This window comes from Scatophagus argus, chromosome 19 (genome assembly GCF_020382885.2).
Source record: "Scatophagus argus isolate fScaArg1 chromosome 19, fScaArg1.pri, whole genome shotgun sequence".
Lineage (NCBI taxonomy): Eukaryota > Metazoa > Chordata > Actinopteri > Scatophagidae > Scatophagus > Scatophagus argus.
Genome location: NC_058511.1, coordinates 17034437 through 17106525, shown reverse-complemented (window position 1 = coordinate 17106525; position 72089 = coordinate 17034437).

Below are 72089 nucleotides of genomic sequence, written 5' to 3'. Positions count from 1 at the left end.
AAAAGGTACTATACATTATCGTATTTTACATACTTTACATAGATACAGCCTTGCTCTTTCCCAACATGTTGATGAGGTCTTGTGTTTTTTTTTTTTTTAAGCATTTAGGGAATGCTGAATCCATGATTAAGTATTGTAACATGCTGGGGATAAGTGGTTGGGATTTTCCCTGAGAGAGAGCATGCGTTTAAGTTTACAGACTTAAATAATTCAGGCATTCATAGTGCCAAAAATGCTATTCATACATTGTTGTTAATGTTGTTGTTCTTTGCATTAATTCTAAGTTTCAAGTAGGGTACAGTTACTTTGGTTGAAAAAGACATTGTGTTCCAAACCATGAGTAAAGTGTTATTCACTGTTAATGTGTCGAAGGCAATAAAGATCCTTTCATGCATTTCTCTGGTTGTCACATTCCAACCCAACCTGTTACAGTATGAAGGAATTTGAAAAGAATGAAACATCTTATTCTAGACTGACCTAAATTTGACAGATGATGCCTGCACCATTGTGGAAATATACTAGTGGGAAAATTAGTTTTTTATTTATTACATTTCATGACACTTCATGCATTTCCTGCCAATATGGCACATTTCCACAGACAGTGCTCATTGGCCGTGTTGCTGTCATATAATTACCAACACCTGCCATTTGATTACATACACCTGTTGCTACCTAATGAGACGGTTGTATAGTGACAGCATCAATTATGATTGCGGTCTCTGTGTTCACAATGGTGGATTCTTCTGCATTCTGCAGTGTCTCAGCCATATAAGTAACCTGTCTCTTCTGGTAACTCTGACCCAGGGGTCAAAGGCATCAATATTTTCATTTTTCATCTCCAATAAATGTGTCAGACATTTAGTGGCTGAAAGGCTGGCCATCCATGACCCCTATCTGTTGTCATGAGCAGTGCCCGCAGCATCTCATTTGGCCTGTCTGATCCATTCACAACAGAAGCTCCACTGTGACATCACAAATGTTTCAAGTAGGCCAGAGTGAAGACATTGTGTCTTTGAAAGATTATAAAAGAGAATTTTAAAAAGGTGAATGTAAGGCATTTATTCCCATGACATGGTGTTCCTCAATATCTGCCATCAGGTTGTGTTTAAATAATTCCCAGTAGATTAAACAAGTTTTCAGACAGTAAGGCGCAGCCTGCAATATCTCATTCTCTTTGCTCTGATAACGCAGGCTATCAGAAAACTGGCTGCAAATCTAAATATTGACAGGACACGTAGCTCCCAGCTGAAAACAAGGCTGACAGGCCCAACATATATCCTCCAGCCTTTGGTCTGCTGCCTGCCATGGACCAAAGCTTTGTTAAGTCACCTGTCAGATGAAATTACTCCAGTGTCAGTCGCCCGGTGAGGTGACGGCAGGGATCCTGGGCCGTGCAGGCGCCGAGGCCCCTCATGTACCCACGGTGTGTTTCGGGAACGTTGAGGAGGCCAGAGCACAGGAGCGCATGCTGTTAGGGCTCACAGAGACACTTATACAGATCCTCCCTCACCCTCATATCATGGCCATAATCCAGAATGACACTTTAAAAAGAACACACTGGCTTCATTAGTGTGCTGACAATACAGCTCTATGGAGTGTTAATGGTGAGCCCTCATAGGCTTGGCAGTGAGGAAAAGAACTTTAATCAGTGTCTCACAGGTACTGCAGTTGCCAGGGATACTACACTAAAGAAAGCATACAAAAGGACTAATGGTGTCCTGTTGCGCTTGTTGGCTTCTGGAGGACATTTTAGTTCCAACATTCAGATTTATGGAGTCTGGAGCTGCAGAAGAAATTAGAAACACACTGTGAGCCACCCTGGAAATAATATACGGTGATACAGCAGCATTAGACTACATGCAAACACAGTTATGTTACATATACAGTAAAATTATGCTTAGTTTGTTAGTTAGCAAACTTTCTTGCCAACTATTCTGCCTGGCATTTACTTACATTTCACTGATTAACTGCCTTCCCTCTACTCCTTTATAATCATGTATAACATTTATTTATCCTGTTTTTGACAACCAAGGGTCAGTAGAATAATGACTTGGACAAAAAACAATGTTTTCTTGGACAGGATGTCAGTGCTGTTAAGCTGTAGCAGACAGTATCCAGAAAGCAAAGATAATTGGTGCAACAACTCAACTTTTAATTGTCTGTTGCTGTGATTTATCAGTTGTTTTTTCAGTTAATCAAGTCAACATTTTGTCTACAAAATATTAGAAAATAAGAAAAAAACGTCACATTTCATCACATTTGCCACAGCCAAAGGCGACACCTTCATCTCGCTTGTTTTGTCTGAACAGTCTGCAAACCAAAATACTGTCTATTTTAACGTAAGATAGAGAATCTATTATCAAAATTATCGTTATCTAATTAACTTTCTGCAAATTGTATAGAAAGCACTCAGTTCTGTTGCCTGAGTAAAAGTGCAAATGCTTAAAATAAAAATAATCTTCACTACAAGTAAAAATCCTCTTTCAAAATTCAAGTACTATCAACAAAATACATTTCAAGAATAAATAGTAAAACTATCAGCTGTGTATTCTTTAATTATTCCTGATCCAGTAAAGCTAAAAGATGCATTTAGTTGGGATGGAGTTAACTCAAATCACTTTATATACAGTTAACAATGTAGAGTCATCATTTTAGAAGTCGACTGTTTGTTTTGTATATGAACTCGAACGTAACCTAAAACTACAGCTCTCAAATAAATGCGGTGGAGAAAAAAATGCAATTTCAGTAGGAGTATAAAGAAGTAAGAGAAGTAAGTGAAAAACATCCAGTGCAGAAGTCACTATGACTGGTCTGTTTGTTCTTGTCGTGACATCCTCACTGTCTGGTAAGAGATGATGAAGCAGGAGATCATGTGGTCTTTCGGAGGTAACTCGACACTTGAATTTCAAGTTGTTTATTAGCGGTCCTTTCATCTTTATGTTCATCTGTTCAACTTTTATTTAAAACACAGTATTCTGATGTTTTTACTCTGAATACAGATCATTTTGAAAGTGCTGACTCCTGCCTTTTAATCAGCAATCATAAAAGATCTACACAACCGAAGTGATTATGTAAAAGGCACTGAGTTCAAATATTCTTTTCATTTAGGGAAACATTATAATAAAGCAGAGTTTTTAGCTGTTACAGATTCTATTTAATCAGCTTCTAAAAGGAGCGTGCTGAACCCCAGGTCCTCATCTGGACCTTTTCTAAGACAGGAATTATCTTTTATTGGATGTTGATGATGTTAGCTGTCCAGGGGCCAGACAGGGAGAGCGAGAGTGTGGGAGGGAAAAGAGACACTGTGAGGGAAGGCATGGAGAAAATGAGAAAAAATTAAAATGAGAAAGGGCAATATGAAGAATATGAAAAGAGAGAGAGAGGAGTGGAAGAGTAACCATTTGTAATCACCACAGATATCTAGCTGTAAGGCCCACAGAGGTCTTCTGTCCTCCCATGGACTTCTGTCTCTCAAAATGATCGGTGTAACCTCGTCCAGGGTCGATGCTGCCTGGCATTAGTCAGCACTTCTCTTTCCAATACAGACACAAAGCATCCAAACTGCTCTCCTCAGACAGGCCCAAATCAGCACATGATTGAGTAACCAGGGGCTTCATTTACTCAAAAACAGCAGGGTTTAGTGGTGCTCGTGATACGACGGTAGGGATGGAGTCATTTCCTGGTTATTTTTTTAACCTCCTGATGAACTCATTCAGCCAGTTTAGTCAGAAAGAGGGTATTCCCAGTGTGTGCTTTTATCAGGCAAATTACACAGCCACATAACACTTCACATAATCAAAATAATTAAAATTTATAAACCTTTAACTGAATTAATTATCTTATTTGTAATTGAGTAGCACATGTCCAGTACTGAAATGGAATGAAAACTTAGATTTGATATGTATAGAAGGCTCCTTAAGTTTTTTTTAAGGAAAAAAAAAAAAAATCAGTGAAGACTGATTAAAAGTAATGTAACAGATGGTAACCATCTGTTATGCACTTGATTAACAAAATAATATAAATGACTCTGCAGTGACAGATTTAAATCAGTAAAGGGTAAAAAGTGATTGTGTAAGCTGTTTTTCAACTTGGTGCAAGATTAAAATTGATCTGCACAGATGCAAAGATCAAGATTTGTTATTTACACTATTTCCAGCAACATGTCGAGCATCCGTCCGAAATGTCAGCATGATTGTTTTATTTGCTAAAAACAATATATACATGGGGATTTTATCATAAACACAGATATGGTTAAAATACGCTTTTGTTAAGTGTCAGAGTTTTCAAACTGTAAAGCATTCTTCAAACACAAAGCACTCTGACCAAAAATAAATCGTTTTGGAACCTTAAAAGTGGCTTGGAACCAAAAATAGCAGAAAAAATAGTTTGCTTTGTTTGACCATGACCTACATCATATTCCATGGGTCATTGTGCTTCCATTGATGACGCATCCTTAATTATAACGGCTCATCTCAAATCTAGTTTGCTTGATAGAAGCAAAGTTTCGACCTGGACAGGATGTAATAACAGAGATAAATTGGTGGGAAGGAGGTATGAGAGGAACAGAAACTCTGAATATATGGAATCATCTGGAGTGAAAGGAGACTTGAATGGCCTTGAAGGGCAGAGCAGCTACCACCCCCACATGAGAAGGTAAATTGTTTGTTCCAATTGAATCCATACATGGACTCAAACTTAGAAAAGTGAGCTACGCAGAAACAGGAAGGAGAAAAATAAAGCAGATAGTGATGGTGTTTTTGCTAATGGTTGGTTAGTTCAAACATGAAATTAACTGTCACAAAGTGTGACGCTGAGGCCCACTGACATGTTTTTAGTAGTTTTCTGACCACACCAGAGCACTATGGCACTTGTTGGAAGGATCCGTTTCAGCATTGGTTTTGTTATTTTCATGGTATTTGTTGAAAATATAGAATTTAATCCTTTAACTTGCCTCAGATAATGCAGTACATGACAGAAGTGAATATGTCAGAGCAAATTTTATGGCTGCAAGCATTCTTGATTGAAGGTGGATTATATCGCATATCATGACAATTTATCAAAACTTGTGGTGGTTCTTCAAAGCTCTTCAGAACCAAGGAATCTTTAGTGCGCTATCATATCAGATAAAGAACATTAATCCATTCTCAGAATAGTTGCTAATTCATTTTCTCTTAAATAGCTTAATCAACTAATTGTTCTAGTTCTAGAGATAATGTAAAATGCAGAGTACATCTGTGATACTTCTGACACATCACCATTATCAGAAATAAGAAACTCTTGTACTTCATTCTATAAAACCACTCTGTTCTTATGACAAAATCAAAAGTTTCACATTAGTACTTAAATGTTTCAAACAAGAATTCATCACATATATCATTTCTTTCTCCAGCTGTGTCCCTCTAATCTTCCCACATTTGTGTGAGGTTTGTAGCTGTTACAGAATCCCTTTGTATGTTTGTAAGACAGACACTGTGAGCTGTACTTTCCCCTGTAAACACACTGACCTCTTCAGCTGTCGCAGTCTTTCCTGCTCGGCCTGCTTCTGCTCCTCTCGGCAGCACTTCCTCTCCTGAGCCACTGTTCACGGCAGGAGTGGAGTGAGTGGACGGGTCAGGTGTATTTACATCTCTGACAAAACACAGAGGAAAGCCAAATGGATTGTAAACCAGCGTGGCACAAGGTGACTGTAACTCAAATGACTCCTGTGTTAACAGCATGGAAACAATGTCTGTGTTATTAACTGGAAAACTTATTAGCACAGTAACAAGCCTTAGTATGCATGGACTTTTTATGCTGGCAACAGACATGGCTGAAAGCATTATGTTTGCGGATTTTCTGTCTGTCTGTTTGTCAATCCCTCCGTCCCATTATTGAGACTTAGATATCTCAAGAACACCTTGAGGGAATTTCCCCACATATGGGACAAACGTCCACTTGGACTTAAAGACAAACCTAGTCGATTTTAGTGGTCAAAGGTCACTGTGACCTCACAAAACGCAAAATTCTCACAGAATCTTCTGCAAATGTCAAATAGGCTAAAATGATGAAACATTTTATATCCAAAAAGTCAAAGGATCAGCTTCACTCTGACATCAGAATGTTCTACAAAAAGACTCTTCTGTCCAGCAAACAATAACATTCTACTGACCTTGAAACTGTGCTGATTGCATAGGTCTTCTGTGCTGATGGGTTGAAGATGTGTGTGGATCATCCACATTTTAATTGGTAGCTCCTTTGTGGTATTTGACTACTGTCCACCACAAGCACATTGGTTTTGCAGGTATTGAGCTTCATACAGCTGCCACTGCACCATGTCATGAAGCTATTCTTCAGTCCTCTGTAAAATATATATATATATATATAAGGGAATCATACATGTTAATATGGTGAATTTTATTAAATGCCTTCAAAGTGGTCATCTCTGGTCTGAGATGGGAACTGCAACTTGACTGGCTGGTGAAGCCATATAACCATGAGATAATAATTCTAGTTTCTAACATAACCTGTAGCTCAAAAAATAATGGCTAAGTTAATGGGAGGCTTAATACTGGCCAAACATGCTAATGTTACAGCTGTGCTTGTCTGCTGTTTAATCTATTCTGACACCTTCATCTTTAATCCCCAACAGTCTGGAATCAAGTTGAATGGTAAATGAAACATATCCCTGAGGGGACATCATGGAAGCAGGCCAAAGAGACAATAGTCATCTTTTATAATTAGAAACAAAAAGTTTCTCTGCTGTACAACAGTGAAGATTATTCATCTATAGTTTAGAACTGTGTAGGATGTATGAACACTCTCATATAACTACCATAAACTATCACTTCAAGTTACTTAATATTTAAAACCAAGTACTATGATGTACAGTTTCTGCTCAGCATGGACTCAATCTAACAAACCTTAAAATCCAAAGAGGACAACTGTCACCACCAGGCTATCTGATGAATAGAAGTATAATTGAATACATAAAGAATTTATATTGGTGAGTAAAATGATTTACATGGACTGTAAAAGCAGCATTCAATTCATCCCTGTGCCTCCAGTAAATTAAAAATGCATTTCATTTTCTTTCTATTTTTACAGGCTCTTATTTTAAGTCCTGGTCGAAACACGGATTTCAGCTTACAGCACACACATTGTTTCTGTGTGGTTTTCTTCATTACTTAGGATAAAGAGGAGGGTGTGTCCAAACTGTCTGGGCGCTTTTAGTTCCTACATAACGTAGGAGTTGCTGTCATTTAGTGTTACATTTACATCGCTCAACAGAAAGGTGCTCTGCTGTTTTTATAGTCCACGTGGCATTGCTGCGCGTTGTCAGAGCTGTATAAGTCCATTCTTCACACCCACCATACGAACTTGATTTAGACTTTTCTTTTGTCTTTAGAGACAAGTCGGGTTTTCATTGGTTGATCTTTGTGATGGAACTTCCTGCAGTTGCTTCACAGGAAAAGCCTCGTGGTGCCTCCTTGCCTTGATGCCTTTCATTAAATTTTATTATTTGTCTCTCAAATTATTGTATATAGGATTGATCTTTCCTTCTGATTATTACTGTATGTCATACAATAGTCTTTTTTACATTATAATAGATAGTCTTTTTTGAGGTTGATTAAAAAAACACATTTATTACACAAAACATTTGTGTAATAAATTTCTCTTGACTTAAGGTAATATTTGCTTTTCTACCACACTAGCTTTATTATGACAGTCTGCCCACGTTTATGAACCAGTGTAATTTTTTATTTCTTGCTGGTATTCGTTGTGAAATAATGGTTTCAAATGATGCAGCTGTAAATATTTAAATTAACCCAGAGGAAAACATCAATATTGAATGACTGTATAAACCCAGAAATTCATTCAATGCCAAAGTTGTCAAATTTATTATTCCAGCTCTACTTGCAGGTGGCAAGTATTGCCCGTGGTGGAATGGAACTACACTGAACAACAAGACGTAAGCAACACTTTGGATTTTGCTGCCATTGTGTGGGCTTATTTCTCTCATTTGTTAAAATCTGGTAGTCAGCAGGTCTTGTATGTCTAGATGCTGATCAAACAGCATGATTATTGCAAACTATTTAAAGTAGATCATATACACTCCACTTCCAGCTAACCTGTGCAGCTACAGTTGTTTCCGGTTTGCTACAATAGTTTAATTTTGTAATTTTAGTTTGATTCATCTCCTCTGTATACGTCTTTTCTCCTTCTGCCATTTACATTCACAAAAACTGCATATTTAACCGTCTGTTATTTTTAACAAATAAATAAAAATGTTTTGTTTACACTATGAACATTAGCACTGAACATATACCCCAACCTATGGCCTGGAACAGTGTAATAATAAATGTTAGCTAAGCAATGCTCCAGTTATCTGCATGGCGCGTATGCAAATGTAGAAATTGCAACTGTATTATTTTGAATAGAGCAAGGTTTAATTATTGGTCTGTTGGGCACAGTTATTCATTGCTTTGTTTAACTTCAGCCTCCAGCCAACGGTGACAAATCAGAACAGTGTAACACATCTAATAAGACAGAAGCGAAGTAGGAGGAGTAAATAAAAATATGCGACAAATCTTAACGTTGCACTTTGAACAATCAGGCAGCTCATGTCGGCAAGTGTGATCGTATCAGCTCGACTTTACTGTCTGCACCATCAAACATCGCAGTTTCAGTAAGGTTTACAACAATGCTACTCCAGGGAAGGTTGATTCTTTTATGACAGACATCAAAACTTCTCCACACACCTTTCCTGATAAATTACACACCCTCTGCTGACATCTAATTAAAGAACAACACAACTTTTTTAAACACCTCACAATTTCCTACTTTACACATTTGGTAGTCATTTCGAATATGCCATCAAAAAAGCCTCACCAATTAGTTTTTAATTGTACCTGAGAGGATCAATGGAACACTATGCAGGGTAAGTCGTCTCTTCTTTTAACGTTAATGAGACTGCCGCTCTTGATATATGTGTCAGGGAGAGCTGCCAGCCTTCTGCAAAGTCACTTTAATGATCCTCTTATTGTAGGTGGCAGGTTCTACAGAAAGCCAAACCACAGCAATATCAGTTCATATGTACAAGGTCACACCGTGAGGAATCTCTCTGTTCTTTATTTATGCCTTCATTCCTTGGCTCCTTTTTCCTCACTCACTCATCATTCCATTTTCCTTTCCTTAATCTATTTTTTCTTGTTTCTGTCAGACAGTGTGAAAGCCTTGGCTTTAGGAGTACGTGGGGGGGCAGTTGATGTCTGACCAAAGGTGGCTTTTCTTGCACCAAGGGAGACAAAAATGCAAGCCCACACAGTTACATTGTGAACCGGAGGACTGTGTAATTTCTATCATTCACTGCTCCCTTTTCCCTCAATCCATTCTTTGCCCTGTGCTAGTCCCACGCACTGGTAGGAAATGTAGCCTCAAAGCGTCACCACCCACAACACAAGCTCAGAGATCACAGTCTGCAACGAAAATACTCCCCCATACAATCATTCCAATTCCCTCACTTCCACGTGGATGTACATGCAGCTGTCTCAGTGTGTATGTTATGTACAGCAAAGTGTTTCATGTCAGTGTTGCTGCAAATCCCAATACTCCGAAGCCTTGTGGCATGGAAATGATTCACCCTTAAACACCCTTATATATCCATGTATACGAGCGTAAGACATGTGTACACATGCAACTTTGTAGAAACGGATATGAGAGGTAATGTCACAGGCACATTGCTCTTCCTTTCAAGACGTCTTACGGGAATTGGCTGGAGAGCCATAATGGGTTTTGAAACAAAGAGGCATCCAATTGGACAAAGGTGTTTCAACAGCTAAACTCTACTGAAAGAATACACACTACTGCTTGGAATTGGAATTTGAGATTACAATCACACGTGATCTATGATTCATGAATAAAATTTATGGCTATCTGTTGGAACCGTTTGCTCTCCAGCAGCAGCAGATGTGCGTAATACAAAGCAGTTGTCCCTGGAGGGTTTTCCCCTTTTAGATTTCTTCTGCATCTCTCTAGTGTTGGTATTACAGAAAGTCCTTTATGTTGCATCATAGCTCACAGCCAAGCCTGATCAATATAGAGTAAATGCTCACATGAATGCATATTTTACCAAAATTAGCTGGGGGCTATCTGTTTAGAGAACGTGTTATCATTTTGCAATGATCGGTTATGTAAGTGTTCTATATTAAATAAAGGTAATTAAATGAAATAAATTAAGAAATACCTTTATTTTATTCATGGGATTATCATTTATTTATCACATCCACCGAGGAGGTTGTGTTCTCAGTCTAGCTTGCTTGCAGAGGGCAAAACTGCAAGTCCTGTTTACATGGAACTTGGTGGAAGGGTGTAACATGGGCAGTGAATATGAGTCCTTACTGGAGTTGATCATTGAGGTGTGTATAGGTGGATAAATATTCATAATATATTATAAGCCCCAACAGTAAACCTCTGGTTTATAACTAGTCAAACATAAGTCAAAAGCATCCATAAGTTTCATTTGTAGTCATATTTTTAATGTTTTTTTGTGACTGTTGACAAAGATGCATTATAATACACTATGAAAGCCCCCATAACACATTACAGATTTGTTCTTCATAGAAAGTGTTACCAATTATTAGCTTTTTTCAGTGCTTTTTTCTCAAACTAAGGTGTTGCTATAGAAACGTAAACACACACATTGTCTGCAATAAACTCCACCAGCGATATTAAAGAAAAATCTTTGAACTTTACACTTCAACGAAACAAGTAATAATATTGACCATGAAAATGCCACTTACAAATTTACATATCATAGCAGAGTGGACTGTTGGCCTTGGAGGAGGTGTTTGCTCTTCGAGCGCTCTTAACATTCAATATTTTATCTCCTTGGTTAGGAAAATGAAACTTGTACATGATTTATTTTTGAAATGTTGATATCTTCACAACCATGTGTTTGTCCATAAATCTCTCTAACAGAAATGAGCTACAGAACACGGATTGTATTTCAGATGTGAAAAATAACTGAGCCTATTCATCTCTTCAGTGTGCTTGTCTTGAACTACAGTACATATAACATGCCCCAACAATCAATAAGAAATGCACATAAAATATATTGATTACTCACATAGACTGTAATGTCAAAAAGAAAGCTGTCTTTTTTACAACCAGCGGCCTATAATGGACCTCACACCCAGCCATTTTAAATGACTTATATCTGTATTCATATTCAAATGCTAGCATTAGCACAGCAGACGTTAGCAGTACGCATTGAATAGTACAGACATATCAAGTGAGCTCAGCACTAGCGTGATATCAACAATGGAAACAATGCATAAATAAATACAGATCTGTTCTGATAGGATATATATGTTGTTGTATGAATGTGTATTCATACTAGCACATATCTCTTCTCTGACTCAAAGAACAAGAGAAAACCTGAAACAATACATTATGAACACACTGTGATATTGTGATATTCTCCTGAATGACTTCTTTACTTCTTTTTCCATTGAGAAAAGCCACCCGTTTCCTTTTCTTCCCATCATGTAAGTGCCAGCAGTCTTATCTGATGCGCTTCATACATGAATATGCAAAAAAGGGGTATTTGTTTGAAGATCCTCTCTAATGCTGCTGACAGTACTCTGCGTGCACGCATGTGTGTGTGCGTGTGTGTGTGTGTGTGTGTCCGTGGCAGCCAGTGTCCATGGGAATAAGGATGAAGTAGGTGGATTAACATGTTTGGACAGGAAGACTGATTGTTTGAACAGCATCGCTGAGTGAATGACTGACTAAAGAACAACATTGACTCTTATGTAGAGTGAGAGAGATAGCCAGTGTGTGTGTGTGTGTGTGTGTGTGTGTGTGTGTGTGTGTGTGTGTGTGTGTGTGTGTGTGTGTGTGTGTGTGTGTGCTGTAGTGTTGTATCCAAACTTGTGTATAAACCACAAAGTTTTTGGAATGCACAGCATAACACTCGCTTAACTGAAACTGTTTCAGTGTCCAGTTACATCATGTACTGAAACACCTTGAAGCAGCAGCATACAAATGAAAAATGACACAGCAGGGCTCTCATTTAAACTGTGGGGAGGTAACTAACATTTAGTTTGCATATAAACTCATTGTAGGCATAGACTCACACATATTTTATTTCTCTCACTCATCAGTTATGACCCTTTAAATGTGTGTGGAAGTGTGCACATCTGCAGAGACCCTCCCCTCTGTCGGTATTTCCTTATTTCCTTTTCTAATCCTCCTGCTGTGTGCTCAGCCAATCACAGCACCAGGTTGGTACTTTGTAAAAACGTAGCGGCCAGGTTACGGCTGTCTCCGTGTCTTTATGGTCTCTCTCTCTCCTCTGTCCAGTAAGTCTGCTGCAAAGAGCTGCAGGTCTGTCTGTGTCAGCTGCACAGAGACAGGATGGAGTCTGCACTTCAGCTGCATCCACACAAAATCCAAAGAACTGTGCAGAGGTTTGGGTCTGTGTGAGGTTTAGATTGCAACCGCAGTGAAAAATAAGGTTATCAATAAGGTTTTATTTCCCTAATCTGCTGCTGTTCTCCCTCTTTATTCATTCTGGAGCTGACTATACCACAGCTGCTATCTCTCTCTCTCCTGCTCTCTTTTTTGACCGTTAAGAGGAGGACTTTGAACAGTGTGTTGGAAAACAGCAACTGAAATATTCTGTATATTTTGTCTTTAGAAATAAAGAAGTTATAACATTTACTGGTAGATAAGAAGGCTCTTAAATTCAAGAGGACTCTGGATGTGTCTTAGGTATGGAAGATTTAAAATGCCTAAATATAAACAAAATTTAACAAAGTCAAATGCAATGCTCTTTGATATTCAACGCATTTCATGTATGCATTAAGTGACATAATAACAAGCCTCGACGAACAAAGCCAACCTGCTGCTGACATGAAAACAAGTGACAATGCTTTTAAGCTGTACTCTGCTGGACAACACTGACATGCAACAGACTTATTCACGTTGTCAACTGTTTTGTGAATTGATTTGATTAAGGCCAGGAAAACTTATGTCACCGTAGAAAATGGTCAAAATAAGCATACACTTTTTCATTTAATAGTGACTATAAATGAAGATATCAGTGTGAATTGTGTTTTACTTTCTTCAATTATTTAAGTTATTATTATTAACATTATTATTAATTTAGGCCCTTTACATCTTCCAGACTTAAACTGCTTATGAGCAAAGCACGGATGGCAGCAGTACAGAGACAGAAGTGGGCACACCTTCTGAGGCATGTTTTGGAATGATTGTAAAAAATATCATTGGTCATTAAAAATAATATGTTAACTGCGACAATATGCATAATTCAGAGTAGGATTGTTTAACTTTTGGATTTAATCAGAATATATGATAGGATGCTAATCCATTCTCTCTCTCTCTCTCTCTCTCTCTCTCTCTCTCTCTGCATTCTTCAGGAGTACAAACAACAAGAACAAAGCTGGCGTTGATTTTGCAGGTGTCTGCTGCATCCTTTGTATCATTGTGGCACTAAATTCTCCTTGCTATGTTTTCTCTGATGAGTTTCTTAATACTAAATCCACATTCATTAATCCGTATTTACCTAGTTTGATGATATAACATTGTTAGTCACACAAATAGTCTAAAAATACTAAGTGATAGGCTGTTGCTGCTTTAAGCATGCGTGTGATCAGTTATGTGAATACTTGAAAGCTCCTCTGAAGCAAAGGTGTCCTAAATTACTCCCTTGTTCACTCACTAACTACTCCTTACACAAAAGACACTCAACAGACTGCTGCTTTTTACTAGACTACTGCTTTTTACTAGACTACTTTGTTGCACTCTGTTATGGAGTTAGACACTGTTCGAACTGTGATATAAAATGGTGAAAAGTAAATACAGAAGTTACGACTGAGAGCAACTCAAGAGTGATTCCAAGCCACAACCTTACGCACCACTTTTCTGTGAGTACAGTTAAAGTTAGTACAATAGACTTGGAAGTTTAATAACTACAGCCCTGGACTCCGAACAGTTAGCTCAAAAATAAAGAAGTTCTTCAGTTGGTGTGAAAATAACACATTTATCAAGCTGCTTACTCCTACATATAGCTAAGCGTGAAAGTAACACTGAACAAAAATGTAATATTAGTATAATATACAAATTCTGATAAAGTAAAAAAAAGGAAAACCAAAATGGAAAAATGGAGCAGGAAATAAACTCGGCAGCTGGTAGCTGAAATACATTACAAAGAGAACATGACTATTATTTAACAGATTATTTAGTGGTTTTAGTTTTATGCCTGTTGTTTAAAAAATAACATCAGCAGCAGAAGAAGAAGCAGGAGAAGAAAAGAAATTGATATTTTACAGTTCAGAAAGTTTCAGAAGGCGTGCTCACCTCAGTTTTTTTTTTTTTCGTTTCTCTTTTTCCTGCTGTCTCTCAGCATCTTCTCTTAATAACCTTAAGAGACCTCTGGAGTTCTTTTTTCTATTCTTAAGTTGAGTACAAACTTCAAACTTCATCACAGTTTGATAAACATGGTTAAGATCACGTAAGGGAAACATATCAAAGTCTGTTTATGGCTCTTCAGGAGTACTAGTTAAAAAGTCATAATACCTATAAAATTAAGGAATTTCCCTTGAAGAGACCTTATTTTTGCATTTTTCACGAGCTTCAGGTTTCTCCACACACAGTACCCTTGTGGTTCCGCTCAAGACATTCGAAAACTTAGCTGGAAAGTTATAAAATAAAATTAAATAATCACAACAAATTATGATAAATTACAGCGAGAGCTATGGGACCAGAGTTATTTGGCCAACATGGATACCACTGAAAACTACAATGTCCAAGCTGTAACTTAAGCTGTGCCAAGCCCGCTCCTTTGACCTCATTTGAAGAGCTTAACTGTGTTTGGCTGTGCTCAGACAGCAGACAGCAGGAGGTCCACTCCTGGCACAGGAGGCCACACGACCAGATGGAGACTAGATAATTATAGTTCTGTTCAGTGGGATCACCTACCACTTCAAGTCATTTTTTGGCCTTGTTGTACTAGTTTTGAGTTGATTTTAAAACTTACGCTGCCATTTTATAGGCTAAATAAGGTGGGGAAAATAACACATAAAGCAACTGGAACCTGTGTGCTGTTAGAAGTGGCTGCCAGTGTAAAAATATTTGTTAGTTATGTCTAAGCATTAAAAGTTGACTTCCCTGATAAATGTTTGTTAGCCAGTAATAATGCAAAGCGGGCTCTGACAGGCCTTGGCCGGGAGCAGTGATCACATATGTCTGGAACATCAGCGTATGAGGACTTCCAGCCAGCACTTTCGGATGTTGGAAACAATCTCTATCCTAATTGAGGGATGAGGTCCTCCATCATTTTTTAATCATAACTTATTGCTATTTCCTGTGAATCACATTTGCGGCCAATTTTAGTCCATGCTTGAGATATGGTATGGCATTCCAAGAACAGAGGCAAAGACAGAGGCTAACACTGTGTGTGTTAGTTTGTGTGTCCAGCTTTACTCATGACTTCATTTGTATCTATTATCACCACTTTTCCTAAGTCGTGACCAAAATGGTAAGGGGACACATTTCTTCGAAGCCCATTAAGCACAATGTAATGACCATTGATGCATTTTTAAGAGACACCCTTGGCTGGAAACACAGCGCTGCCTTCCTCATAAGTCCAATTTAATCTCTTTCTCATTATGAAATATGGTACAGTGCTTGAGGTGTGTGTGTGTGTGTGTGTGTGTATGAGTGTGAACGAGATGTAGGCTAGAAAGCAGTGGCTGCTGCCTTTTCCAACCAGCAGGTCTATTGTGCAAACACATGTATAGTCAACTCTATACACATACTAGTACAGGTAGGCCTACTGTGGAACACAACGTTTCTATCTGTAAACACTTATTATAAACAAATGTCTGCGCTTCCTCTGAATCACATCTATAGCCTTCTCATCATAAAAGCTTGACTTTGTTCCTCTGCAATATTACCATGCAACAGAGACTCAAGCAAAGTCAAAGGAACAAAGAGTGTTTAAAAAAATCATTTCTGATATAAATGTGCATGTTTAGTTTATAGGTTTGGTATTGAAATCATTCATTGATGCCAAAATAAAAATGTCAGAATTTGATACGACAAATGAAATTCTATCTAAATTTGAATGTAAGTGCATCTGTTAACATCTGTTACTGCTGCCCTTTTAAACCAAGTTGTTTGAGCATACACTGTAAAATTAGTCACTTGAATATTTTGAATCTGAATTTGTGAACGCTTGAAAAATATGAATACTGGAAATACAGATTTTAAAATTGAAAATGTTTCCATTATTTGCTTAAAATCTGAAATGCTCTCTTGGTTGTGCATCTTTTAAACGGTCCCATACAGATAACATAAGTGCATTAGTCAGGATTTATCCTACAGTGTCCAAACAGGTCTATAAGTCAGGAATCTGATGAAAACTTACTGATAATAAACCTTGCTGAGTCTGTTACAAAAAAAAAAAAAAAAAAAAAGATCCTTGTATCTGTTAATATCACACACACGCACACACACAGTAATTTGTTAATGTGAAATTACCTTAAATGCTTTTCATTAATAACACTACAAGTAAAACTAACCTGTTAAGCAAAACAATCTACACACAACTAGCAAAATAATGGGAGCTCATGGTGTGAAAATAGTAGTAATCTTTCATGTGTGAAAACCAAGTTAAAAACATAATCCCTTCAGAAACAGCTATCATGCAACGTGCTCATGTTTCGTCTTGTACAGTAAAGATTTGAGCCTTATAATTGTGTGATTGCAATCACAGTCACATTCAGACTGTGCATTACAGCCACAAGAATTACCAGACATAAGAAAAGTGATACAGCAGTACTGTGTTTTAGAACTCATGTCATTTCAGAATGAAATACATTTGCTGGTCATTTTAAGTAGACTGTTGCTGTTTGATGATTGTGTTATTTGTTCACAATTCAAATTATGTTGAGGCATATCTACAGGAAGGATGAAATAGAACAATAAACGCATTATTCATTTAAAGTATTTTATTTACATTAACATCAGTCTCATTGTTGAAGAGACCCACATGGAATCAGCCTGTAGAATTCCTTCAACATCTCTGCAGATTTTCAAAACTATGTTAATCACACAGAAGAGCTGCGTGTGAAATTCAGAATGTTAACCCACCTCCACCCTCTTCTGTACGTATGTGACGGTCGTGTGCTGTTTTCAGTTCGCATCAAGATCAAAGTCAGTGGTGCGATGTGACAATGTGTCAAGATTTGTCAAGATTTGCTGCTGAGGAACTGAGGAGGCTTCTCTTACTTTACTCAGTGCTGATTTGTTTCTTTTCTTTTTAACTAAATGAATTTTGTTGGACAATTTGCACTTGCACTGGAGCCGATCCCAGCTGAAACTCGGCGAGAGGTGGGTTCCCCCCTGGACAGGTTGCCAGTTCATCACAGGGCCAACATACAGAGACAACCAACCATTCAAGTCCACATTCACAGCTATGGGCAATTTAGAGTGATTGATGATTGATTAGTGATTACTGATGGTTTTCAAAAATTAATGTTTGCAGTCTCTGTCCCACATTTAACAATAAGTGGCCTCACATTTTACGCTGGTTGACTTTGTCAACAAATGTTCACACTTTAATTTGAACTGCTAATAATAAAATAAAATCTCTTTGTGTCTGATGTTAAGGTGCCCTGTGAAAAGCATGACTACATTTGCATCTGGGATTATATTTATCACTCAAATCAGGATTATTCTAAAGTGACTCCTGAAATTGGCTTAATTAGGAAAAATACACATACACACACTTTTCTGATATTAAAAAAAATCAATTTGCAAATGCCACACAGACCACTTGATTGATTGTTTAATTGACTGGCTAATTGACCAATTTTCCTGAAACGTCCTGCTGTACATAGACCTGTATTTACCATTAGGCATCAGTAAATCATTACTGCATTAATTTTGAGACATTAGTATAATTACTGTAATCAGATAAAACCACTGACAAGAGGACTGGCGGTAAGCATTTCACTTTGTTTAAAAAACCACTTCCAACCTGCTTATCCTCTTAAGTAAAATGCAAATTAACTTGTGGAGCGCTGCCAGGTAAACATGTTCTCATCATAAGTCATCACATACAACACACACGTTTGTCACAGCACACAAAGTACCTTTTTGCTTCTGTAACTGATACAGAAATAAGGTGTCATAAAGCGTCATAAAGTTTACATACTTAACATGAAATGTCTCTTTGGTTAAGTTTTGCGGATGCATACGTTAATGCGGTTTAATGTAGGCTACCTGAGAAATGTAACGTTTGGATATCTTTTTTTGGATATCTATTTCGGGCGGCACGGTGCCTGCGTGGGTTTTCTCTGGGTACTCCGGCTTCCTCCCACAATACCAAAAACATGCACATTAGGTTAATTGGCTACTCTATATTGTCCCTAGGTGTGAGAGTGAGAGTGTATGTTTGTCTGTCTTTGTGTGTTGGCCCTGCGATTGACTGGCGACCAGTCCAGGGTGAACCCCGCCTCTCGCCCGTAGTCAGCTGGGATAGGCTCCAGCTCCCCCGCGACCCTGACGGATGAGCGGTATAGAAAATGGATGGATGGATGGATGGATGGATGGATATCTATTTCACCTCAGTTATTTTCCTTTTCTCATCAAAAATACACACAGAAAATGGCGGGTTTTGGCGCATGGTGCGCTCAAATTTTGGACAAACTGACTGATTTTATTGATGTCAGCTCCAGCAGATTAACCAAATGAAGTTATTGGACAGATGCTTGGAACACACAAAAGACTATGGGCCGTGACTTTAGCGTGGGAAAAATCTTAAGCTAATTCATGTAAATCAGGAACTTCATAAGTCATACATGATAATTGGTCAAACTCTATGCCTCCTCACCAATTAGCCATTTTTATACAAGACAAAAGGATCCCAGAAGGAAAATGGATCCATAAACTCAAGTTTACCTCAGAACATACTGCCAAAGTGACGGGCTGATACTTCAACTCTCTGTTTTGTCTGAAAGGAAAAAATCTATACTTCATTGAAGGATCCAATAAAGAAGGAAAACAACACAAAAAATCCATGTGAAAGTTACATGACTCAAAGCAGCATATCAAAACACACAGTGTGTCAGCTTCATGGCAATTAAGCGGTGCAAACCAGAATCAGTCTAGTTCAAAAATTGAAATGTGCTCGTTGTGCAATCATGCTGAAGTACCGCAAATATTTATCAAAGGGTCCCTCGTTTCAAATGTCTTGTTTTGTCTAATTAAGTACAAATGAATTGTTTACCATATACATTTAAGGCTTGTTGTTGAAAGAAAGAAATTTAGTGGTTAGACAGGCAGACCCTTTTCCTTCTGTTTCCCTGTGCGGCTTTAAGAGCAACAATGCAAAATGATTGGCCATAATGACATCTAACATGAAACCTAAAACATATGCTTTTGAAGCTGCACAGCAAGTCTTTGTGAACAGACAAACACTGTGTTTTTATGGAGTATTTGTGCATCTTAGTTACAGCAACATGAGATGAGCTTTGTCTTTTTAAAATGTGTTTTATAAATGTATGTGCTCTATAACAGCTGTGCAAATAATCATCTGTTTGCTAACAAATTTGCCATATCAGCTTTAATTTGTTTTTGAGAGCCCCAAGCGGCCAAAATCAGTTACTGTGTTCGACAGTTAGCTGACTGCTACAATAGCCAATTACAGGATCTTGTATGGTGAATGATGCTGAGGAAATTTTGTCACAAAATGTCAGCTTTTTTCTTCAATTGAGTTCACAGAGCTTTCCAGTGTTGATATTTAATTCTGGTGGGTGGATTCATTTAAATATAATGTATTTTGAATATTCTATTCTATTCTCTTCTTGAGTATGCCAAGCAGCTTGAGTATGCCAACACTTACACTTATTATCACCATTGTGTAAATGATCTTCTATATAAAAGTTTGTCTTTCACAAACAATTAGTGTAAAATGCAGAGGAATTAAAACTAACTGCACATATTTTTTTTTGCTTAGAAAAAGTCCAAAACAACTGTGATTTGTCATCAATCATATTTCCAAATTTCACAGATGGTGACTTTTCATCTATATTGCTCTCAAAGACTGGAGATGAAAGACCAGATTGTTATTCTCAGGTTGTACTAAAGCATCAAAGATGTATTTCATAGCAGGATGCCTCTCTCCGTCCTCCCTCCTCTCTCTCTCTGTCTCTCTCTGTCCTACCACCACTCTGTTAACTATCTGTCAGTGTTTTTCCCTTTTAACTAGCCTTTTTATTCCTGAGTTGTCATATGGGTTTTAGAAGACATGAAAGCAGAAATGCTACAGATGGAATATATGACACGTAGAGTATAGATCTGACATGTTGACCTAGATCAGTGCTTCTCAATTATTTTCTGTTGCGCCCCCCCCCAGCAAGTAGAAAACAATTCGCGCCCCCCCCCCCCCCCCCCCCCCCACCGCGACTATAAATAATAGTAATAATAATAATATGTAATAATATGTAATAATATGTAATAATATGTAATAATAGGATGCTAACAATTCTCGCTGGTTTACTGAAGTAGCATTCACAAAGCGGGATGATTGTTGGCAATATTCGGCACGTTTTGGCTGAAAAAACTCCAGCGGCTTATCAGCATGATTGGGATGTAATGTCTTCAAGTGGCGCCTTAATTTATTAGGCTTCATGCTGTCCGCTGCCGACATTTTTAGACAGTAAACACACCGGTCTGTCGTCTCCCACTGTAGTCACAGTGAAGCCAAGCGCTACATATGCTTCGTCATATTTCCTCGTCTTAGCTTTCGGGTGAGTTACTTTTGTCTCATTATCTTCGTCTCTCTCCGCCTTTCTTGTCATCCCTGTTAAAAATGTCTTCATGTTGTCTCTTAAGGGTTCGTTTACTGCACTTCATATCGCCTGCTCGGTGCAAAAAAGCCGCTACACCATAGAGCTAATACTCCCTGCGCACACTCTGACAATGAGAGCGCCACTGCCAACTACTGTAGTGGATGTGCAATTACACTTTATTCTAGTACGGCAAAAAAAGCATGTTCCCCAGGGTCACACGCGCCCCCCCTGGCATCGCACCGCGCCCCCCCAGGGGGGCGCGCCCCACTATTTGAGAAGCACTGACCTAGATGAAATCAGCAAATCTGTTACTAAGGCTTGGTAGTAAATCCTTTATAGCTGCAGCATTTTGAAGGTTAACTGAGACAGTTGTGAAACAAACCAACACTGTAGCATTTATCAGCCCTAGGCCACGGTGACACATTTTTGTCATTTTGGAGCTCGGCCACTAAGACCATTATTATTCATGTCCATGCCCAGTCAGCAAATACATTGTCATGCAGCCTACACGATATGACATGCACTTGATGCAATAGGTTGTGATACTGTGATTTAATACAATGTAATGTGACAGTGAAGGCTTGTAGTTTAATTAAGACAAAAGACAAAATAAAGACATAAAAAAGCTGATACATCGGTCAATAATTGTATATGTAGACTAAAATAAATTATAAACCAAACCACATATTGATTGGACAGACAGTGGTCCCTTGTGGTCTATAAAATGAGGAATTTTTAGGGACAATCGCATATTGATCAGAACCTCTCCAATGGACCACAATGAGCATAAAGACCCTGTCTCTGAATCTCTGACAGCTCTGACATATTTTCAGCTGGCACATCAGCAGCCACCCTGGCACTGTATGCAGATATGTTCTAGTTGAGTGACAGGCCAGGGACATGTGACATGAGTGTGAGCCTTCACAATCATGAAGACATGACGACAGGGAGACGGAGACAATAGGAGCCAACTGAGGCAGATGAGAAAAATGTTAGAAATACATAGTAGGAGTCTGCCAAAAATTAAAATATACATGTAATAGCTGGGTTTAAACAATGAATTAAGAATTTCTTTTGCTATGATTTGAAGAGAGAAATAGTCCCAGCACATATTGATCCCTGTAAAACCACAAATTGTCATTGGAGTTAACTATGCTAGCTGTTTTAACTATGCTCGCCTGCTTTCAGTCTCTGTGCTAAGGTAAGCTCACAGTCTCCTGGCCCAAGCTTCACACTTTGTGGACAGATATGCAACTGGTATCAATTTTCTCATCTAACTCCCCAGTGATTGACATATCCTATTACATCATACATAAGTATACATTTATACTAAACAGTCCAGCAGGAGCAGCTGTGTTCAATATAACTACAGTGTTCAGTCCAAACACAAAGCTCACTCCCATAAATTTAAATCAAAACTGTCACACTGCCAAACATTCTTTTCTGTATTTTAGTTTTAAGATACATTATTCACATTCATATTCACCTTGTGTCATTTTTTACAGCCCAATACAAAGTAGCTGTTCAGCAACTAACCCCAATTCCTGACACTATTACCCCCTCGGACCCTACACGCCTCTGGTCCCGTCTTCAGAATTGTGTGAACCCTTCAGGCCAGACAGCATCAATAAGTGCCCGACAGGCCTTGGAGGAGTCCCATTCACAGACAGTAGTGGCAAGATAAAAGACAAATGAAGAATAATTGACTCACAGCTCTCGGCCAAAGGGATTAGTATGACTGAACTCTTGGGATCTCTTCCACTTTCTCTCTCTCAATCTTTGTCTGTCTTACTCTCTCTCCATCTGTCTCCCTGTCTCATTCGTCGTTCTGTTCCTCGTGGCACCACCAGCACCACCCCAGAACCACATTGTCCATTAATGCCCAACAGAGAGGAAAAACTTATTAAAGACATCAATAAACGTCATTAGAATCCGAGGGGAAGAAAGTGACCTCATTTGAAATGGCAACACAGAGTTTTGCTGAGGGACTCAACTGTGCCTTTGCTAATATTGAATCTGTTTTTTAGTTCTCACTTCTTCATAGGCATCACACAAACTTCAAAAAGTGGTGCAGGCAAAATGAGAATATTAAAAAAAAACAAAAAAAAAATGCATTTGACACAAACAAATATAATTCAAGGTACTCCAAGTTTCTTTTGTATGCACATTGTTACGCACACCACAGTGATACTTTTGTCTCTGTTTGAAGCAGCTCATTATTTTCAAGGGTTGATGGAACCCAACAATCTCACCAGTCCCTCAGATCAATGATACGTCTATTATTCACCAAATATGCTGTGTCATACTAAGATGTGTTTGTTCCTGTCGTGGAAAGAGGGGAACTGTGATCTGAAGTATTAATCTTGAAGACTGTGAGCTTATGAAACCTTGATGAGCTGCTAGTATTTCATCTCACAGCACAGCATTTGGTGCAAGGATAAATGGGGAATAAGAGTTTAGGAAAAGGGGCAGGATTAACTAAGGAAATGTTATGAATTTTATTTTTTGAATGGGAATTTGTGTGTCCCAAACTTGTAATAACAAACCATGTCAGTTTAGTGATAAATACATGTGTACTCACCTCCATGGCTGCATTCATCCATCAGAAGGCCTCAGGGCTGTAGGTCTCTACAAATCAAACAACAAAGCACATTTACCAAAATAACAAACTATTCCTTTAGGAACTCAGTGGGAAAAAAATGATATGTGATTTTGAAAATAGTCAAACTATTATTTCGTCTTTCTTTTTTAGCATGCTACTGGGGATTGTAATTGAACTAGTTCTGTACACATGTAGTGTAGAAATCTACAGTTTACAGCTACTTACAGAATCAGAATATTGTGCATCCTGCCTTGATAAAGGCCATGTTGTCTCTGAAACCTGGATTCAGTACCAAAATTCCAAATGTATCCCAAAAACACGCAGAGAACACTGGAAACAAAAGTAGAACCTGTGAGCAATGGCTACACATTAAACTATGGGCTGTTACCTTCCTACACGGTACAAGACCTTTTTACATCACAATGAAGGGCCTGTACCTGTGCAGTTTTCTCGAACAAATTTGCAATTGATCAAATTACCAAATACAAATTAACATGCAGTCAACCTTGGGCTTGCTTGCTAATTCAACCTTCTTACAGTTCACAAATACAAGGACATACAGATGAGAGTAGGTGCTTGACAGGAGTACATGTGAAAAACAGAAATGCATATTGTTTAAAGAGACCTGCACACATAGTGTCATATGGTGGTAATAAAGGTTCTTGGAGCACTGATCCAGCCTTCTTATGTATACATCCTCACTATGAAGAATGTTACACTGAACGACTTGTTGAGGGGTACATACACACATTCCCTCACTTACTGTGTCTTTACATTCTTCTGCAGGGCAGATGATGGCAGTGATTTCTTGAGCTCCATCTCCTTCACCGCAGTGACATCCTATTTCCTTTCATCTATTTATGCACTGGTTTATGAAGCAATCCATTCACCCACCCAAATCACTAACCCACCAATCTGCCCATCCATCCAAATTATGGAACATTATCATGTAGTCTGTCTGGCTAAACGCTGCCAGTGGCCTCAAGCTGCCCAGTATCCTCCCCTGATCTCCTCTGCTCCCACTACTAAAGACCTGGAACACCAAGTCCCCTCTCCTGGGTCCATGTAGGCCATCTGTGCTTCAGACTGGCTAGAAAAGCAGTGTTGAGTTGCTGCCTGCATGCAGGATGTCCAGGGCAACACAGATCAATGTGAGGGGTGTGGATGAGTAAGTAAAATGAGCACTGATTGCCAGGAGGCGGCACGCTGCCAAAGAGGGCCAAGGCTGCGTAACACCCACTGAGGGCTTCGTTGGACGAGGATTGCCTGAGCCGAGAGATTTGTGTGTGTGTGTGTGTGTGTGAAAGAGAGAAATACTTGTATGCTCCTTATTTCTACATGCATTTAAAGTATATGTGCGTTCACCTGGTTATAATAAAATTGAATCAACTAAATGTGAGCAAAATTCTCATTAATGCTGCACAAATTCAAACATTCCTCACAAGCTGCTTTGTGCTTTTGTAGGGGACAATAAACGAGTAGCACTTAAAAGGCTTACGGTGGGTTTTCAATGAGCGCATTCAAACCTGTCATAACTACCTAATGATACATTATATAGTACCTGTGAGCTCCTCTAGATTGACATATCTCATTATTTTTCCCCCCTGCTGACTTTCCGGACATCATTACTGCTTTAAAAAGATCTGAAAGCCAAGTAAGACAGCAATTGTGCTGAAGACCTGACCTTCACAGGCTGTTTCAATTGCTGCAAATTCAGCGTGAATATGAACTCACTTGATTGATTAATTTTTAATCTGCTGACTGACTTACGCATGAGACCAGAGCACAGTAATAACAACAGTACACACAGGTTTCACAGAAATGCTCCAGCCTGATAGAACTAGTGAAAATCCAATATATGCATCCAATTTGCTTCTTTCTTGACAGTGCATAGTTCTTGTTGTCAGTTTCCCCTTTGATTTAGTAATCTCATGTACTGTTAAGATCAGTACTGCCCGTATGTAATTTGTGTAATAAAAGAGATATCCAGTCATTTTAAGATAGGGTTTGAGGGATAAGCCCTATTCTACAGGGCACTTGCCTTGTTCTGAGAGACAGCCAATTTAACATTTGATGTACAGTACAGTGATGTGTGCCAAAACTGTACCATTGATGGAGTGGAGGGGGCATTAATAACTATGCTTCAGCAGTTTTAAAGCATAAACATAAATTTTAGTACTCATTTCCCACAGTTAAAATGAAGAAGTTGCTTAAAAGTTTCTTTACTGTTGTAGCACTGCGTGTGCTGCAGGGTTATCTATAGCTTCAGTAGGTAATAAGGTATGTCCACATTAATAACATCTAACAATATCCATCATTTAAGGTGGAAAAATAATGAGCCATTGACCGGTTCATTTGGCAGACACCCTCAGCTTACATCAATGCAAAGACTGGATGATAAAGATATAATAGAAAGTGGTATTTATTATGTTTATTTTTGTTGTGCTTGTTGCATTGCTTTTTCTTACATCTTACATGCTATAACCAAATTTACTATTCAAAGTAATTTTATGTTATATTTTGACAATCACTTACTATCTATCAAGAGTGTTGTAAACCCAAATTCAAGCTATCTACTGGGAGTAAAAAATATATTTATTTAATTTATACAATTATTTGTAAGTCATGTATTAATATGTAATATGTATCCTGTTTATTAAGATAGCACAGAATCAATGCATTGTTAAAACTGATTTATGACAGAATGTAAATTAGATGGTACATTTAAAACAATACTAAAAGATTAACCAATAAAACATTAAATACAATCTGTTGACAGTGATACTGAGCTCAGTCCCTCTTGGATTTGGTTTTCAGTACAAATGGACACATCCAATTAACAGTACAGGAAGCAAGGTAATGTTCCTACAGAGCAGCATAATAATGTTAGATATGTTAGATGGGTGTTTATGTTCAGGTCTGACACTGTCTGCTCGAAATGTATGTTTGATTTCAAAACTTAAAGCCCCTGATGTCTTGATGAATATTCACGACCTAACAAGTGACAATCAAAGTTAAAGTTCAGAAAAAAAAAAAAAAAAACCTCTGACCAGTTAACTATTGTTTATCAAGACAAAAACACAGCTAATCTGCTTTGTCAGGAGCGCGTAGGAGTGGTTTGATCACGGGATTGACAACAGCCGCGCTACATGAGCAAAGTTCTTGTCGAAGTTTCTAAATGAATCAACGCAGCCCTGCCCAGACAAGAAACAAGATTAGTCCCAAACACAAGGTGTTCCTAGATGTCACAGTAAATTTAACACTTTGAATTGATGCTGAATAATTTGTCTTCTTTTCATGTCAAAAGAATTGCTGCTTTATTTAAATGCTAATTTGAGATATTTTGTGCAGTGATGTGATGCTAGACTTTTTCCAGTAAACTAATTATACAAATGAGATGCACTCTTCATGCAGCTTTGAGTCACTGTAGAAAAGGTGGGTCAAACTGACTTCAGAGTCATTACACTGAGGTCCTAGAATAACCTCAGGAGATGAAGTTTGTAGCCCCCGTCTCTAAGCCGAAGAGCATTTATTTCCTCTGGCTTTTCCCTTTTCCTTGCTTTGGGGACTCACACAGCCTTTGCAGCTCTCTTCTTCAACAACCCAGAATGGATAAAGGCAGAATGAAAGCCGAGAGCCTTCTGCAAAATTGGATGCATTATATTTCTACATACAGAATAACTAGAAATACTTTAAAATGGGAATATAAAATCTCAGCTATGTTAAAATAGTAGTACTACCCGGGCTACTTTGGCTCCTAAGAATTATCCTCCAATTGCCCTTTTTCAGATTTTATTACTCTGATCCGTCACACTGTGTATCAGTGCTGCTGTCATGATACGTTCTGAGCACATCAACCATCAAGCATGAATACTTTATAAAGGCAATAAAGCATGCATTTATGGTCGCTGCAATTACAGCGAGTCATTCCCCCGTGCAGTACCCATGTTAAATTTCTTATAATTATCACCATGTCGACAAATTTGTGCTTTATTATAGATGAAGAGTAATCATCAGCTTTGGTGTTTTTAAATGTTACCAAATGAAGTGTCATGATGAGGGAGGAAGAGAAGGAAAACTGGTCAGATGTTTACAGGAAGCGTACGGATCGCAGCAAGTGAGGAAAGCTGCTGTGCTGTGGCTTTCAGTATCCACACATGGCAGACAGATGATCTAGAAATAAACTGATTTAGACATACACACAGTGGAAGACTGACATTTCCTCAGGTAAAATGGTTTTTAGGTAAGGAAAATGCAAATTCTTCAGATACTTAAAGTTATTTTTATTGATTTATTTAAATTACACTCATTCATATGTTGTTGATGCTTCACATTAGTGGATTTCTTCAGGGTTTGTAAACAGTGTAGAGAAAAACAAGTAGAAAAAGGAATGTTACAATAGTTATCACAATGAGATCATATAGAAAATAGCCATAATATGTTTGTGATGTGGTTAAACACCCACATAGTTTGGTCAACAGCCAAAAAGCAGTACTGGACTGTCTTGGCTTAATTACTGAGGGAGCAAAACTAAGTAAGCAGGGAGGTCAGGGAGCTCATTTTTCAAGGCTTTATCTGAAGAAAGGCTCATAGTCACAGGCTCTGAGAGCCCCTGGCATACAATTAGGCTTGCATGATATTGTGGCGACTCCATCCCACTTTGCCTGTAGTTTTGTGTCTGCTTTCCTGTTTTTCCTCTGCAGGCTGCCTGCACATAGCCCACAGATGGGCGTAGCTGCTGAACCTGATGACTTTCACCTGGGCGGGCTGGGCTTAGGTTATTTAGGCTGGCTCTTCATTCTGTCTATCTCTTTCTGTCTCTCTGTCTGAATCAACCTGTTCGGTCTTCTTTTTCAGTTTGCCTGCACCACACCACACAAACACACACGCCCACTACTGCAAGTTGTCAGCTTGCAGGACTACATACTCAACTATTATGTTATGTTTTAGTTACAAAGTAAATTATGTTTAAGTTATTATAAAACATGAATGGCCTCCCTCTTTGTCAAGCTCGCTGAGCCTGGGCTGCAGGATAGTTGCAGGATATTTATAATAATAAAACAAACATGATTTTACAGCTCTTTTGTGGTTCACCCAGAGAATAGTGTTCAAAACAGAGCAATGACTCTTTTGTGAGAGTCTCATAATAAACACTGACATTCAGCAAATACTAAAACAGTTTACCCTCACGTTGCTTGTTAAATGTGCTCATTATTCAGAATTAAATGAGTCTGAAAAGCAGTCATACACACAAAGACATGCTTTAATCAGACCTATGTAACAACCTTTATTCACTGTACTAATGTACTGCTGAAACTTCTTCATTCATATGAGATATTTAAGGATACCTTGTGGACTCACTAAAGCATATCTAGATATAACAATGCTACAGCGGTGAGCACAGTCAAATGCTAAGTTCAAAAGCAGTATTTTCAACACTACTCTATATACATATACATTTAAATACAGTCACTGTGTCTCACAGTAGACAGAGGTCATTCAGGGCTCATTTCGCTCTCACGGCTGTGGGCTATCATTGGTCCTCTCATGGTTAATAAGATAAACAGGACAGAAAGACACCCACCTAAACTCTGAAGAACTTAATGAATCTGCAAAAGAATGACTGAACTTAAGGGTTGGTCATAGTGGGAAAAAATGCAATATGAAGCTTTCTGTGCTGCATACAAGGCAAAATGTGACATTAAGAGCACATAATAAGTACATACTAATGGAAGTGTAAATGAAAGAACCATGGTTGTTCAAAGAGGAAGTAAGAGCCAAATGAATGGACACCGAAAACAGTACACTGAGAGGATGTCTTCCTGGGTGACCTTGTTCTGAGAGACCTGTTCAAAGCGTTCCAGTGAAGAAAACAACAATTATAGTCATGGGTGGGCGATGAGAAGCAGAGCACCTGGAGAAAATCACAGATAGAAAACAAAAAACCTCATTATTATGCCAGGTTTGCTGAAAAAAAATGCAGGAAAAAAGAGAGAATGTTTTGTGATACAACTGAGTTTACTGCATACAAAGATGATCATACTTTGATAACAGACATCTGGCGTTAAGTGTTAAACCCTCTTCAGACATGGAATCTGTTGGTTTTCTCTCTTCACTATTCTGGATAGACTTGCAATATTGTCATTTGATAGAAGTGCAGAGAGCTGGAAAACAATAGCATCAAGGAAGAAGAGTGCTCTCAGTCTTCTCACAAGTTGCATCAGTGATGGATGTTTAAACTTACTTTGCAGTTTTCTTAATTAATGGGGTTTGTGATGTTGTATAACATGTAATGAACACAACACTGAGTACAAAGGAGCTGCCAGTGTAAAAATAGCAAGAACAAAAAGTATTTCCTCATGGGAATTGCTGCTAATGCTAGCAAGCTAGGCTAACGAGCTCCCACTTTTTGGAGGGAGACAAGCCTGCTAACTTCCATGGGCCTGAAGCATAAACAGTGTTTCCCATCAAATATATCCAAAAGACATTCTATCCTTTTTTGAAAACATATACAATTAGTAAATGTTTTGATTGAGACTTCGACTTGGTCGAGTCTGTCATGTAAAATTGTCAGTATATTTATGTAAAATGCAAGTGCATGACACTTTAGAGAGCCTGCCTTCAGGTTTAGGCATATTAGGAGGCAGGCTTGTGGGGGTTCACAGACAAAAAAATGAGGTAAAAAGTGTATCAAAAAAGAAACAAACATTTACCTCAGTGGAGGAGTGGGGTCTGTTTTTCATAGTCCAGGGGATGTATTGTCACTGATAGCATCAGGTTAGGTGTACTCACAAATACACGCACATGTCCCATGTGGGAGGATTATGAGTGGAGGGTACAGCCCATTGCCTTCTAATAACATCCTCTAATCTCTTGCCAGCTGCCCTTGAGGCTGTCCACTCAGAAAACATTGCAACTTTTCACCTTCAATAAAGCACCTCCCTCGTGCTCCTGTCTCACCCCTTACCAAGGAGAGGAGGGGTGCGTACCTCTCTCCATCAAAGAGATTGGACAGGGTTGGCCCTCTACTTGGCTGTAGAGAGAGAAACCCATTTTTATCCCCTACCCTGTCAGCTTGAATTAACTGTACAACCCCAACCTTTCAGCCAAACCTCTGCCCATTACTAGCTTCGACACTGTCGGCACAGCTTTCTATTTTCTACCAAGGTTCTCTCAACTCCTCGTCTCTCACTAGTACATTATGAGCACTCCTTTTCACACAGAATAGCCTTTGAGGGCGCCATCATGAAATGATGAAATTTGCTGTCCTTTTGTGCCAGATGGTGTAATGGCAGATCAGGTGGGGTACATTCAGAGATTTTTGGGGGGGCTAACCTTTCATCCCACCTAATGGCTTAACTTAAACTACCCCACCTAGACATTATATCCCAGAGCCCTTTGCTTTCAAATCAGACTTCGACAGGGGGGGGTTATTTTGTGATTTTCATTCTGAATACTTTCATCCCCTATTATGCTGATCCATCCATCAGAAGTTCAGCCCACTCGCTTTTATACTCTGTCGTCATTTGTATTCATAACATTTTCAATTTCTCCCACTCTCTCTCACCACGATGCCGCATAATAGGTTTTGTGCTTATAAGGTGTAGTAGGGTTTCTTTTTCCAATTAGCATGGAGTCATTTCTCCGGCACTAATCTCATGCCCTGCGAATAGCCAGCTCCCCCATCTTTGATTTAACGCTTGGGGTGAATCTGGGGAGTTGGAGGTGCAGCCATGTTGGAGAATCCCCACAGCCCACAATGTGTTCAACTGCTGATTGCTCGCCCTCCCAGGTTTAGTGCTGGTTTATGGAGCATGATATGAAATAAACCCTTACCGGTCCCTCAACAAAGATTGGTGGCGTAACTCGCACTCAACTCAGGGAGCTCCACATTCAAGGATGAGGGGTTCTGGAGATGTGTTTAAGGCAAGGTAAGAGAGCAGGAAATGATGAGAATGTTAATTTATGAACACATCTGTTAAGAGAATTGCAGGGACGGACAAACAAAAAGTTGGCTGCTATTCTGTGAGAGCAGACGCATCCAGTTCTGATCATTTTGAAGCAGTGCACACACTGGGCTTTCCTGGGCCTGGAATGGGAGCAGAGAGAGGTTTTGTCTTCAGCTGCATTCAATCATTTTCTCAAGTCACTGCCTCAGATGAATAAAACTCACTGTATGTGTATATCATATAAACACCTGAATAATAAGCTTCTAAAACAATTGAACTACTGCCACAGACCTCTTTGTTTTCCCCACCACAAAGATCATTGGTGGAAAAAGTATGAACCTGAACTGTTCAATAGGAGATATTAGCATGTACAGTGCATTGTGTTTACTGTCATGCATATCTGAAAAGTAATGAATATATCAGTTGTGTTTGGTCATGGAAAATATAGGCCCCTTTCAATCCCCAGCTTTAAACACAATCTCTTCATTTATGGTTAATAATAAAACCCGTTGGGAAAGAAAACATTCAAAATGCAAATTGTTAACCTACCCACCAGCCGCCTTCTTCACACACACACACACACACACACACACACACACACACACACACACACACACACACACATACATACACACGCACGCACGCACGCACGCACACACTCTGTTTGTCTGGAACACATACCTGACTTGATTAGATAGGGGACCTGTGGTGAAAAATCAATTTTAGGTGATTCAAACCAGTAAAGCAAAAAAGCCAAAGTGCTTATTAATCCATTATTTATTAACTACCTGTCACAACAGGTAATATCAGGCATAATCCATCGATTCCGACAGTGTATCTCGGTATATTCTATTATTCATAGAAATCAATGTTATGATATACAGTATGTGTTTTGTTTTTCATACATTTCATCTGAACACTTCTCAATAAATGTCCAACTTATAAACAGGACAAGTAAAAATAAAGTATAATTAAAATGCTCAAAAAGTCTCAGATTTTTGCTTGGGTTTCTATATCAGTGAAAACACATTCAAAGCTGTGCTGAAATGCTAGGGTGTCCTCTTAGACTTTTGCTACATGTAAGAATAAAAAGAACTTTATAATAATAAAAGTCTAAATGAACCACATAACAGTAGCATTTAATAAATGTTCATTGAACTGGGAGTAGTCACTTAGCAACTCTGCATGACCTTGGCTGCCATGTTAGCATGCATGAACAATCTGCATCCCTGACGCTTTGATGTGCCGACGTCTCTCCTTCTCCATCCATGCATGAGCAACTTAAAGATTTCCCGCCCGGGTCAATCATATTGAATTGCGAGCCGATCTACTGTGACAAGCAGCTCTCTCACTGTCCACTGTCGTTTCTTACCCAGGTGCAGTCACCTTGGCCATGAGCAACGAGCTCTGAGGATGGCTGAGTAATTCCTTCCCTTGCTCCCACGACAGCACATCAAAGAGATCTGCATGTAGATTAAAGCCAGGGGCTTGCAGAGAGTTTACCCTCTTAGTCAGTTAGCATTCACACCCACAACAGCACTTGGAGAGACATTTGAAGCAGAGAAAGCTCTGGAACAGGGCTCTTTCTTCCATCACTGAAGTAAGCAAAGTAAGCAAGCCATGAGCAATGTCATTAAAATACCACCTGTTCTGCATCTCTGTCTCAGCCTTGAAGTATCATATCAACAGCAAAACATCCCAGACCCATGCAGCATGTACACACTCAAGAGAACACATCTGAACACTTGAACACATGCAGACACATCCACACTCACCATTAGACATATGCCTCTGGTTAAGGTGATGATACACAACATATGGTGTTCAACAGTCTCCTAAAACCCTCTCAGAGAACACAGTGGAATCCATAGGATTAGTGTGTGAGTGGTTCATACAATGAGAATTTTCAAATTCAGGCTTTTTGGCAAAGGCTGACAGGCTAACGGTCTGCTTCAGAAGTTTAATTAGTTTTTACTGGGCCAACTTTTCCAAGTAAGAATGATGACTTAATAATGCAGTCATGTATTAGGTCATTGTTGAATTGTTAATAAAGTTGCAGTGATTATCCCCTCCCAAAACTGAGGACAGTGTCTCAGCTGATAAGTTGTCAGCAGTTAAAGACAGATGCACCCAGAGAGGGATGGATCATCACAGATATCACTAACATAGTCAATATCACTTGTAATGTGGTTGGCCATTTTGTCTCATTGGAGCAGAGGGGAAAGAAATGACAAATCCATCTTAATTTAGTTTCCTGGCCTTCTATAAGATAAACCTTAGAACAGGAAAAAAAGATCATATATATGTATAGATAGATAGATACGTACATATTGTGGCTGTTCTGTGTAGTTTTAACCTGTGGGAGGACCATGTAGCCCCCATAGGGAAAAGCAAATTAGACCAGCCGAGCTAAGCAAAGCTTCAGTCGATTATAATGGATAAACTCTGCTGCGGCAGACTCGTCGTACTCCATCCGTGCCCCATGTATTTCGGCCTTTGGGATGATTTGAGAGAATCTAAAGGGATGATGGATCGCTGCATCAGCATTCAGACATTAGACAGATGTTCATCATGGGGACACTAATTACAGGTCACAATTTCAAAACTTGCAAGGCCACTACTCTGCTTTTGATGGAACTTAGATGGATGAATCATCTTGCTACACTCAGGAGATCAGTCCGTTATTAGAAGGACTTGTTGTGACCTGAATGTAAAACTGCAGTTATTTTATCACTGATTAATTAAAATGCAACATTCCGACGGCACTCTAAAATTCTCACTCAATATTTCAAATATAATTTCCAAAATGCTTGAAGATGATTGGAAAGTAGCATTACAATCCAGTGAACTCCTTCTCAAGACACACAGACTAAGCCTCCTTGGCAGCGTCTTTGGTGATGACACCCGCTCACGCAGGGTCAGGGTCGCATCTGGCTGTGCCTGGATCAGATCTGAGCAATCAGATGGAGCTGGCGAAGCATCACACGCCAGCCTCAGTGCTCAGTGGGAGCAGACAGAGAGGCAGGGTGAGGAGGCACAGTGGGTGAGAGGTGTGCAGATGGTTGATAACAACTCATATATGCTCACCACATTTCCTCCTGTATGTCTTATCTCTTAAGTGCTCTGGCTGCCTATAATTTCAACTCTTTACTGGCTGTTGTCTTCTCTCTTTGATTTAGACTTAAAAGGCAAGTACTTTTATGGTGCTCCTTTAGCTGACTGAGGCAACTGAACAAGAGAAGTTATGTTGTATAACATTTTGTGTTTCTGGCAGCAAATGTCTGGTGAAATCATTAAGACCCCACTTTCACATCTTACTAAGAGGCAAGGTCATTGTAGTTATGTTTCTGTTAAAAGCTGCAAAAAAAAAAAATCTTCAAAATAAAATGTGAATTTGGGTATTGTCATCATCGTCACCTTTATGCAAATTTATTAAAGAGGATGTGAGCTTGTTTAGTCAAGGCCCAGTTCCTTAATATGACAGAGTGTGCATTTTTGTTTAAAATGAATGAATCTGCATGTTTCTATCAGCCTCCACGGTGACAGAGAGGGGGTGACTTGCAACAAATGCTCCTTTCTGGAGTCAAACCTGTGCGACTATGTGGCAGCATGACACGGATTCTTTGTTTGCAAGATGGCACATTCAGAAAGAATCTTTTTGGATATGGCAACACAAACATGAACATTTATTTTATTTTATTTTATTTTCCATCCCCTTTTTAACGTTATTTCTATTTAGATGTTATTTCCATTCAAGTAGGTGGAAAGCAAACTACTCCTGTAATAGTCATGAACATCAGTTTAACAAGTTCACACATGCAGTTTGATTATTTTTTTAATATACAGATGTACAGATATTTAGAAATAAATACATTTACTCCACTATTGTACAATTTTCAGGTACTTTCAGGTAGATTTTACAGTATTTTCTGTTACTTTATACTTCTATTCCGCCACATTTCAAAGGTAAATGTTGTACTTCTTACTTCACAACATTTATCAGAGTTACTGTAACCGCCACCTGAAGCATATATTTGCACTTCAAGTATATTTCCTTTCTGCATGTTGCTACAGTGGTTGTTCTTTGAGCTATGATACATTTTGGCTTCACTTTTGTTGAGGTGTCATACAGTCAATGTTGGAGAATCACTAGACTAAAATACCAAAAATTTAAACAAAGTAGTTAAAGATTCTCCACTTTGACCAGAAAATGCTGCTTACACACTGATACTTAAGATAAAACAATCTAATAATGTTGTCAAAAATGATATCACAGGGGCCATTTTACTGAACAATGAATACTTTTAACTTTCAATAATTTAAAAAGATTTTGCTGATAATACGTCAGCAGGATTTGGAAAGCAGGATATTTTTACATGAATGCCTTGACACTTTTACTTTGAATTGATTTACAAAAGCAGTGTAATGTGACGTTAATGAACACGTCTGAGAACAAATTCGATACATAAATATGCACAAAGTGCCTGTGCAGTCTGATGTTTGGCAATTTACCTGTCAAGTGAGACAAAACATCACTGAAAAACAAAATGGAACCAACATTGGAAGGAACACCACATATCCAACAGGAAACTTCAGTTTTCTGAAGTAAATTAATGTTCAGTGAAGATTAGTCAGCAGCACCTGAACTACTGCTTTAAATGGATGAACGAGCCCTCACTTTGTTCATAGTTTTTCTCTGTCAACAATAAAAAATGACTTAAAGAATAATAAGAATAAGTAAAACATTTAATTCATGCATCAGATGCTTTTGTTTTGAATTATACTTTTATATTATTATTATTTTTATATTATATTACATTATCAGTGCCACAGATGGGATCATTATTTGCAAGATCAGTGCACAGTCCAGTAAAGACTTTTATTTGGTGTGAGGTTAAACTGATTGCACACATATACTGTAAAGAATGTTTAATGAGCAGCCTGCTCAGTGCGTGATGCAAATGCAATGTTTTAAAGTCATAAAATAAAGATTTAGTGTACATCCTCCACTTGAGGCAAAGATTGTGAGAGCTGCCAGATTCTTTTTTTTTTTTTTTTTTTTTGCGAGCAGTTGCTTGATATTCCAGCTCAGTGGTAACAGGGCAACAGTAAAGTTCAGATGAACACAACAGGAATTAACTGAAAATGATATGCTCTCTGTGCTTTCCACTTAAGAAATTATCCATGTGGGCACTGTGTGTGCTTGCTACATATCTCAGCTCAAATAACACCCAACATTTAATACTCAGCCCAAAGTCATTATCAGTTTCTTTCTCTGCCAAATCTATTTACAGCACCCTCCAGCAGTTTAAATTGGAAGATTACTGTTCAGTCCATACAATTTAGAGAATGCACAGCATTTCCATCACTGCAAGGTCTTGCAATCAATATGTCAATAATCCTACATCTTTCTATTCCATTACCCTCCCTGCTGGGTGCATACTACATAAGAGGCAGGGACACACACATGCATACACACACATTACATGAACCCACATTTAAATTTATCTACTTTTATACCTCCGGTGTTACAAAATCTAGATGTCGTTACCAAGGTGAATTTTTTTAGCTCACAAACATTCGTTTTTATTCAGCTGCTCTTCTGTAAAATAAATGGAAGCAGCACAGAGCAAAGAACATATGTTTCAGAAAGTGCATAGAATGCAATCATTTAAATTATTGAGGCACAAATTAGAACAAAAGCTACTTCTGGAAAGTAAGAATATAATCTAATTAACTGTCAGCTATCAGCAGTTTCCCACTATGACAACGTCTGTGTCTGGATTTTGAATATCCCATTAGTTACCTCTTTGGGCAAATAATACTCCACATGTTTTATTCATGAAGCCAGCTGAACTCTGGCCCGGCTCAAGTTGGCTTGGGGTTAAGATGAAGCGTGTTAACTATTTATCGCACATTACGACAAGACATGAGTCCATCAGGTTTAAAGCCCTCGACAGCACACTTCCTAATACGCCGTCTGCTGCACAAACCTGCTGACAGGGGTGAAACTCTACGCTTCCCTTCTCTTTAACAGATAAGGATCCAGGACCTCTTTTAGTCACCACTGAGCTCCCCCATGCACTGCAGACCAACACACAGAGCTTCCTACAATTGAACTGGCAAGGGAAACGAGGACAGACGATCTCTTATCAGCAGTTCTATTCCCTTTTCTCTCCCGTCTTTCTGACAATGAGGCGCTGCGGTTTCTCTCTTCTCGCTCGCCAAGCGGCTGACTGTACCCAGGACATGGAGATGATCAATTACCCTCGATGTCTCCGCCCAATCAAGCACATTGACAGAGCTTTAATGAAATGAGAGCAAGCTGTACAGTGTGGGCTTGGGCAAAGACAAAGGAAAGAGGAGGGAGATTTTTTGTTTTTCCCCTCAATTCTTAAAGAAAAAAGAAAAAGGGAAAAATCTCTAAAGAAACAAAAGCACCTCAAAACACAAATCTCAGTTTCCACCAAACTGATTTGCAGACAGTTTCATGAGAGAGAGCGATGTTTTCTGGAAAAGGCATTCAGGAAGTTTTTCACTGGATGAGAGTATTTTGAGCTTACCTTCCAAAGTGTAGATTCCTGCTCCAGTGATAGAATTCTGGATTTGTGAAATCCCTTTATAGCAGACATATTGCTGCTGTGGCACAGCTGTATTATTACAGCTTACTCCTGTAAGCCGCATTTTCCACAGAGGTTAACAACATGCTTTGAGCCAGGATGAATAGCTCTATACTCTGTCCTCAATTTATGCCCATATTTGGCTTACAAGATACGACAAACAAAACATTTAATCCTACAGAACCTTCAATTCATTTTTGTATTTACACACTCTGTTTTATTCCATGAATGTAAGCATGAAATATCTTCAAATCTTTCCACCTTATTTTCTTTTCACCTTCCCCAACTTTTGTGTCATATATAGTAACGGTATCAAAGAATGAAGGGTTTGTTTCTGTAAATATTTCAGAGGTCAAATTACTGCTCATCCAGTAGTAATAAGTCACAGAGCATCAGGCTGTGCCAAAGTAATGCCAGAATCAAAAGGAATGGTTAATATAGCTGTTGTTGCATCATCTTCATAGCCTCAAAAGTCTTGTGAGGCTAATTATTTGTAATTAGAGGGTTGTTGTTGAGGGTGTAAACACAAAAAAAGAAAAAAGAAAACTGTCTCTTAGCTCCAGGTCTTTTAATCCATGCAAACATTTTGCTCTTTTCAGGCTGGCCATGTTGAATTCAGCCTGGGAGATTTATTGACTCAACTGAGGCTTCAGTCAGTATTGCCTCTGTTTTCAATTAATTTATGGCTGAGGCAAAGATTGAGTGCACATGCAAAGAGAAGATGCAGCAAATTAACACTTCGTAAATCATTTTTGAAAAATAGTTTTTTTGTATTTTGTCCCTCCGAGATAAGAGTAATTATTGGGGTAATAAATTACATTCGGAACAAATTTAAAATAACATGTTTTTTAACCTCACGGGGCAGCGTGATGCATCTGAAGAGATTTCAAGCTTGGGTCTGACAGTTTTATTAACAGCTAATAAGCACAAAATGTAGTATCAGTGTACTACAAATTATTTCAATTTTGGAAGAGATCAGAGTTGGTTCAGAAAATTTCATAACTTTTTTATTGTAGAATAAGAGCTTGTCTTGACAAGTAAAGACGGGGCTTGCTTTCAGACTAATGAGGCTGGACTGGAGCAGACAACGGCATGAAACCTCCAGTCTTACTGAATCATCTGCTTTGTCCTTTTTTTCAGTTCTGCATAGAATACAATTAGAGGATATCTATTTATTCACATATAGAAAAATGTGAATCTGAAAATTTCTCTGAATATTACTGTATTAAGGACAACTCTGTGGCTTTAAAATTCAATGTATTGTAACAAATAGGTAGCACTCCAACTCTGTCTACGTCTGTTTTGTTTTCACTTTACTTTACTTTGTTGGGACCAGTCCTCTCTCACTCCCAATGCATCAAATACTGCAAACTGGTCAGTCCTTTGCTTCTAAGTACGACGCTGTAGTTACCCCTGGAGTGTCATTTCTGGAAGCTCCTTAGCGTAGGAATATAAAGAGCGATAAAAATCCGGAGGTGGGCTGGGTGGTCAGATGTACACGCCACAGGATTTTAGTTATGTAACACTTCAGTCTAAGAATGTGTCCATTACCCATTTTAGGAGTGACCGTTATAAAATTTCAAACATTATACTACAATGACCTCATTAATAATGCATTCTGCTCTAATAGTTGAGCCCTTGTAATTGGTCCAGCTATTTTGAATTTGTATCTAACATTAATCTGTAATTCTGAAAAATATATTCCCAACACCCTTTTTCCAGCATTCCATTTTTGGAAAGGAAAACAGGTCCAGGCTGTTTTTTTTTTTCCTCTCAAGAAATCCTAACATTTCGCTGTCAAAGAGATTGGCAACAAATGTTTCACAACTGTCTCTGCCACCAAGGAACATGGGGAGAGCAATTTACTACGCTCACCAGTCCCTCTAATCTTCAAAGGATGCTGTTATTGCACTGCTTACATTGCTCTCTATCCACAGAGTTTATCCAGCCCATCCTTCCAGAGTGTGTCAGGTAGAGTGCTAGATTACAGCCTGTGTCAAGTCAACTCCGCCGAAAAACGACAGCGCTTATAATATTGATGCCGCCGTTCATTTTGTTCCTTTACACTTTTCTATTTATTTTTATTTATTTTTTGGAGAATGGATGTGGATACAGTGATTTCAGCTTGACACCAGGCCTCAGGGGTGGAGGCTGTCAGATCGATCTCAATGGAGCACATCTGCGTGGCGGTGCCTGACGAAGTGAGGGCATCCTGTACTGTAGCCAGCTGACATTTTGCCCCAGCCTTTAAGGGATCAAAGTCCAACTCCAGCAGAGCAGAGTGGTTGTAAATACAATGCATCAAGGGCAACAGTCCTTTTTTGCCTAATTGTGACAAGGTTCAAAGGGGAGTAAAGCTGCTCAGATTAGATTGTGCTGCAGGAGGGAAGCGGGGGGAGAGGCAGAATGGAGGTGTATTATCAGGAGGGAAGAAGAGACAAAGAGAGAGATACAAGTGGGATGACAGAGGGTGGGGGGGGTATGTGGAGGGCTGGAGCTGAGAGCAGAACAGAGGGTAGGAAATACAGAGCCAAACTTGCTCCCTTCTGGTGCCAGCACATTTCATCCTATTGTCTTTTTTTCCTCTCTTTTCAATGAGCTTTGCCAGTCACAGTCCATTGCCCAGATGAAGCTTTGGGCCACTAGTTTGGAGAAGATATAAAGCTATTGCACATGCTAGACTGCCAAGTTTGCGATACACTTTTGCCAGAATTGCCACTGTATTATTTTCCTGGTTTTATGTTGTTTGAGCAAACAAGGGCAACGACTTCCACTTTGGACTTTGACCGCATTAATATTTCCATGTTGCACAGGCCAAGAGAACAGCCAAATGATAAAAGAAGCAAGACGTGGGTGTGGGCAGTTAGTATTCCGGGGCTACTAGTGCATATCTTCCTTTGTTCACAATATTAGGACCAGCTATTGCAATTTCTGTACACATGAATACATTTCTCTTCCATGCTCCGTCATTCAGAAATACACAGTTTGCTCTGAATTCAATGCAAATTGTATGATCTGAATAAACTCTACACAACAGAAAACAAGTGTAAGAAAACAGTGGCCAGTGTTCTCATTTCAATCCGGATGCCCATGCATGAATGAACGCCCCTGCCCTGCCTTTTTTGCTGCACTTGGTAGGTATATGCAAATATCTCTGCTTGTTAAATTCAAATGACATGTCAGCTATGTCGGCTCAAGCGAGGTGGTGATGAATACAATTAGTTTCACATTGCTAATGCATAAATAATGACTCCCACCAGAGCAGAGTGAACGTCCTCTGTCAAAATGCTGTCGTATGCAGCTCTGAACCTTCCCTCCTTATTTCCTCTGAGCTATACGCTAATAAAGGTTGCTATGATAAATGTGTGGGACACTTTCTATGTTATTAGTTTGATTATTTTCTCCATACACTCACTTCATCATAAGCTCATACCATTATGTTGGTTAAGTATCATTGTGAGACAATGTCCTTGGTGTGTGTGCATATGAAGATCTTTTAACTTTTTTACAGGGTGACCAGCCTAATCTGTGAAAACACTCGTGTAAGCGTTCTTTGGCTTTAGAAGAGCAGAAAAATAACCCAGATGATGTCATCAGCAGTTACAGTCGCTCACGTGTCCTGTGCAGACAAACATGAAGAGTCAACCAATGACTGCTAACATGCTCACAATGACAGTGATAACATTTTGATGTTAACAGCCATAATGTTTGAAGGACAGCCAACCATGATTTCCTTGTAGCCATGACGACAGATTTCAGTAAGATTTGTGATCTAGTCTTGTATGTTTCTAAATTAGTATGTTTTCACCTTCTGCAACTCTTGACCCTTTTTTATTTTTTTAAAAAAAGGCGATAGCAAATTGATGGAGTACACCTATAACTTGCCTCTATGACATCTGTTGTGTAGGAACAAATGTAGTGAGACAGGCCTGTAATAATTGTTTATATCAGTGAATAACTTTTTGAGGAAGGAAGGAGATCTGAGTTGTACATATCATAAAGTGTAACTGCAATTGGGCAAAATTATGTTGTGGATATGCTGACTTGGAACTTTAACGAGTCAAAAAGCAGTTGCTGATATCAACAGTTGTTATTGCTGCCACTGATTAAAGGTTAAAAGAGCTTCCCATAAGCACGTGATGTTATTTTAATGTGTTGAGAGCTACGCCCAAATTTACGTTTCTGACAGAAACTGACACAATTGCAGTTAGGAATGTGCTTTTGCTGTGGCAGAGTAAGATCCGATATAAAACTGCAGACTTAAAGGAAAGGGGAAGCTGGGACATTTTGCTTGCTCGTGTTTGGAAAGCTTTTCAGACTCACTCACTTTGTGGTTGTTCGCGTTTACAATCGCAGTCTCTGTGAGGCGGAAATTCGAAGCAGTTACTGTGCTTGAAGGTTTAAATTTTGTACGATGGAGTTTGCTCATACATCATTCTTCATTTGATTCATGGAGCTTTTTTCTATCTAAAAACATGGCAATTTTTTTTTATAACCTTTGACTCTAATTTGTCAACTTAACTAGATTGTGCCTTTGCACATGTAAGACAAATTAATTGGTTGTTAAGGTCCAATTCTAGGAGTGGCAGGAGGAAGAGAAGAATAAAAATTTTACAAAGGGTATATTCAGGTAGGAAAAAAGGCACTCAGGTAAAGGCAGGACATGGACTTGTAAAGATTTTTGTTATTGACACTGTTATTATTTGGATACAGATTTTCTACAATCATCTGATTCTTCAACCATCCTAACAACACACAGCTGCTGAACAGCATCATTATTACTATCAAAGGAGCTGCCAATTTCACATTACACTTTTAACCAAATCAATGTTGTCTTCTGGATTTGATTTTCCAACAGAAAACCTCATGCACAACTGTCACATCTCAATTTTTTTTGGCACATGCTCAGAACGAGTCCACATTTCATTGTTACAGAGTAGGGGGTATATACAATTTGACAGTATATAACTGCTATTTCCAGGACAAGGCAATAGCTGATCTTGAATTACCATACTATTGTTCATGCTTTAGACTGCATAAAGCCAGTTTGAACTGCTTTTCGCTCAGTTTACATTTATGTTACATTACACAAACACATGGCAAACAAAGCAGAGGGAGTCATGTGGTGTGTGTACTTGCTAAAGACAAATGTTAGCTTGTTAGTGCTACACCTCAGGACAAGCAACCAGTAGAACAGACAACAAACGTACTCTCTTCTTTCAAGAGAAGCTGCAAAAAGTTAGAGTCACTGCAACTTGAGAAGCCAGGGATGACAGCAAATCATATAAATGGAAGAAAAATTTAGTCTATAAATATCCAGATGGAAAGAGTCGTTCCCTTAGCATTGCTAGAGTGAAGAGGAATGGGAGTCAGCTGGCCGTCTGTGGTCCAGCACCCCTCACAGTCTGTGGTTTTTGTCACTTTATTACCATCTAGGAGAGATGAGTCAGAGTGGAGTTGTCCCGAGATGCCATTCGGGGATAACTCTCCATCCTCTTGACAAGAGCTTGTCTGCACACTGTGGTGAGTCTTTGACAATAAGTGTGTGATGTTCATGCATCTCAATCACTGATCAAAAGAAAAATCTCTCAGGGGAAATAGAAACATAAAATATAAACAAATAATCTCAGATAGAGAACAGATGTAGTGATATTAACATTTATTTTGCATTTCTGTCTACACTTCTAATTATCCCATCTGTAAAATATCATTTCATGTATAGAGCAAGGCTTTGGCACTGACAGTCGTTGACAACAAAGATACAGGGTATATAGAGTAAAAAGTTTATTAGGAACACCTGTGTGGATGTGGAGATTAGATATGGTCATTCTTGGCAGTGTTGGATATTGTCATATTGGCAGGTGCTTTTAATATTCCCCTTAGTATGCTAAGTGAACAAAACACTAAAAACAACTCTTAACATAATGCAGTTTTATTTTTTCAGAGTTATGTTTTCCCTCTACCTGTTCTACTTGGCATTGTAGAAAATGTAAACTGATAATCCTCAGGAATTTTCTTTGGTTATGGCCTAGACTCAAACAGGACTGGATCTCATCATAAAATTGGACTCAATAGAGGTGGTCTCGCCATGAGCCAAGAAACAAAGCAGCGTCTTTAAATTTCACAAAACAAGCACTAACACTGAATTATGAACTTTGCAGTCCTCCTGCACAACAAAATGTTCTGCCAATAGCACCAGTTGGTTATGGACATGGAACATCAGCACTTCTGACTGCAGAACCTTTCCAGTCTCACCTCTTCTTGTACCTCTTGGACTGTTGACCATTGGATGGTTGCTTTGTGACACCTGTGAAGTGAAGCACACAGTTTGAAAAGGCCAGCCAGATGTTTTCAAATGTCACCATGTGTTCGGCTGAGGATTTAGCTTCTATAACCGGCTGAAACACAAAATCAGACACGTTACAATTTTACATCTCAGCCTTCATGTTCCCCGGGATCTAATTAGCACAAAATCATAAAACCACACATGCATAGACTCCCAACTTACCCACCCCCAACTCATCATCATCACTGACTAATTTATTAATGACAAATGTACTTGATGTTAACTCTGACAGGATGATTAATGTGAGAAAGAATATGAGCAGGCTTTATGCTTGGACAATTTTGGAGAGTGTGATTTTCTTTCAGTACAGCTACATGACAAATCCCCCTCTCGTCACATCATCCCCTGTGTCTAAAAACATAGTTGCTCACAATAGTTTATCATATAAATCTGCAGCTTGTCATTCAGTTATGTCTTGTTGTGATTTTATCTGAAAAGGTTTTATTTAGTTTCTCGCTTGTTTGAAGAAGAATTTTTGCTTTTATCCTTGTGATTTTACAGGATCTAAGATTTTCCAACAGTGAATATCTATGTCACACATGCCCTTCCAGGGAGCCTGTGGACATGTTCATTGAAATACTTTTATGATCCCTCACAACAGTTTTTGTTTTAGTTTGCAATACTTTGCAATTCTACTTCAAAAACTGGTTAATGGTAAAACTTGGTTAGAGAGAAGTAGGGCTGTTTGTAGTACTATTCACATTCAGCAGAACCTGTCCCTTCTTTCTTGTGTATTTTAGTTGGACAGACATGTAGGCTGTTTGGCTGGAAGCCGTATGTGTCCTTGAATGTGTATTGCCCGATGCCAATTATTTTCAAATTAAAGAAGCTGCAGTCTAAATTAATTTAAGGCTAAAGGACAAATTCAACAACAGCCAGTGTAGCACAGTGTGAAGTGTAGTGCATGAAATGTCTTGTTGCTTTATCAGACCTTTACACTTGAATTAAAAAGGTTAGGTGGAGGAAAAAAAGGTTAACTAAAGAATTAGGGTTACAGTTATTTTTTAAATAACATGGAACACATTTCTAACATTAAACATTCAGTAGCCAAAACAAGTGATGCACTTGGGACCTGACAAAGGCCAGGGATACACTGTGTTTCATTAGTGCATCTCCTCCACAGACTCTGCTTGTTAATCTAAATTCATTTAAATACTTTATTAGTGTATTTAAGTTCAGCTTTCTTTTGAACTTCAGTTATATGTAAGTCACAAAAAACTCAAAGTTGAAATCATTGACAGAACAAAGGAGAGCGGTAAGAGAAAAGGAGGAGGGCTGGCAGTATTTGTGAATAATAGATGGTGTAACTCCAGGCACATCACTATTAAAGAGCAAATCTGTTGTACAGACATTGAACTGCTGGCCGTTAGCGTGAGGTCATATCATCTACTGAGGGAATTCTCGCACATCATCACGATGGCTGCTCATGTTGTCCCCTCTGCTAACGCGGATGCGGCCTTTGATGTCCTCCATTCTGTCGCAGGCAGGCTACAGACACAGCACCCACAGGCCCTCTTCCTTATCTGTGAGGACTTCAACCATGACTCTCCTTCCCACACTCTGCCCACCTTAAGTCAGTATGTCACCTGCCCCACCAGAGACAATAAAATACTGGATTTACGTATTATATGCTAACACCAAGGAGGCATATGAATCATCACCCTCCCCTCCCCGAGGAAGATCTGATCCCAACCTGGTTCAGCTCCTACCTGTATACAAACCCACTGTGTACAGGCAGTTGGCACCAGTTGTCACCTGTGCAATGTAGAGATGGTCTGAGGAGACTGAAGAGGCTCTGAAAGATTCCACTGTGTGGGAGGTACTGAGTGATCCTGTTGGGGAGGACATCGACAGTCTCACACACTGCATAACGGCCTATATACGCTTCTGGAGAACGCCATATCCACCAAGACTGTAAGGTGTTTCTCCAACAATAAACCATGGATCATCCCTGACATAAAGACCCCACTTCAGGAGAAAAACTGGGCCTTTAAGTCAAGAAACAAGGAGGAGCTGAAGGCTGTTCAGAGGAAGAGGGGGAGCAGAGTCTGGAAATACCTTAAAACCATCTCGGGCCATAAGGATACTGACTCCCAGGCTGCTGGGGACCTGAAGTGGTTGAATGATCTAAACCTATTCTTTAACAGGCTGGTGGCACTGACATCTCACCTCATGGAGACTCTGGATAGGCTGGTCTTCATACACCTTGCCATTTGGTCTACTGATGGACCCGCTCCAGTTCGCCTATACCAGCCTGGTGAAATACAGTATTTATTTATTTTTTTTTTTTTTTTTTACTGCCAGCTTTAAAAAAAATGTGAAATTCTGTCAATATCATGTGGATGTATCATGTGTTTTTATAGTATATATTTATTTTTTTAAAAGGGTGTAAATATCCTCTTTTTTTTAATACTTTTATGCTTTGGTTTTATACTTTTTACTCAACCTACCTGCACCTTTATTTTGCTATCCTTGTGCTCCTGTGACAATGTGAATTTCCCCATTGCGGGACTAACAAACAGAGAAACAAATTTGAACTTTGTTCATCTTGAGGCAAAATTTTCCAAATAAAAGATGAGTTCATTGTTTAAATTACAAACACCCAGCAGAAATCATATTCCTTTAGCCTACCCACACGGAAAGGAAATATATGAACATATATCCCAATATATGCAGAATATATGTTGCATGTATGCCATATTTAGGGTCACATATGTGGATATATAGGAAATATATGTGTCATATATGACTTATATATATCCACATATATGTCACAGTCAGGTGCATATATGCCATACATGATGCCTATATCTCACTTTATCTGATGTAATGTGCATATATGTTCAAACAAAATGTATTTATGATTGTACTTATTTTAATTCAGTGCAGATTGAACACTCTGTCATCTATCATCAACTCGATCCATATCGCGGCGACGGGCGAACTACCGACTCATAAAGCCGAACCGAGACACCGGGCTTAGGAGGCTGTAGGGCTCGGAAGTGTGACGTAGCGGAGAGGGGAAACCGCAATGCATTGTGGGCCTTGTGGGCAACTGAAAAGTTTGTTTATGCCGGCTGCGTGCGTGACGCTGCTCTCGTGCTCTGTTGTTTTGTTTAAACAAGTTAAAACGTGGTGCAAACGTGCTGTGTCGTTACCTGCCGCAATCGTTTACGTGATCGCTGCGGTAAAAACAAACGATGGGCTGAGATGCTTCTTATTTCCAACGTGGAAGCGAAGCCGAGGACCTCGGCTGGTCCCGGCGTCTCCGTGCAGCTGGACACTGCTACATCACGGCCGAACAAAGTGAGTTCATTACAGTAAGTGGACTTTAGAATATTTTATGCAACCTAAGATCGTAGTGTTGTCATACATTCCCACCAGTGTGTGATAAAGAACATTTTAAAAAATATCCCCACATGGTTGGCAAAACAGTTCACTCTAGACCTTGAAAACACTATGCATAACGTAACAGATTTAAAGGTACAATTACTACATTTTTGGAGCTTTCAACTGCATCTCATATCTGTAACAGGAAGTGGAATAAGATTGAATAATCAAACAACCTAAAGTCTGTATCTTATTCAGTCCCCTGAAAATGGAAACTTAGTCTTCCAGCTTATCAGACTGGATGGACAGATGGACATGATGCATGACATGGACATGAGCGGCACTGTTCACTATACAGTCCCATATGGAAAGAAAATATATTAACGTATGTACATGTGTACATATATTTACATATATGCTATAAATATATATGTACATATATGTGTGCATATATGTACATATAGTTGAAAGACATATACTGTATGTAGGGGGCTAATTTTGAATATGCCCACCTATGTTGGAAAATATATGTGACATAGATAAAAAACATATATGTTCATATATTTTCATTCCATGTGGGTAGCTAAGGCATGTTTGTTTACTCTGTCTAAAAAAACTGGTATTTATACCTTCCTATCAAACAACTTGGGTATTTAGCATGCTCGTAACATGAAGGTCTCATGACATGAAGGTCTCAAGAACAAGATAAGAACAAGCAGAAAAGTGAACCAGATTTGTTAGTGTTGGAGCACAGGTATAGCCCTGTACCGTGCTCTCACTAAAACCCCCAACACCATTAAAGCAAACATTATTCTGGAAACACCTAGTAATAACTGGAAACAATGGGAAACTGATCACTGACACAATGTTTTGATTACCATTTCACAAGTTGCTTGCTGGTTACGTTTCCATCATTAGTGCAAGAAAAATGAAGCTTGAATATTTACAGCTCAACAACACAGTTCTGTACATCTGAGATTATTTTGTTTTACCAGCAAATTAACTCAGTAAAGCAGCAGGGGAAGAATTTGCTTGTCAGTCATCTCTATAGCTGACATAAATGAAGATGTTGGCACACGAGGTGATTACCTGTTAATAATGCTCAGTGGGCATTGTTAGACAGTGTGTTTTCCATTGCTTGAAACCAATTAGACATGATTCAAGAATGCTTGTTTTCTTCCAACAGTGGGGAACTATTAGGACTACTGCACGGTTATACAACATGTCAAACAAACAAACAACAAAAGGAATATAAATGAAATATAATTGACAGCAATAGCCAACAGATAATTATATATTCCCTGTATATTTCAACCTTCAGAAGCAAGGATGTCATTTCGACAGGCATTGGTATCCAATTCCCTGCCATGTCACCAGCACCAGAGAAGCAGAGACCACTAGTTTATTTTGTCTTGTCTTTATTTATTTATTTACTATTTATTTATTTTAATTTCTATATTGCATTTGTTGTGCAACCACTGTAAAACTGCCTAGGGTCAATAGCATGACTTTGTAGGCCTTTTTTTTTTTTTTCTCCAGTTTGCCAGTTCATCAACCTCCTTTTTACTTAGGCCATCTCTGCATGTTGTCTTCTCGGTTCAGAAGCGGATGATTTTTCTCCCAGTGTTATATTTTTTCAAAATGAGACCCCAAAAGCAGACACTTGAAACTAAGGTCAAAGATAAATAAAAGCTTTTACTTGGGCTTGTACTAAAATGATTCCACAAAAACAGAGTCTTTTGCCTAACAAACAGGAGTCCATTTGCTAAAATCTCTGGATTTTCCACCAGAGCTGAAGACTGCTTGGTCCGAAACAAATCCTGGGCAAACAAGGGCTGGGACTGAGGTGAACAGACTGGCAGACACGACATGGCGAACCGCATGAGTGCAGGAACAATCTGGAGATAAAGGTAGGTGAAAACCAGTCTTGAGAAGGCTGAGCTCGGAGTGGAGTTGATTGCAGAGACATCGGGATAGGTGCGCAGCAGGTAAGACTGCCCAGCTGCACTCACAGGGTAACCACACCCTCACATACACCGAAACAGGGCAAAGGGGAGGATAATAGAAAAATACCAGGAGAGGCACAATACTGACACCAGGAGATTAGTCAGTCCACTTGTGAGGTTGACTTTGATCTTACACATTTCTAGTTAGTAACACATGACAATTGTGAAATGCTCTTGTAACTGTAATTGTCTTACTGTGTTACCTAGATACAAAAGAAGCAAGCAAGAGCTTCTTAGGTGCAGAGGTGTGATGAAATTAGATGTCCCTGCAGTTATGTATCTTTATTATACCAAGGCTAACAACCAAAAATTTGATTTGAGTTATCCAAGAGGGTTGTATAACCTTTACTGTGGGAGCATGAAAGAAGGGAGTTTTATAACAGAATGCATTATTTCAGCATATTTTCTCATTGAAGGCTGGACACATTCTGATTATAAGTTGGTATTTGATACACTGAGAGGACATACTTCCTGAGGGAAGAAACATATGACAGAGTTTCATTTTAAAATGAAAAAGTTCAGATTATTGAAAAAACAACAATGCAGAGGACAGAGAATATATCATATTTTCTCCAAAATGACCTTTTCTCTGCTCGTCGCTTAGGTTGTGAGACTCTGCTATAAAACACGAGTCCTTCAGGGTAGGAAGGGAAGAAAAGGTCTTTATTTAATGCAATTCTCACACAGATGAATCAAGATACATTTAATGTTATTCAACACAGATATATGCTTTTGAATATCACAGAAGATGCCCATGTTTGGACATCTGATTATTCAGCCTATGCAGAAAAATACAAAAGCAGGCAGATATTTGTCAAAAAGTTATTAGGTATTCACAAAACAATCACAAGGAATTATTGTTAAATAACAAGCTAGTCATGCTGAAGTTGCCCATTTGCTGAATGGCAAAACAAATTCAATGAACGGCAAAAAAAGAATGTTAAGCAGTTTGTAATGTTTTTCTCTTAGCATTTCATAATCACAATCACAATAATGGAACCACGGATTTTGCAGAGCCGTGCACAAATGTATCAGTGAGTTAAGTTGCATTTGGTGAATTTTGGGGGGCTCTTAAATGGATCACAGGAAAAAAAAAACAAGCAGGGGATTCTCTACATTGTCTCTGTCCAACAATGAAGAGCTTGTCTTCGACTTATTCGGATTTATAGAGTTGGGTCATGGATGGACTTAAGAAGCTCCTACATAATACAGACTTGTATGTCTGCATGGTGTGAACTCACTGTGTTCACAGACCGGGCTGAACAGTGGCATTGTACCAAAACAAGAGCAAGTAGCTGCAGTAGGGACTTCCTTTTTTGCACAATTTGTGCACTGCATATACTCTCAAGAAGTGCACAAAATCTGCTGATCCAAAGGTTCTTTGCTGCAACACATTCAAATGCTCTGTTGTCAAACTAGTGACACACTAGTACAATTTTATTAACAAAAAGAGGGAGTTAAACAAAGACAGGTGTGTTGAAACAGTTGATGGAATAGATCAGAAGCTCCTTTTTTAAACTGTAGTCACAATATCAGCATGGAGGCATGGAGCACTGTTGAAAACATCAAAACTATTGCCAGGGATTCAAATGCACCTGGGTACAGCTGATGCCTGACCTGCAGCATATCTGTGTGTTTTCAGTGTTTTTGGCCAACGTGCTTGACATTGGCAACATTTTACCACTGAAAATTGTAAAGATGAACTGGTGTCCTTTGGACTGTTCACAGTTGGCTAGGGCCTATAGAGGGCAGACTCTGTTTCTAATGCTGATACTGACAGGGATCAGACACATTTACACTTGAGGTTAACTTAATTTTCATTTTCTAGTTTTTGATCCTTCAGGTGGCACCAGGAAATGCAAGACTTTCAATGTTTTAGCATCATAAGGATGTGCACTGGTCTTCAGCTATATGGCAGAAACTCTGCACTGACAGAAATGATACACTCAAAGCAAGCAGAAAAACACTTGGCAGTGTCCTCTTTATACCACTTGGTCCAAATAGTAAAAATGAGCAAGATTATTACTCCAACATCAACAAGGTGGTTTAATCGTATCTTATATTGCCTTTGAGCAGTGCAGCTTGTGAGAGGGGATTCTCACATATCAAAGTGAGTAATTTGCAGTGAAATCTTTGCCTGGGTAAGCATTGACCTTTCAGCACAGCAGCCTTAGTTCATCTTATGCAGGGATAGACAAAATATAGTCAACATTAGTTGGGCTATAAATCAACAAATATGCCAAGGCAGGATTCAACAGTAATACTTGCCTGCTTGCGCCAGACAAGTAAACTCAGTGTTTGTCTGGGCAAGTGAAAAATAAATGCAACGTCTAATGTAACATTATCTGAAGATAAACTGCATACTGCATTACTGAATTGGAGCTTTTCCACCTGAACTGTGTGCTTGAGTCTCAGTGTTCAGGCATTGAACTGGACTCATGAGAAAGATCTGACATGCTGGATTGTATAGTTGGTTAACTCTGAAGCCGATGATGTTGCATACAACAGCAGGTGTAGATGTCATGCCACATGGGTAGGAACACCCATGGACTGTAGAGCTGCGGCAGGCTTTGTGTATGTTAATATTTAAATCTAGGAAACTGCTGACCCCGTGGCAGACGGAGGCACAGATATTATCAAGAAATGTAATTTTTAGAAGCAAGCTGTGACAAAAGGAACATGCATAGTAAATTATGAATAATGAGAATTTAAAATAGATTATATATAATTATGAATATAAAAGACAGGACTGAAGATACAGCTTTGTGATATAATCTTTTTGCTTTGGTGAGGCCCTGCCTCAGCTCGCCTACACACACTCCATTCAGTGTAATGAAAACCAAGTACAGATCTGTCACATATTGTCTCTAAGACCAAACGCACATTCACCTGTCAACGATGACCACAGAGACATCTGACCCAAACATAGCTGCTGACCTGTGAATGCAGACAGCTAATCAGAGGCTCAGCTTGGACTGGGAAGTCCATCTTTATCATCTACCATGTGGGAAGCTGAAGTGGAAGACAATGAGGGGATCACGAGAAAGTCAAAGAGGATGATTGCATTAAGGCCACGGTGAATGGAAAAAGTTATTTGCACCCCTGTGCATAGGGCTCCACATATTCAAACAATGAAAATCACAAGTAGTACAGCCTTAGATATCAACCCGCAAATTATAATGTAAATATTTTCTACCTATGAGCAAGCTGTGAAATACATATTGGATACCTGCTGGCGGAACAAGTTGGACATACATAAAATAATGAGGTAGCAATTTTGCATTTAGGTGGGACGTACAAATTACACTGTGAGTGTTTTATTACCCACTACATTTTAGATAATTACAGGATAGTAAAATTAAATGCTTGTGAAACTTTTCAGTGCTCTGAAAAGTGATTTACGTGAGAAGAGATTTACGCTTTCTCCCCTTCCCTATGCCTGACAGTCACAAGAACAGGGCCTTCTCCAGCATCAGTTTGGTTTGTTAGATGGACACCAAGGACTAAGTACCAAGTACTAAAGTATTTCTATACACTACCAGTCAAAAGTTTGGACACACCTTCTCATTTAATGGTTCTTCTTTATTTTCATGACTGTTTACATTGCAGATTCAGTGGACTAAGACAAATGCACCTAACCCTTAAATTGTACAAGAGTAATTTAAGGTTCATCTCAGGTTGGTCCTCACAGCATGTGTGAAGAGTACCTTGGATTTGGTTTCAAATCATCTTAACGATGACTAAAACATTCACCTCACACAATTAGAAACAGTATTTATTCCACATGAATCAGGCTGCAGAAATGTGCAAATAAGTAAGAAGCACAACAAACAAGACCAGAACCAAAGGGATTATCTCAATCCGACACTGCAGTCCTGGAAAATGTAAATATAATTGTGAATACTTCCTTCCAGTTTAATCCTGTGCCAATTCATAAATAATATACTAATATATTTAATAATAATTCACTCTATAAACCTGTGTAATCCATTACTTAAGGTCTTTCATACTCAGAGGATGATAAGGTATACCCTCCTTAATATCCATCCTTAATAAAGACATACAATATGTCTGGCACTGATGAGTTGTCCTCAGCCAAGGCAAGTATTTGTATCCAAAGACGGTGTTAAATATAATAAAAGCATTCTAATTATTGACAAAGAATGAAGGAGCGTCTTTTTTAAATAAATCTTTTCTATGGCAACAGCTTTAATGAGCACCTTCTAGCCACCATTTTATTTTTAAACTTGGCTTTTTGTCGCATAAACACATTTTCTTGTGTGCAAAAAAACAAAAAACAAAAACAAAAAAAAAAACAACTTGCGATACGCAGTGAATAATTTGATATTCAAAGTAGGAAGATGCACTGCATTTCCTAAGATCTTCCGTGATTAAAATAGATCGACTTGTCAAGTTTGAGTCTCTGAAATGACAACAAAGAAAAACAACCACCACAGAGTTTGACAATGTAATAGCTACGAGAACTGCAGACAAGCCAGTGTTTCTTCCATTTTTTATGTCTGTCTTTTCGCCTTCAGGCTGTCAGCGTAGCCATTTTTCTGACCTCCAGATTATTATTCTTGAGTTACACAGTGGCTGGGAAACTCTGGGAACTGAAAGAGAAGTACTCACCCCTCCCTCAGCAACCAGCGTTGATGTGCCCTGAGCAAGACACAACACCAGAATTACTCCACTTGAGCTGCTCAAGAAACTTTACTTGGCAGCTCCCAGTTGAGTAAATGTGTAGCAGGTTCAGATTTTATTCATCCTTGAAAAAAAATACACAAACACATGCACACATAAAACCACAAGCCTTCACTCAGACATCTGCACACACACAGTCCTTGTCCTCTTCACACTATTCCCGCTCATGACTCATGAGTTAAATGGAAGCTTGAATGGACTTCAAGGGTCAACGGTGACTGGTTGGACGTGATAGCATCAGAGCTGCAGCTATGACACCACTGGGACGACTGGGGCGGCAGTGGAATCAAACTGGGCTAATCCGCCCGCAGGACTGACGCTATCAGGAGGCTCATCTCTGCTGAGAATGAGATCCCTCTCACGACCTTCACCAGATCCTTATCACACTTGGACAAAAACAGTGTGTGTATGTGTTTGAGTGTGTGAGTCACAGAATGTAAAGTTGTGGGTGTGTTTGAACTGTCAAAGGCTGTCAAAGGCGTTTGAGTGTGTATGAATGTGTGCGGTGAGGCCTGTAGTACAGTTCGAATGCTGCATTTGCCCTCTACACTCTAACTGCCTTATTTCTATCACTACAATCTTTTAAAGAACACACACAAGATATATATTTTGTTACTTAGCGGTACAAAATACAGCCTAGATAGTATTAATTTTGTGTGCATAGGCTGTGAAAAGAATAGCCTGAATAGTTTTGCATTCACTTTCTGAAAGAGAATTAGATGAGAACATTGGCTGTCTGAATACAGCTTAGAGGCAGCAGCTTGTTAGGTATTAGCATAAAGATAGATATAGAGATGTAGATTAGAGATGATTATGGTTTGTATCCTTTCATCTAACTCTTGACAGAAAAGGGAAATAAGTGTATTTCCCTAATATCTAGCGTTCCTTCAAGAGTTACTATCTGTCCCTAAATGCACAGTGGTCCATGTTGAAATGTTGATTCGCTCCGAGCACCAAAAACAAAATTACTTCCCCTGCCGTTGTATTGCTGCAGCAGGAGAGATGTTTGCTTCAATATTTTGTCTGGAAAAATTGCATTTGTCGCATCTGGTTACTACAAAGGGTAAGCAAACCGGTGACTTTACCTTTTTGTAATGAGGGTGAATGATTTAAAATAATTTTAGAGACTCCAATGTGTGTTTTTCAAAAATGTGTATTTTTCATTTGATGTTAGATGAAACAAATGTAATGAGTTTGTAAGTAGCAGTATACTGCTGTAACAAGCATTATTAATATTTTCATCAGAACATCATGTAATGTAAATCGAGCTGTGTTCATTTCCTTTACATTACTGTCTAGGTGCATAACAATCACTTTCATAAAACTGTCATGCTAGATTCTTGACTGATTAAAAAGTTCTATATATATATATATATATATATATATATATATATATATATATGTATGTATGTCAACAGTGCCTACACTCACAATACAATTATTAAAACGGTATTATCACTTGTTTACCAAGAAAGCTTTTGGATTTGAAGAAGCAATAACACCAAAACAAAGAGATTAAATTGCTCAAATTGGTTTGTTTTTTATTAAATAATAATCTGCGTTGCTTTAGAGCAGTGTAAGCCCCAAATGAGAAAGCAGCAACAGACAGAAACCGAATTTCATCAGTTATATTTGCCAACTAAGAATTATTGCATTTCCAATGCATTATCTATTGACAGGTGCTCAATACAAGACCCCCTGCTGTTTCATGTTGTCTGTGAAAACAATAAAATGGATTTTTGTTACTGACATCAATCACAAGCAATAGATGCAACAAGATTGTCCTATGTCACACAAAATCAGACATGCAGGACCAGTGGTGATACTGTCATGACTGGATTTCGCAGTGAAAGGAACAGCACTCCAGATTATGAAAAATTTGAATACGTATCCTCAAATAGCACAGATGGCTGTAATTTTTTGTTTTTTAGGGTTTTTTTGCATTATATTTCATTGTTTTTGATGATGACTTTTAGTGTGTAATAATGACAGGCAGATAGATAGATAGATAGAACGAGAGAGTGAGGGACAGAGAGCAGCTGCAGCTGTGGAAAGAGGAAATTGAAAAGTTGTTTAATTGCAGAGGCGAATGGAAAATCCAATTTGTGTGTTCGCCATTGTCTCACAAACCACAGTCGTTTCTGTTTTATGCACCTGCAATGGTTGATTAAATTGTTCTTAGAACCTGAAACAAGTCTGAACAACATAAAAACAAACCAACTCTTGCAGGGTAGGCACAATTTATGGCCCTGACACAAAATCAAATTGTGTTTGTTATATTGTTACAGTTTAATTTTACGAACGATTTGCTATAATTCTAGTTTGCCTGAGCCAGACCTTATAATCTTTTCTTTACAAAAAAGGCATTTATAAGCTTAACTCTTCCATGACGTTCAAATAAAAAGTCATGGGAGGCACAGAAGAATGCAACGAAAACTTTGGCATGTTTCATTTGCAACGGGTTTTAATGGAAAAATTGGACTTCGTTTCAAAATCTTGTGCAGTAAGCCATTCTGTATCTGTGGAATTGATCATCAAAATTCACTTTCAAAGCAGGGGAAAAGCGCTATGGACTTCTCCTGTGAGATAATCTCTCCAACAGGCTGAATACAAAGAACTGCTAAAATCACATGACCCAGCTGTGTTGCCGTAAATCAGAATGAGAAACTGTGGCAAGAGGCTGAGTGGATGTGCAGTTGGATTGATTTTGATCTCTCTCTCTCACTCTCCTGTTCTAGCCTGTACTGCGTCTATGTGTCTCAGGTCTCATCTGCAGGATAATACGAAGCATATGGTTTCTACTCCAGGAACGCTTCGACACAGTTAGGCTACTTTTTGCACACTCCTTGAAGCTGCAGTGTAGTGTACTGCATGACATTGTAAAGAATCCTTTCCGGCAAATGAGCAATATTTGGGAAAATATAACTACAAATCTGTTCCACATATCAGATCACTTCCAAAGTGCCCGTATCTGGAACTACTTCTTCGACATCTGGAGGTCACAGAAGTTGTTCCAAACATCACTGGCCCACTCAGAATCAATTGTGATAACTTTGCTGAAAGCAAAAAGTCAAAATTTCAATTTATCCAATACTTTGAATCATAAACCAAATACCAGCAAAATTAGAGTCAGCTGTACTTTCTAAATGTTAACATGATAACGCCAAAAATTAGTATGGTGAAAATTTTAAACATTTTTTTTCCTCAAACAGCAGCAGGAAAAGCATGTTGCCTTTTAGCTCGAAACACTGCTGCCTATAACTACAGCAGAGAGCAGTTAGCATTGCTGTAGATGCTTTGTCATTTTTTTAAAATCTATTTTTGTATCTCACAGTAGTGTTGGTTCAGAAAATATTGGTCAAGTAGTTGTGAATTGTATTTTCTGAATCTAGTGAGGAGTAGCCATTGAACCTATTAATACCAAATTCTTCAGTGTTAGAACAAGGCAGAATTTATCTGGACCTGTTGTCAAGTCATTACACCTGCTTTTAGTATGATATGAGAAAAGGAAAAAAGTAGAACATGGTCCAATTTGTTCTTAGCTGTCTAACAAAGGATGCAGTAAGTACAAATATACTGTATCCCTAAGATATACTGTGGATTAGGTATGATATCTAACAGCCTAAGGCTAGTTTTATCACTCACCATTCTGCTTTTGCAGCTATACTACTGCAAATTGTTCTGATACATCATGATCATTGGCTGTAATGAGGAAAAGTAAGATGAAGGGAATTATGTTCTGTCTATCTGTATACTTTCAGGATACTCTTAGACAATATGTCAAAGAGTATCCTGAAAAAATAAGAGTATCCATTGTTATTTAACTTATATTATTTTATTGTACAGAAAAATGAAAGACAAATGCATGCAGAGGTGCACATAACGATGCACTCAAATATACACACAGACACAAACACAGCTATCACCCCTCAAGCAAGAGGTGTGTGCTGTTATCACTTTCAGGAGGATAAACAATGTTAGTGAGAATACTAATCTCGGTGTACCAGCTCAGAGCATCTCCTCCATTGCCGGGGTATAAATAGCATAATTAGCCACGGGAGGAAACACAAATGCCACTTATCTCACTAACCGCTGCACAGCGTTCCACATTTCTCACGCACATTTCTTATTCCGATCCATCCTACCCTGCTGCGCTACTCAGTGTCTGAGGCTGGAGGGAAATGCAGCAATGTATGATCAGGAATGCAGGGAGAAGATGCGGGACAGATTTTAATTTACATTAAGTTAATATTCAGTTTTATCTGCAGGTTCTTGAGGCTAGGACGCTCAGGCCTGAAGGGAGAGGAGAACGTGAGGATGAGCAAATGTGAGGTCTCATGTCAGGTGTTTCACCAGGCGGCTGCATGCATGCATGACGAGAGGCACACACATATATATGGGTTAGAGCAGGCACTCTTTCAAACACTCACACAAAAATCAACAGAAGGTGCCATTGAACCTCAGAGGTCACTGAGCCAGATGTTGTCCACTGATGCAGAGAAGAGAAGTGGGACAGGAGACCAGTGATACTCAGCCAGAGGGCACTGGAATGAGCCGTGACATTTTGCTCAGTATGAAGAAGAGACAAACTGGGAACAAGTCAAATATTGGACCCATATAAGAAAATCATAATTCTTAAGATTTTCATCACGCAGAAGTATTTTGACACCATTCATGGTCTGCACTTTCAGCAATAGCTGTTGTATTTCCATTGTGCGACCAGAAGGGAACTCAGAGAGGACATACCTCCACCAAGGCCAGAAGTGCAACCAATATACGTCTGGGTATTTCCAAGTTATCAGAATTGTGTGAAAATATAGTGTTGTGTGTCATCAGTCATCATTTACGACCCACTAGAAGTGTGTGACAGTTTCTGCACAGACCCTGTACCACCTCACATTTATAGTAGGTCATAAGTGATTATTAAGAGGTTTCTTATTGTTATTATTGTTGTTTAATTCCTGAGTGTCAGCCTCTGGGGAGTGGGCTTGCAGCTCCCAGTGAATACCGATGCAAAAGGTAAGAAGCTGGCCTGTTAGCTAAGAACAGAGCGATCAGGTTAAATCCCAGCAGTTGTGTGACGCGTGCTTCGTCTGAATTCACACAAAATCTGCGGGCATGTTTATTTGTGCTTTACAAATTATCTGCCGTGGAACGATCAGAAAATACATTTTTATTTCTCTGATTCACAGCATTGTTTTCGCAGGGGAGGAGTGGTCAACCTGAAGCCGAATGTACTCATTCTCCAAAGCTAAAATCCTACTTTGTGTTTTTACCTTTGCCAAGTTATGAAATTTAGGCTAGACGCTTCTCCATAATTCTGCTGACAAACAGACAGGCAAACAATCCAACAAACTGGACCAAATATGTGACTGCCTTGGTGGAGGTAATTACCTCTCAAGAGAGTCATTTTAATTGTTAGTTGCGGAATCTGCCGTTTCCACCCAGGATTCGAAATGTCTTTATATGCAGGAAGGATTCACAGGAAGTCTTACTGGTTTCAGCTTCATCTCATTGACATCATCCTAACTCTTGATCAGAGCAGTTCTGTGTAGCTGCTAATGCTGCCTCGACATTTGCTATTGCTGTTTCTTCACATTAAAAGCCTAGTGAAACATTTTATTGTCAAGCAGCCAAAGGAAATGCAATGTATTTATCACTGCATTATTGACTTAAAATAAGTTCGGCTGCACTCTGAACGGATGCACTACTTACTCATCTTTTCTTTTGATTCTAACGTTAAATATTTTTGTTACAGGCTACAGAAATAAGTTTCATAATATTTAGTGAGACATGTTATGACTAAATTAGCCCCTTGAGCCTAACTTGTTTTAGATTTCTAAAAGAAATTCCAAATTTCATCATGGTAGAGGTTATATGCTTAGAAATACTGTCGGTCTACTGTCAGTTGTAATCTACTAAAGTTCAACATCTTACAAGTGTCAACACCATCTTTGAACTGATTATGAAGTATAAAGTGATAATAGATAAACTATCACAGAATATGTTATATTTCCTTGCTTTCTTAATGTTGATAAGAACCACAGCAATAGACTACTACAATTGAGATTTTTGCAAGAAACCTTTCATTTTCTTATGTGGCTGAGCGTGTTCATTATCTGTAGACCAGGTTAAACCTAAGGAAAAAAAAACACTGTTTTATCTGTAAGCCATGGCATCAAACCTGACAAAAACAGTTTTTAATTTCTGAACTGCTGACTTTTGGTGTTACAAGCTTTCACAGAAAACTTAGCGTGGGAATGACACATCATTTTAAACAAGTGTTGCTCGTTCTGACATTCTCATTCGTCTTGGAATTAAAGTAAAGTACATGATGTTTCAGTGCTGAACTTATGATTCATCTTGGGACTTGAGATTAGGACCACGTCGTCCCACTCCTCTCACCTCGGCGATGAGTGGGAGCTGACTTACTGCTCGCTAACAGTCACTCAGGCTTATGACTCAGAGTGGGGTACTGTTCACCCTCTCACCTTCTTTCAGAACTCTGTGATTGGCTCCAAAGAGGTCGCTCACTTTGGTGGGATCAGTCGGTATAAAAATTAAACTGTCAGTGTTATTGCAAGCGCGTACAGCTATAACCTTTAGAAACCTGTTAGGGAGCAAAGCCTCTATGTATTATAGAACAGTGATTACTTAGTAACTAGAGCTGGGTGCTGAATCTCAGTATTTTGTATTGTGCATTGGACACTGTACATTTTGTATATGTATATGTAATAAAATATACTGTCTGTAACACCATATATCCAGAACTATCAAGGATCAAAACCTAGTTTTTAATATCTGGTCATATTTGCAATTTTATGAGAAAATTAAATTAACAGTTCAACATTTGAGATCTTTGTCTTGAACCATACAGGGGACCCAGCATCAGGATAACACAACAAGCTCACAACGTCAATGCTAACATGCCGATTTTTAGCAGGAAATATTTCTCTTGACCACACTGTAATATAGCATTTTAGCATGCTAACATTTGTTAATTGGCACCAAACATGACGTACAGCTGAGACTTAAAGGCAGTTATATGTTTTGAAGGTACTTAAAGTGGACAATGAATCCTAGCATGGCTAAAAAGGTATTGTTTTGGAATCGCTATGGAACTCAGGTATCTGCAGTACTGAAAAAATGTTGAAATGACACAAAGTCCTAATTGTAATGCCCTCATACAAGCTGCTCTGCTCTGGAATGTGCTCACCACAGCCCTGTAACAATGGTGATATGATTAGGCTTGACAGGCTAAAAACATGCAGAGATGGAGAAAAATTACTAGTTAAGGATAAAGATTGTCTGCAATAATTATAACCTATTTCTCCATACACACACATCTGGCTAATCGTGTCCTCCATGGATAGTTGTTGATAATCCATATTTCATTTCCTGCAGGGTTATGGGAAGCATCTCCCCAGAGGTTTCCACTTGTCAAACTGTCACATCTCAAACGCCTCACAAGGAGAATGAATTTGATGTTGATGTTTGCCAAAACCCACACATCCTCCTCTTCTTCAGTTTCTATTTCAATTTCTATTTCAGTGAATTTTTTTCATGACCTCTATCTCACGACTTAAGTCGCAGCAGCTGCGAAAAGAAAAAAAAAAAAAAAAAAAACAAGAGGAAAGGCACAGCAGCGCTATTACTGGATATGTTGCCTAACAGAGTGTAGAGCAACATCTGACACTTTGCACCCATTTTGCATCATTCAAGGCTTTGAACACAGCCTCAGTCTGGGACTCCGCTGAATATCCTGTGAATTAAATGTTATGACTCTCTAAACCAAAAAACTAAATCCAAAACTGCAAATTGAAGTTTATTATATTCTTTTTATGCTGCCAGTTGCTCTACTTTTTGTTTAAATCTCTTTTCTTTTTTAAAATCTTTTGGATGTATTTGACACAGACCTCTACACATTTTTTACTATATATATATCTTTTTACTTTGTTACATCAAAGATACACTTAATTCATTGGTTGACAGTGAGGAAAATATAAAATGTAAATGTGCTTTACATTTTAAGATTAGTGGTTTGTTTACACTGGTTATACTTGGTAATGTTGTTCTAAAACAACATACATCCTGTTTAAAACATACTTCTGCATTAACCTGACTTACATTTGAATTTCTTTTTCTGATTTTGTTAGTATGCCCTCTTTTTACTATTTAACTTGCAGTAATTTTACTAAGCTCACTTTGGCTGTCATTGAAATGACTGCTAGTCCTGGCATCCACAACCTCAGGATATCACCAGTAAATGACCTATCATTAAAGAGAGCCTACCCCAAAACCGTGACAATGAAACCATGTAATGTGAAAAGCCTTAAGGAATAATTTTAAAAGAGATGAACAAAATTACCCCAAAAAGTTTCCCTTAAAAGTCTATACAGTGCTTAAATGATGACTACGAGTACTAAGCTTGTCCCTGGGCTATCATTTATCTCACCATGAAATGTAAATTACAGTCTTCATAAGGTTGTAATGGTGAGCTATTTTATTCATGAGGTTATGATTACACCGTTTCTGTCCTTTGAATATTCAAAATGTGTCAAGTGGAAATGATTGGCTCTAATGTGATCACTGGGACCAGGACATGCACCATGATGCATTATGAATTAAAACACTGCAGCATCCCCTCGTCCCAAGGTTTCCAGGAGGATTCATGAGTTGCTATCAAAGTTCAGATCCAACCTGATAGTCTAAAAACCTTTCATAATGAATTACCTTCAATTATTGTCAGCTCCAGTCCCCCACGTTTCATTTACATGAGTACAGCATGATGTTGATACTCATTTACTGATGTAATAAATGTGTGAATGCGAACACGTGTAGAAAATGAATGTGAAAGGTCTGCTACAGAGATTAATTGGGGGCTTAGAGGAATGTGAAGGGAGAAGTGTGCGTATGGGTATGTGTGTGTGAGTGTGTATGAGTCTACATTGCCTGAATGCAAAAGATGGATCACTATGGAGACGGATTGCAAGCCAGTAGGGAAACAGAGTAATTATGATGTGCTGGGAAGCAAAGTGAGAGCTGTCTTAAGAACTGGCCCTCTGGCCATCAGATACTCAAGCATACTTCATTGCATCACATGGCCAATTACGTTGTGTGTCAGTGAGTGATTTATTGCACCACAGATAGGTCTTGCTTGACAGACAGTCGGAAACGAGTGGGCGATTGTGTTGTATGTTCTTAGATTAGGTCCTCAGTTTGACACCTACAGCACACATACTGGTGTATTTTGAGGGGTAACAGCTTGTAACCTGCTTATGTGCTTATATGAATATGTATACAAACATGCTGAAGCAAGCAAAACACTTAACCAGGACAAACAACACAAATTGTAACAGCTGGTTTACTTGCTCTGGATTGACTGATGCTATCATGCATTGTGGCTGCCAACTTTGGGTCCCGAGCTGAAGTAAGATTTTGATTCCATAGAATTAATCAGACATGTGTGAATGAGCACTTAATCATATGCGCATGCACATTAACTGGATAACTAATTCTAGCTCCACTGACGACACTTATCATTTCACTAGGAAAAATCTAAATAAAAAACATCTGAAATCAAGGCTTCATACATTCTAAAAATCACAAAAAATGGTGGTAAATCTGCTATAGTACAATCAGGAAAATTATATATTATATCACTGTGAACTACATGTGTCTATAACAAAGGCTCAGGTGTAGCAATGCTAAGGGGAGCAGGGCCTAGGAAACAGTTAATTCAGTTGACAGTAAATAAAGATGGATGATATGAGAGGACCTCAAAGTTAAGCAAAACCATCTTGATCTCTTCTAACTGCTTTGAAAACACCACTTTTACGTCTCCTTAAATGTGCATTTACACTAGATAAATTTCAAGTCCATATGTTTTGAAAACTCCATGCCAATATACCTGAGGATTATTTCTAAAAACAACAGGCAGTGTGCAGCCCAATGCAGTAGGCTAGTGATCATGGAATAGCACACACTGAACTTTAATAAATCTCAGCTGCAGCACTGAGAGGCCATAGGATGTACTTGCAGTATTGATGTCAAAGCAAAAATTAATGGGACCCGCACTCTCAGCTGAGTAATTACTGTCTTTTTAGAAATGCTACCCTTTGGTGGACAAAAAAAACTGAAGGCCACATTATAGCACAGATGGGTGATATTTACATGGTGATAATTACTACCCATCAGAATTGTGTTGAGTGACTCACTCTCTCACCCTCCTGTTCCACTAGCATGGTAAGCATCAAAACTATATATATATATATATATATATATATGAAACAACCCAGTTGGTCAGTATTAAAGATTGTTCCTATTATCTTCTTTATAAATTAGGAGTGCATTTTTGTTCACAATGGTAAAATGATAAATATGAAAGGGAATGCTAATGTCCTGTTTTTCTCAAGTCTGTCAGCAACTTTGGGGTGATATTGGAGTCTATAGAACCATTAGTTGAACTGTGGGAGTTTGCACCAGAGCCATCTGCTGCTGTCAGAGATCTTTCATCATGTGTCACAAAGATCTCTCTCCTTTGTGTTCACTTCACTGGTGTCTTTCTGTTGATATTAGATCTGTGCCGGGCAGCTTTCCGAGACAATAAGCATGCAGACATGGTGGGATTTAACAACTGAAGATGAGAAACCCAGACAAATATCAGAGATGGCACAATGTTTTTTATCATGGAGATGCTGAAACATTCATTATGAAAGCCTTCAGCCATGATACACAACACCGGCATCACTCCTGCGAGAAAGGTGAAACTTAATCCGATCGGAAAGATTACACAAACGTATTTTTATCCTCATCAGTCTTGTCAAGGCACTGCAAGGCTTGTCAGTCGACAGGCCCTTGTCGTTTCCAGCATCTCGGATTTATCTGCAGTTCTTGGCCTTTCATGACGCCTTCCTGTTTGAAGCTGGGGATAAGGTCACCTCAGCAGCGAGGTGTTTGCAGTCTGTGTGTAGTGGGCTCAGGAGGCACAGGCTTCTGTGGACTGTGCTCACCCTGTGGGGGTTACATGTAATACTTAAGAAGTATGGGAGCCCCACAGCTGTCAAAACTAGTGTGTTGTGAAACTAAGAAAAAAAAGTCCTCAGTGTGTCTGTCAGAGAGATTTCCCTTACCTAGACCTTTGGCATGTACAGCATGTCTATGTCTTCATTTCACTAGTCAAACACAGCATTGGAAAAACCAACCTGCACTTGGAGAGATTCTCCAAATGAAATATCTTAGACCAACAAGATGTAGCTGTTTAATAACTTCATATTCAAAATGAATGGAATAGATGTCATTTACTGCGAGTGCTTCATTTCTCAGTACCTCTGCTGTGAACGATAATTAAGAACCAAATACCAGTAATTGCATGGTTAGTAATTTGATCACCTCTTTCTGTCTTACCAGTGGCAGTAATAGTAGTAGTGTAAAGAGTTTCTGTACTGTATTCCTAAGGTGTATCCATGTATTTGATCTTCACCAAGGTGAACCTAATAGCAGTAGATCACTGAAAGCTTTGTGACGATTTGGATCAGTATTAGTTTTAAGTGAGCCTTAGGGTGCCTTCACACTTGTAGAAAAAAAAGGGAATATTTGTTGCATACTCCATGTTGTGCTCATACTGACTTTTTACAAAGGAATCATAATCTGCTAACATTTCACAGACTGTCAGGTTGACTGAACTGTTTTGGTGTCATCAAGTCATCATGTGTATATGAACCCGCATGGGGAAATCAAATTCACTTGACTGACAGCAATTCATACTTTCTGACATGTGGTCAACATCAAATGGCACTGAGACCAGATGTGAAATGCTGTATGGTCACTATATTTCAATCACTGTTTATTGGGGAGCTACAGAGCCCTATACAAAGTAGGACATAAACAAACACAACTCTGCTTTTAACTCCTTTTTTGTATAAGGGTAAAATCCTTGTTTGTGTTGTCAGGGTTACAAGATGATCAAGTGACAAAGTCAAATTCTGCTACCCATCTCTTCTACAGGGAGATCACATATTGCTCTGTGGTTGGTATGTTTTGCTGCCACACCACAAACAAGCCACACCAGGGTTTCACTTTGAAGAAGATGGAGAAATCCTTCTCTCTCAACTAGAGTCTTGGTCTGGTTGTTTGGTCTGAACCACAGTGAACTGGCAACTTTCACGCCTGTATAAACTAACCAGACCAAATGGAAAACGAGTTTGTCTGAACCACTTCAAAATTTTATTAAAGAAATACATTTAAGGGTTACTGTTGTTTATGCATTAAATGACATTTAGCTCAAGTTCTAGCTCAAGAAAAGGAAAGAAAATCTTACAGCAGTGTGTTAGAAATGGCCAACATTTTGTTCATTATATCATTTGCTGGCCAGAGAATACAGATTGTAAGACTTAACAGAACTTATCAACTTTTGATATGTGCTGAGACACGTGCCATCACGTTTGACACTTCTTTCTCCGCACATTTGCAATAACACTCTCCTAATTAAACTCTCCAAAAGATGGTACAGGGTATTTGAAAAGCATAATAATACATCATGTCAGGCGTGGCACTGACAGCCATTTTGGAACATTATTTCATCTGCAGTTGATCACCATCCCCTTTCTCCTCTTTGTATAGTGTAAGCTGGTAATTATTCCAGTAGTGCAGCAGTAAATGTCAAGGACATGAGCGTGTGGCAAGGTCTGTCAGACTGTGACTGTTGTCTTAACCTCATAGAACAGGAACTTCAATCAGACAGAGGTGCAGTGGAGATGCTCCTGTCTCAAGCCATATTCACATTGTCACTTGTCCACATTGCCCTCAGCCCCTCTCTCCAGTCCACTTCTCTCAGGCCATATACTTTCCTTCATCACCCCAGACCTCTCTTGCCCACCTCCTCACCTGCATGTCATTCCTTCATCAGTCACTCAACTACTGTATATGCCAGTTGACTTTCTTTGTTCCTTGCCAGCAGAGAGTTAAAGAGGTGCTCCTTGTCCCCAGACAGCCATCCCTCCTGACATCCTGCTGCTCTGGATCCTCTGCACTCATTGCTGACTCCCAGCTTGGAAATCAGCAGCATACACACAGCCAGACCTCCCAAAATTCAGATCTATCAAAGTATAATAATTACACACCTTTTTTTTTATACAGCTCTTCTCATGATATCGAATGGTTATCGAATAGTTGTTGAGATATTTTGGTCTGGACCAAAATGGTCGACTGACAGCTCATGCCAACTAATGTCAATCCCATTTTAGTCTTTACATTGAGTGAACAGGGGGTAAAGCAGGAGGTCATATCAGCTGATCCCAGGTCTCTCCTGAGTGAACTCATCATGAACTTTCAGCTCATTGGCCAGCCGCTGTCGACTTAAGTGATGAAGTCTGAGGATTAGCCCTGGAGATGACTTTTTCAGTGTTCAAGTGATTATAGCTGAGTACCTGTCATGTGTCAATTGAGTGAAATCTTGTTGATAGTCTGTTGACACAAGACTACAAGAGTAACAGTTACTTGCTTATAAGAACATATTTTATATCTGTTTCCAGTCTTACCTTGGGCAGGAGCTCCATTGCAGTAGTCAGGCAAACAAAAACTTGATAATTTATCCTAAAAAAGACTTCTTAAAGTTTCAAAATCTCTCAACCTTGCCAGTATGACTTAGGATCTAAGAATACTGCTAAATTGTGATTACACAATTTTAACTACCAGTAATTGGACAAGCAGAGTTAGGTGTACTCTTAAAGAAGATCCCCCTTCCAGTCTTGGTATAAGTTTCATTGGTGTGATGGAAACCTTTGCTGATGAGGTTCTTATTGATTAAGGGTGGCCATCACCCCTCTGGGCTCCATCTTAAACCAGGCCTCTGCAGATTTATGTGCTTTTCACAGAGGTTTATCTTTGCCTTAATGCCTCTTTGTTCAGCACTGTATTGGTGTTTCTGTCACATTGTTAAAATCTATGGCGCAATATCACTCTCCTGGAATGGGCTCATCGAAGTGTCAAGCCTTGTAGATCTATGGCCCAATATGGCAGAAAGAGGAAAAGGGAGAAAGAAAAGAGGTAAACTCGTAAAACTATATCTTTATTCTGATTGATGGTGTTCAATGTCCCTTTACAAAATAGGCAAAAGAGATAACACAAACAGCAGACATTATGTTAAATATATTCCTGACATCCTCAATAAAATTATTTTACAATTTTTTTGATGTTGGTGATGAGTGTTTCCATTTTCCTTTGGCCTGGACAATTTCCTCTGACGTCCCGGCTCATCCATAGCTCATGATTACATGTGAAAGCACTCAGAGAAATGATTGATTCGTGGATAGCGTCTGCAGTGTTTTTATCTTCTCTATGTAAATCCTTTCAGCTGCTGCATTCAGATACAAGCCAGCTGTTCGGACCTGCTAACCATTTTGGTCAAGTTTTTGAGAAAGCTACTCGCGCTGATTGAAACACGTTCTCTGTGATTATGGCAATTATTGAACCACTTTTGCCATGCAGTTATACTTCCTCCAGCTGGGCCATTTGGTTAGATTCCATGTTGCACTGGAATTATAACAAGGTGCCCCTACTGAAAAGCTCTGCTTCAAAATGACCTGTTTTGTTATTTTCTCTGATAACTGAGATCTAACAATAAACACTAATTATTCAGTACTAGAATAACTTTGACTTTTTCATGTGTTCTTTCAAAGTGCTGTACATTTAATGCACCAATAATCTTCTGTTTAATAATATCCTAAGCCTCTTTTTCAATTTCAAAGCCCTTAATCATATTCTAAGCCAAGTGATTATGGAAAAAAAACAAACAAACAAAAAAAAGCAAAAAAACATAAAACATCCATCTGATTGAATAACTGTTAGTATTGTCCAGTATTGGCATTATTGTAATATTATTATTGCTCAGAGAAGTATTACTGAAAGCTATTACCCAGTAACTGACTCTTAATTAGGAATTAAAAGGAAGGTAATCAATAATGTCTCATTTTTATTTTTTTTTATTTATGTACATACAGTCAACCAAAATTTACACATCAGAAAAAGAAAAATATGCATAAATATTTAATTTGTATAAGTACTTCTATACATATGGATACCTCTTTCGAAGTTTGATCAAATTACAATGACACTGTGTACTGTCGTACAATGTTTTCCCAACAGTTGGCATTACCCTTTTTTCCTGATGTGTGTATACATTATTTTGGCTGACTCTGTATTAGTTACTATTTTTGTGTCTAAAGATTATCATTGCAGTTAGCTAGAGTGCTTTATAGTTTGTGAACAAGTGGCACGTATTAATTAGGGGTGCATACTATTTATCAATACAATGCTTTAGGCTGCTGTAAAGCTGCTTCAGCAATGTGGGAGTCTGTGTGTTTGCTATCTTACTGGGAGTTTGATGAATGGTTGGTATCAGCTTGGTCTCTCTCCATTTGTATGATTGGTTGCTTTATGTTAGGAGTGACAAAGACGACTTCCAAAAAGTTGAAAATTGTCTTAATAATGTGGGTTTTCCTAATGTTAGGAACTGGTGAGCCTACATCCACCTTATTTTGTTCAGAGTTAGAAGGTTCACAACTTGTGGACATAGATAATGATTAAGATAGCCTAGCTGCTGACACTAAACAAATAAAACTGCTGGCTGGTTGTTGGTTAAACCAACGTTGTTTGTGGATTCTGAAATGGAGCCCCAAAAACAGAACATTTGAAACCAAGGAGACAGTTAAACACTTAAACCTTTGTGGTCTAACTAACATAAAGCTAACAGGCGGGTCAGGGTGGAGTTGATTGCAGGAATCGTGTACAGGTGAACAGGCAGGTAGGTAGGAGGATCAGCCACACACACAGAAAGAAGGGAAAGGGGGAATGGAAAAATACCCGAAACAAAAACCAAAACCTAACAACTGTGATGTTAAAAGACACTTTTCACTGAGATATATTGAGTCACAAATGTACCAAGGAGTTTATGCAATTTTTATTTTAGCTCTTAACTAATAGGTAAAGGGACAAAATAGTAAGTAAATAAAGTAATATGTTTTTAATTGATAATATCTATGTTATAATGAATAAATGAACGAATTCTGAAACTGAACACTTATTTGTATTGTAAATACAAATACGTGAATTTACCTAAAATGAAACCAGCTGTGAAAGAGTGTTCTTATTCTGCCAAAGCTAACCTTGCATCAGCAGATCCTTTTTTTTTCTTCCCTGGCACCCACAGCAGCTCAAATTGCCTAGAGGAATGCTTATTTTCAGGCATCACAGCGCAGGCCAGACAATGTCTGTCCTTTTCAAAGGGTATCAGGGATTGGCAGGGCCATGATCTCCTCTACTTGCAGGTCTTTTGTGATTCCCTGGAGGGGCTGAGGCCAGGCGAGCTCCCTGGCGCCATTCTGCTCTTTCACCCAGTCAGCCTTCATTAGTCTCTACCGTAACATTCCTTTTTGCTGGAGATCCAGAATGCTTGATGGCAGGAACACAATAAACCAGGAACACAATAAAAAACAAAAACTGAGTAACCAAAAATTAGTATGGAATACTACTACTAGTATTAGTATGGAGTAAACTGTTAATTGATGGGTATCTACTACTGGGTACTGAATGCCACTCAGCTGTTTGTCTGGTAAGCATAATGCATAAGCATAATTTATTTTACCTCAGGAAAACACCCCAAAAAGCATCTAATCTCTAACATGTAATGTTGGGTTATTTATTATCTGCAAGTTATCATCTTATTCAGAATTTATCAAGAATGATTCATTAAGAAGCTGGCTTGGATTGGATTGGATTGGTTGTTCGCTGTTTCTTTCATATAACTTAAGGAAGCCTGTATGGCTAAGCTAAGTATAGCTAATAGTGACAGCTGTTTAGAGTAACTGCTGAATTATGTTGTGCTGGAGTGGTGCTCGTGCCCTGAGGCCATGATTTCTGAATGTCATGCTGCAGCTGAATTGACAGAAACTAGACTGTGGGGAACAGATGTGCATACCCTTGCATATATGTTTATGTGCCTTTATTTGCATGCATGTAATGATAGGTTTATATTGTGAGGTTTTTTTTCTTCTAATATGTTAATAATGAATGAAGTCAATTTAATTCCTTTAATATAACAATTTCTTCTTTCACTTGAACACTAGAAGGCACATTAACCTCTGTGTACCTTCCTTTAATAAAGAACTAATTAAGCATTATAAAATGTTGATCCAAACCTTTGCCAATGAATAAAATAGATCCTTAAATGCAAAGAATTAGGCCTTTGAAAATTAGCAGTCATGAGAGGTAACTAGACACAAAGGCTAATGTGGAATAGACTATAACACTTCCAAAATATCATACAAATCCACAAATAGTTTACCGCTCATTACATCTTACCGACCCCACCTGCTTTCTCTTCAAAATGGCTTCTAATTATTTGTTGGAATTTAAAATTATCTACCACAAAAATGTTGTCTTTCAATTGTCTTTTAGCCTTCTCATAATCTATGTAAATTTGATCAAAGAAATGAAAATAGACTAAAAAAATCTCATTGTGCATTACAATTACTCTACAGTGCAGTGTATGTCTGTAGGGAGATGATTGAATCAATACCAGTCAATGCAATGTATCAATAGTTTGTGCTAGTTCAGCACTGATGCAGGTGATCAATGATGCTGATGGGAGAGGGCCTCTGAACCTAAATTCAAC